This window comes from Aspergillus affinis, assembly GCF_023601865.1.
Source record: "Aspergillus affinis strain CMG 70 chromosome Unknown NODE_44_length_242547_cov_84_751050, whole genome shotgun sequence".
Lineage (NCBI taxonomy): Eukaryota > Fungi > Ascomycota > Eurotiomycetes > Eurotiales > Aspergillaceae > Aspergillus > Aspergillus affinis.
In genome coordinates this window covers 147,140-214,474 of record NW_026515825.1, presented here as the reverse complement: position 1 = coordinate 214,474, position 67,335 = coordinate 147,140, and the positions used below count along the sequence as shown (strand labels likewise).

At 52.0% G+C, this 67,335-nt stretch overlaps 19 protein-coding genes across 19 annotated transcripts in view; 10 read left to right on the top strand and 9 right to left on the bottom strand.

The window, feature by feature from the left end:
- Positions 1–2,029, top strand: part of KD926_007534 (uncharacterized protein) — a gene marked incomplete at both ends in the record, with an annotated part of 4,218 nt that extends 2,189 nt beyond the window's left edge. The window contains 2 exons of the mRNA XM_053100396.1: positions 55–735; positions 1,355–2,029. Coding sequence (XP_052955973.1) covers positions 55–735; positions 1,355–2,029 — 1,356 coding nt within the window. The remainder of the gene's footprint in view (positions 1–54; positions 736–1,354) is intronic.
- A 624-nt stretch (positions 2,030–2,653) lies between these two features.
- On the top strand, positions 2,654–6,932 carry KD926_007533 (NADH-ubiquinone oxidoreductase 51 kDa subunit; the record flags this gene model as incomplete). Its single annotated transcript, XM_053100395.1, has 7 exons — positions 2,654–2,682; positions 2,782–3,342; positions 3,414–3,673; positions 3,733–4,963; positions 5,112–5,505; positions 5,611–5,682; positions 5,772–6,932. 7 exons carry the CDS (start codon positions 2,654–2,656, stop codon positions 6,930–6,932), a joined length of 3,708 nt encoding a protein of 1,235 aa, XP_052955972.1.
- Positions 6,933–7,649: 717 nt separating this feature from the next.
- KD926_007532 (aminoglycoside phosphotransferase family protein) lies at positions 7,650–9,450 on the top strand (the record flags this gene model as incomplete). Its single annotated transcript, XM_053100394.1, has 3 exons — positions 7,650–7,759; positions 7,828–8,432; positions 8,492–9,450. 3 exons carry the CDS (start codon positions 7,650–7,652, stop codon positions 9,448–9,450), a joined length of 1,674 nt encoding a protein of 557 aa, XP_052955971.1.
- Positions 9,451–10,330: 880 nt separating this feature from the next.
- On the bottom strand, positions 10,331–17,240 carry KD926_007531 (nucleoporin family protein; the record flags this gene model as incomplete). The annotated part of the gene is made up of 5 exons (XM_053100393.1): positions 10,331–10,444; positions 10,502–12,397; positions 12,466–16,298; positions 16,765–16,866; positions 17,147–17,240. 5 exons carry the CDS (start codon positions 17,238–17,240, stop codon positions 10,331–10,333), a joined length of 6,039 nt encoding a protein of 2,012 aa, XP_052955970.1.
- Positions 17,241–18,399: 1,159 nt separating this feature from the next.
- Positions 18,400–20,727, bottom strand: KD926_007530 (acetate--CoA ligase; the record flags this gene model as incomplete). Its single annotated transcript, XM_053100391.1, has 6 exons — positions 18,400–18,462; positions 18,526–18,800; positions 18,858–18,987; positions 19,046–19,306; positions 19,382–20,626; positions 20,689–20,727. 6 exons carry the CDS (start codon positions 20,725–20,727, stop codon positions 18,400–18,402), a joined length of 2,013 nt encoding a protein of 670 aa, XP_052955969.1.
- A 3,939-nt stretch (positions 20,728–24,666) lies between these two features.
- KD926_007529 (uncharacterized protein) lies at positions 24,667–25,718 on the bottom strand (the record flags this gene model as incomplete). The annotated part of the gene is made up of 2 exons (XM_053100390.1): positions 24,667–25,502; positions 25,583–25,718. 2 exons carry the CDS (start codon positions 25,716–25,718, stop codon positions 24,667–24,669), a joined length of 972 nt encoding a protein of 323 aa, XP_052955968.1.
- Positions 25,719–26,666: 948 nt separating this feature from the next.
- On the top strand, positions 26,667–28,127 carry KD926_007528 (cytochrome and DOMON domain-containing protein; the record flags this gene model as incomplete). Its single annotated transcript, XM_053100389.1, has 1 exon — positions 26,667–28,127. The coding sequence occupies one exon, from the start codon at positions 26,667–26,669 to the stop codon at positions 28,125–28,127; it is 1,461 nt and encodes a 486-aa protein (XP_052955967.1).
- A 1,079-nt stretch (positions 28,128–29,206) lies between these two features.
- Positions 29,207–33,182, top strand: KD926_007527 (C2 domain protein; the record flags this gene model as incomplete). Its single annotated transcript, XM_053100388.1, has 5 exons — positions 29,207–29,560; positions 29,622–29,657; positions 29,719–30,093; positions 30,152–31,636; positions 31,695–33,182. The coding sequence occupies 5 exons, from the start codon at positions 29,207–29,209 to the stop codon at positions 33,180–33,182; spliced, it is 3,738 nt and encodes a 1,245-aa protein (XP_052955966.1).
- Positions 33,183–36,445: 3,263 nt separating this feature from the next.
- On the bottom strand, positions 36,446–37,633 carry KD926_007525 (uncharacterized protein; the record flags this gene model as incomplete). Its single annotated transcript, XM_053100387.1, has 1 exon — positions 36,446–37,633. One exon carries the CDS (start codon positions 37,631–37,633, stop codon positions 36,446–36,448), a length of 1,188 nt encoding a protein of 395 aa, XP_052955965.1.
- Positions 37,634–39,089: 1,456 nt separating this feature from the next.
- KD926_007524 (putative DNA polymerase iota) lies at positions 39,090–41,190 on the top strand (the record flags this gene model as incomplete). Its single annotated transcript, XM_053100386.1, has 3 exons — positions 39,090–39,137; positions 39,250–39,537; positions 39,724–41,190. 3 exons carry the CDS (start codon positions 39,090–39,092, stop codon positions 41,188–41,190), a joined length of 1,803 nt encoding a protein of 600 aa, XP_052955964.1.
- Positions 41,191–41,372: 182 nt separating this feature from the next.
- Positions 41,373–42,005, top strand: KD926_007523 (uncharacterized protein; the record flags this gene model as incomplete). The annotated part of the gene is made up of 1 exon (XM_053100385.1): positions 41,373–42,005. The coding sequence occupies one exon, from the start codon at positions 41,373–41,375 to the stop codon at positions 42,003–42,005; it is 633 nt and encodes a 210-aa protein (XP_052955963.1).
- Positions 42,006–43,530: 1,525 nt separating this feature from the next.
- Positions 43,531–46,001, top strand: admB (ADAM family of metalloprotease ADM-B; the record flags this gene model as incomplete). The annotated part of the gene is made up of 2 exons (XM_053100384.1): positions 43,531–43,600; positions 43,672–46,001. The coding sequence occupies 2 exons, from the start codon at positions 43,531–43,533 to the stop codon at positions 45,999–46,001; spliced, it is 2,400 nt and encodes a 799-aa protein (XP_052955962.1).
- A 1,117-nt stretch (positions 46,002–47,118) lies between these two features.
- On the bottom strand, positions 47,119–48,018 carry cdc31 (putative cell division control protein Cdc31; the record flags this gene model as incomplete). Its single annotated transcript, XM_053100383.1, has 2 exons — positions 47,119–47,610; positions 47,746–48,018. The coding sequence occupies 2 exons, from the start codon at positions 48,016–48,018 to the stop codon at positions 47,119–47,121; spliced, it is 765 nt and encodes a 254-aa protein (XP_052955961.1).
- A 753-nt stretch (positions 48,019–48,771) lies between these two features.
- KD926_007520 (ssDNA-dependent ATPase MGS1) lies at positions 48,772–50,397 on the bottom strand (the record flags this gene model as incomplete). Its single annotated transcript, XM_053100381.1, has 1 exon — positions 48,772–50,397. The coding sequence occupies one exon, from the start codon at positions 50,395–50,397 to the stop codon at positions 48,772–48,774; it is 1,626 nt and encodes a 541-aa protein (XP_052955960.1).
- A 429-nt stretch (positions 50,398–50,826) lies between these two features.
- On the top strand, positions 50,827–52,509 carry KD926_007519 (kynurenine--oxoglutarate transaminase; the record flags this gene model as incomplete). Its single annotated transcript, XM_053100380.1, has 8 exons — positions 50,827–50,900; positions 50,958–51,026; positions 51,089–51,173; positions 51,231–51,409; positions 51,462–51,615; positions 51,669–51,682; positions 51,734–52,157; positions 52,219–52,509. The coding sequence occupies 8 exons, from the start codon at positions 50,827–50,829 to the stop codon at positions 52,507–52,509; spliced, it is 1,290 nt and encodes a 429-aa protein (XP_052955959.1).
- A 412-nt stretch (positions 52,510–52,921) lies between these two features.
- Positions 52,922–55,568, bottom strand: KD926_007518 (uncharacterized protein; the record flags this gene model as incomplete). Its single annotated transcript, XM_053100379.1, has 3 exons — positions 52,922–53,394; positions 53,461–55,128; positions 55,211–55,568. The coding sequence occupies 3 exons, from the start codon at positions 55,566–55,568 to the stop codon at positions 52,922–52,924; spliced, it is 2,499 nt and encodes an 832-aa protein (XP_052955958.1).
- Positions 55,569–57,621: 2,053 nt separating this feature from the next.
- On the top strand, positions 57,622–59,853 carry prm1 (pheromone-regulated protein PRM1; the record flags this gene model as incomplete). Its single annotated transcript, XM_053100378.1, has 1 exon — positions 57,622–59,853. One exon carries the CDS (start codon positions 57,622–57,624, stop codon positions 59,851–59,853), a length of 2,232 nt encoding a protein of 743 aa, XP_052955957.1.
- Positions 59,854–60,376: 523 nt separating this feature from the next.
- KD926_007516 (putative xanthine dehydrogenase HxA) lies at positions 60,377–64,641 on the bottom strand (the record flags this gene model as incomplete). Its single annotated transcript, XM_053100377.1, has 4 exons — positions 60,377–62,060; positions 62,120–64,080; positions 64,144–64,347; positions 64,408–64,641. The coding sequence occupies 4 exons, from the start codon at positions 64,639–64,641 to the stop codon at positions 60,377–60,379; spliced, it is 4,083 nt and encodes a 1,360-aa protein (XP_052955956.1).
- A 584-nt stretch (positions 64,642–65,225) lies between these two features.
- KD926_007515 (uncharacterized protein) lies at positions 65,226–67,074 on the bottom strand (the record flags this gene model as incomplete). The annotated part of the gene is made up of 2 exons (XM_053100376.1): positions 65,226–65,301; positions 65,369–67,074. 2 exons carry the CDS (start codon positions 67,072–67,074, stop codon positions 65,226–65,228), a joined length of 1,782 nt encoding a protein of 593 aa, XP_052955955.1.
- Positions 67,075–67,335: the final 261 nt, after the last annotated feature.

Here is a 67,335-nt window from a genome sequence, read left to right as displayed (position 1 = left end):
ATTGAAGGTGCTTTAATGTCTAGGGTTTTAATATGCTGATTAAATGTGTTACAGGATTTCTTCTTCCGTTTCCCTTGGAACAACTTCCTTCACAATGTTGTGTATGATGTTATACAGCAAGTCTTCAATGGCCCCATGGAGCGCGGATACAACCGAGCGTTGGCTGTCAACGTGTTTGAAACCGGCCGGATAACCCAGGAAATAGTGGATGGCCAAAGGAGAAGCGATGCCGCCCAGCGTGCCAAGAAGATCCGACTTGGATACATGGGCCACTTGACGCTGATTGCTGAGGAAGTTGTCAAGTTCAGCGAGCGACACCCGCCGGAGCTGTTGTCTCCAACCGTGATGGAGCATGTATTGAATCCTGAGTGGATCGAATACGTCGAGCAAACCCTGTCCGAGACTCGTGAGCGTGACAACGCCATCCTTGGTGGAGTTCGCCCTGACATGTCGGTTGGTGGTCGCCAGGGCATGCTCAACTCTGGTCAGAGCATGAACGCCTCTTCCGCCCTTGCTGAGGCCGGCCTCAACGGGTCAGCTGGAAACTCCAACTTCCAGGGATTTGATATGAACCAGGGCAGTGTGTCCGGCGGAGCGTTCGGTCTCGGTGCCGGCGGCGGCAGTTCTCTTCTCAGCGGATTTGCTAGCTCCAGCGATGACGACGAGGACGAAGAGATGGAGGACCAAGAAGATAGGAACTCAGGCGAACAACCCGCCGAAGACAGTTCTGAAAATGTGGGTGATGATTTCTTTACTGATGTTGACATGCACGACCCATGATGATGATGTTGATGTTGATGACTTGCACTTTCTCTTTTCTTTTCCCTTTTTGGCTTCTGTTCCCATCCCCCCCAAAGAACACCCCTTTCTCCCGTCTCGCCGTCGTCTTAAGCTTCTTAACCAATCTCAGCATTCGTCGTTGTTATCCTCCGGTCCAACGGCTGAGGAAGGGATGGCACATGATCGATGACGGGGAGTGGTGGAGGTTCTCCAGGAATCACTTCATTGAGCGTTTGGCTTGCAGCGCCTTGCATTTACGTCTGGATTCATCCATTGAAACCCCAGCCCTCCCGGAAATCGTGTGGCATCCTTTCCTCTGGCATTGTTCTCCTTTTCTTTTCCTTTCTTTCTTCATAGTCATATAAGTAGTCCCTTGGCTTCCTCGCCATGGTGATGACATTGCATTTGTATACATGAAGCATTGCATTCCTCTTTTTCTATGTGGGGCTTTCCCTCTTTTCTTTTCTTTTCCTTTTGTTTCACGCTCTGTATAGTTATTGCTACACTTGCATCCCCAATATACCCAAACAATACATTTGTTGCAGGAGTAACTGACTGTGATAAACCCAAATAGGCCTCCAGCCAGCCTATCCCCATTCTTCCTCCGCCCCCGGCTCCTTTGAGTCTCGGTCCGTCTCGGGCGCGAAGGCAATTGGCAGCTCGACTTGCTCTCCAAAAGCAGCAGGTGACTGAGAACAGCGACAACAAGGACGAGGACAAGCAAGCTGGCGTCCATGAGAACACCGACTCCCAGTGGCCGTCGAATCCGTTTGTGATTGCCGGACTGGAGGACGATGGCGAGGGAGCAGACTCACCTGCCAGGTCCGCCTTCCCGTCGACCGATTTCGCCCCGACACACAAGGACGAAGCTTTCTCGTCGCCCACGTTCCCAGAGTCCGGATTCAGTCCACCCGACTCCTTGTCAACCAACTCGTCCGACGACGATGGCGAAGGGCAATCACAAGGAGGTCAACGTAAAGAGCGGGTTCCGCTGGAGGTTGATGACGATGATGACGACATGGGCGAGATGGTCGGCCCATCGCTTGGGTCCGACATGATGGACTCCGATGAAGAGGACGAGGCCATCATCAATGAATCACTAGGATACCCCAATCTAGGCCCTGGACGGTACAAGAACTTTCGGAGATCGCACTCCGGCGAATCTCCCTTTGGGGATGAACAAAATGATAGCAGCGACGGCGAAGACGACGGGCTCGTCGAGATTCTGGTCCCCGGGAGAAAGTCCTGAAATGCTTGATTCGCCCCATTTGACGCATTGGTTTTCCGTCCAGAGCGCCGACGTGCGGTGAGGCCGGGAGACAATTCTCATGGTCATGTACACTATTGACTGCATGGCATTTGTATGTTTCGTCTTCGGAATGCGTGAAGCCGAAGTCCCCTTGACCGGAGCTCAGAAGGCGGCGCCTCTTTACGCTGGATGAAGCATCCAAAAGAGTGGAGGGAGAAAGACGGGACACCACCACGTCCTCAAGGAGAGAAACAGAGAAATGGTTATGAATCTACAGGCGTTATTGATTTGTTGTTGGCACTTTGTTTTTTTGCCGGAGGGGCAAAGATGTCTTAGCTTCATGATGGGTTGGGCTCTTTCAGGCAGTTGTACGATAACCACGTTAGAAGAGTGAATGTTTTTCTTCGTTTAATCATCTATACCATCTGTAGCTTAGGACAGAGACCACGAAGGAAAATACGTGGACGCTGAATATCGAAGATCGAACGGGAGACGAACACCAGAAAAAAAGTGGGACATGACGATTTATTCATCTTCCATCCGCCCTTCCACCCCACCTCTTTTATCTTCTTTTCACGCCGTGAAAAAAAGACAGCGTCGTTGACATACGCACTCCTGTTCAACATGGCGAGCGATCTGACATCCTCTTCCCTGTAAGAATCAACATTTCTTTTCTTGCATCCCCCTTTCCGCCTCCCCACCTAGCCAATTAAACCCCAGACAAACAGACCATAGTAACTAACTGCATACAGCCCCAACACCACCCCCCCTAACAGTCTAGAGCCATACACCACGCTGCTGCAATGGATGACCCAAAACGGTGGCCGTCTGCATGAAAGCGTTCAAATAGCCAAGGACGAGCGTCGCGGCGTGCACCTCCAAGTACGAAAGGACTGGGCTGCCGGCGCCGTCCCCACCGGCACGCACATCATCCAGACGCCCCTGGCCTCGACCATGTCGTACTTCAACGCTATTGACTACGCCGGCGGGAGTGCTGTGTTCCCCGCGCACGGGGTGCATCTCCCGCGGGCGTTCATGGACGCCGTCGGCACCGACGAGACGTCGATTTTCTTTCTGATCGGGCAGTTTCTGCGCGGAGCGGACGGCTTCTGGGCCCCGTATTTGCGGACGTTGCCGCAGCCGGGAGAATTGACGACGCCGGTGTATTATGGCGAGGGGGATGTGGGGTGGTTGGCCGGGACGAGTCTGTTGGCGGCGAGGGAGCAGAAGACGAGCTTGTTGAGAGAGAAGTATGAGCGGGCGACGAAGGTGTTGGGGGAGTTGGGGTTTGAGGGGTGGGAGCTGTATACATGGTGAGTTTTGGTCTTTTCATGTTCTTTTAAGGAAGGGTAGGGCAGTTTGTTGATGGTGGTGATGGATCTAGGGATCTCTATATTTGGGCTTCGACGATTTTCGTCTCGCGCGCCTTCTCGGCCAAGGTACTCTCTGGAGTCATTCCGGACGAGGAGCTGCCGGAGGAAAACGTCTCGGTTCTTTTGCCGTTTATTGATGTCTTGAATCATCGTCCCTTGGCAAAGGTGGAGTGGCGGGCTGGGAAGGACGATGTTTCATTCGTGGTGTTGGAGGGCGTTTCTGCTGGCGAGGAGATTGCCAACAACTACGGGCCTCGGAATAATGAACAGTGTAAGTGACACATTCTCCGGGGCAATATGCTATGAGGGAAAAGACTGACAGATCAATAGTGATGATGAACTATGGATTCTGTCTTCCGGACAATCCGTGTGATTATCGGATCGTCAGTCTCCGCGCACCGCCGGGCAGTCCGCTTCAGGTCGCAAAAGCCCAACAGATCCAGATGTTCCCTGAGATGGCTAGTGTGCTGGCTGATGACCATTACTACGTGTTTAATGTCTTTTATCCCCTCCTTGCTCCCGATACCCCCATGGAGCATTCGATCTTCTCCCCGGCGCTGTTCAATGGCGTGTCCATCTTGGCAGCCAACAACCGGGAATTAGAGACTTTAGAGATCTCAGAGCAAGGGGTCCGGATTGCCGATGCCTATGGAAATTCGCGGACCATTCTTGCTGCTATCAGCCAGATCATCATCGAGCTGATCACTCACATCGTGAAATTGAGATCATCCGCGGAAGGGCTCGAGAGTCCCGCCAACCTCAAGCAGACTCATGCAAAGATATACCGGAACAGCCAGATCATGTTGTCCGAGACAGCACTGGTGATTGCGGCATGGACCCTCAATCGGTCGCGGCAGCATAGCTTCACCGGAAGCTGGGAGGAAACCAAGCGCCTCTTGAGCGCCCACATGGGCCGGATCCCGGCAGGCAAGTTTCCGGATACCCTCCAGTCCCGGACCCAGGTGCGGATTCTAGAGCGACAGTCCATCCTCGCCAACAACGGGGAACTCTTTGCACTGGAGGAACTGCTGAAACTCCTCCCGGCTGAGATGCAACCCGCCTGCAAAGCGTGCTTCCAAGAGGTTAATACGACCGTAGAGAAGGCCATTCCCATGCTGCGAGGAAGCGGCGAGAATCCCTTTGCCTTCCCTCTTTTCATTTGCGCAGTGGCAGCTACCTACATGACCACGAAGGATTCCCCCAACGGCTCGCCGTTGTCGCCTCGGCTACTCAAATGGGCCGGCTTCCTGCTCGAGAATTACCCGCCCCCTCCTGACGATGTGCTCTGGGCTGTGGAAGACGAGGACGATCAATATTTACTGACTATGTTTGACGACGCTCTAGAGGATATGAAAGGCCAGAACAATGGGGTCTTCTCTCATTTGGCCGCGTACACCGGGGCGTGGGAGGGCGACAACTGGTGGCTTTCCCCCAACTGGGTGCGATGGGCCTGGATGCTTGTCGAGCAAGAGAGCGTGTCGGTACCGGATGATCCGCTGGGACTGTTAGCTACGGGAGAAGCTGGACAAGGGTCGGTGATGCTGTCGACGGTGTCGTATCTGTATGTTCCGCAGGCGTAGGTAGACAGTCAGGAGTATATAGTGCAAACACATCAAATTACCGCATCGGGAAGGTCGAAACCTGAGTAATCTGAAATGACTCAGCAATATCACGTGATGCCACTATGGCCAATCAGGAGCGGGCCAAAGGCGGATTCTCAGCAAGCGCAGGAATTGCCGCGACTCAACTCCACGACAGCATCATATCTTGTTCCGTTCGCCTTCCCTGCTCCTCCTCCTCCCCCCTCATTCCCCCTCCCCCAATTGGGTCCCAGCTGTCACCATGATATCTCGAGCGGCGGCTCCCACGCCTTCCTCCCTCGCCAACCTTTCCTCCCGGTCTCTCCGAGTCCAGGGCCCGGCTGCCCGCTCCTTCGCGACCGTCCAGGACAACGCCCCCCCCGTTCGCGGCCATGGCGGTCTGCAAGATCAAGACCGCATTTTCACGAATCTTTACAGTCACCATGGTCCGGATCTGAAGTCGGCAATGAAGTACGGTGACTGGCACCGCACCAAGGACATCGTGTTGAAGGGTCATGACTGGGTATGCGTTTCCCTTCCGAATCAATTCGTGGAATTGTTTCGATGGCAATATGTGCAATTCAATGGACAATTGAAGCTAACGGGCTCTTCTTTTCATCTCAAATAGCTCATCTCCGAAATCAAGGCCTCTGGTCTTCGTGGTCGTGGTGGTGCCGGTTTCCCCTCGGGATTGAAATACGTGAGTTTGATTCTTCCGGACTCCCCGTGGGACGACAGGGATGGGAGGACCTGAACCATTTGACTAACCTTTCAATTCTCCCAATTCAGTCCTTCATGAACTTCAAAGATTGGGACAAGGACCCCCGCCCCCGATACCTGGTCGTCAACGCCGATGAGGGTGAGCCCGGAACCTGCAAGGACCGTGAGATTATGCGGAAAGACCCCCAGAAGCTCATCGAGGGCTGTCTCGTCGTGGGCCGTGCCATGAACGCCAACGCCGCCTACATTTACATCCGTGGTGAATTCTACCACGAAGCGACCATTCTCCAGCGGGCCATCAACGAGGCCTACGAGGCCGGCCTGATCGGCAAGAACGCCTGCGGCACCGGCTACGACTTCGACGTCTACATCCACCGTGGTATGGGTGCTTACATCTGCGGTGAGGAGACCTCGCTCATCGAATCCATCGAGGGCAAGGCCGGCAAGCCCCGTTTGAAGCCCCCCTTCCCCGCTGCCGTCGGTCTGTTCGGCTGCCCCAGTACCGTCACCAACGTCGAGACCGTCGCCGTGACCCCTACCATCATGCGTCGTGGCCCCAACTGGTTCTCCTCGTTCGGTCGTGAGCGTAACGTGGGTACCAAGCTCTTCTGTATCTCCGGCCACGTCAACAACCCCTGCACCGTCGAGGAGGAGATGTCCATCCCTCTGCGCGAGCTGATCGACCGCCACTGCGGTGGTGTCCGCGGCGGCTGGGACAACCTCCTGGCTGTCATCCCCGGTGGATCTTCGACCCCCGTCATCCCCAAGACCGTCTGCGACGAACAGCTCATGGACTTCGACGCCCTGAAGGACTCCCAGACCGGTCTGGGAACCGCCGCCGTTATCGTCATGGACAAGTCGACTGACATCGTGCGCGCCATCTCCCGTCTGTCCACCTTCTACAAGCACGAGAGTTGCGGTCAGTGCACTCCCTGCCGTGAGGGCAGCAAGTGGACCATGCAGATGATGCAACGTCTGGAGACCGGTCAGGCCCGCGAGCGTGAGATCGACATGCTCCAGGAGCTCACCAAGCAGGTCGAGGGTCACACCATTTGCGCTTTGGGTGAGGCCTTCGCCTGGCCCATCCAGGGTCTGATCCGTCACTTCCGTCCCGAACTCGAGACTCGCATCAAGGAATACCAACAGGAGCTGGGTGGCCAGTCTCCCTACGCCGGTGGCTGGCACCCTAACAGCAAGGCGGAGGGCAAACTGATCTCCCCTGGCATGTAAAAAAAGAAACCAAAAGAGAAAGAAAGAAAAAAACAAAACAAACCATGATCTTCTGTCTTATTCACATTCTACCATCTCCCTCCACCTGTTGATTGACATCAACAAGAAACGGGACGGGCTTTCAAACAACAGTAACAATGAGAAGAAGATTCACCTCAAAAAAACAAAGGAAATAATAACCTTTCTTACTATGTTTCTCTTAGATGAAGATGTGTGTTTGTGATATGGTTACAGCAGGAGTGTCTTGTCTTTTTTTTTTTGTTTCTTTTTCTCTTCTTTTTGTTTCTCCTCACTTTCCTTCCTTCCCCCTTTTCCTCCTTCTTTCTCAAAGCTCCTTTCGACCTCTTGTTCCCCTTTTTCTATAATGTTCTGTTTAGGTTCGATCTCATGTACAGTTCTCTGGTAGCAGCAATTTCATATTTCATTTTTCTTTTAATCATTTCATACATCTTTCTCGCCTTGGTATCTACCACTTACCGAGTAGACCTATGCTAATTCTCAAGAAGGGTTGAGGTAAAGAATATGCTCCAAGTTAATCTGAATATCATGTACTAGACTATACTAGATCTATGTCGGTCTTGCATGCATAGTCTAGCTCGTGTGATTGCTCCCTTGAACTTGCATTCCTTGCCTGTGCTGAGTCATATGCGTGTGCTCCTTGGTGCATATAAAAGGAGCATCTTGGGGTAGCTAACCTTGAAGCCGACAGACGTCAAAATGCGACCCTTTTCAAAACTTTTCAGTCGACCCGCAAAGCTGCTACCCAGGGCAATGTCCTCCCTGAGTACCAATCCCGATCTGTTCGAGTATACCTCGGGGCGCTTCTTGTGAGTTGGGACGGCGAGCTGCCGAACGCGCCATCTTACGATAGACTGACTTGCTTTCCTTAAACAAGATTTAATGAAAAGCTCCGTCTCGCTGAACGTCGCATCCAGTTCAACGTCGATGCTCTTGCCAGGGCCGCATGCGACTCCGTCGACCGTCACTTCAACAACGTGGCCTCGATCTCGAAACTCGCCGAGGGGGGCTTTAACCGCGTGTTGCAAATTACCTTTAATGATGGATATGCAATTCTTGCCAGGCTACCATATAAGACGACTGTCCCGAAATATTACGCCGTCGCCAGTGAAGCTGCTACGCTTGCGGTTCTGCGTGCTCACGGGATACCGGTCCCCAAAATCCTCGCATATTCTGCAGACCGGTCAAATGCTGTTGGAGCCGAATACATTGTACTTGAAAGACTGAGAGGGAAACCCTTGAGTAACCAGTGGTTCTCTATGGACACCAAAACTCGGGTTAAAATCATGCGGCAGATCGTTGATGTGGAGAGACGGTTTATGGGTATCCGTTTCCCAGCAAGCGGGAGCCTTTACCACCGCCGTGATCTTGAGACTTCACGACATGTTATCCCTGTCTCAGACGATATTGTCGTTGGCCCAACTGCCCAGCATGAATGGTGGTATCAAGAACGAACCTCTCTGGAGATTGATCGCGGCCCATGTAAGTCTCCATTCTGGAGTTACCTCTATCTTTCTTTGTAAATATTGACTTCCCGCCAGGGGATACCTTTGCTGCGTGCTTTGAAGCACCCGCTAAGCGTGAAATAGAATTCTGTCACCGGTTTGGTAAACCACGCCTCCATGTCGAACGATACCTACGGGAATTACACCAGTTCCAGAACCTCTCCCCTGTTCCAAACCAACACCTTCTACTCGATTATTTAAAACTAGCACCGTACCTTGACGTCCCATCTGACCACTGCATGTCTCGCCCGACACTTCGCCATCCGGACTTTTCGCCTAATAATATCCTGGTCAACACCTCCAACGATGTGGTCGGGATCCTTGACTGGCAACATGCGGCCATCCTACCTCTCTGCCTCTGCGCCGGCATCCCCGATCATTTTCAAAACTGGGGCGACCTAGTCTCCGAGACACTCTCCAAACCTGAGGTGAAATTGCCTGAAAACCTCGATCAACTCAGCCACGAAGAACGCGCAAGCGTTCAGGAGACGATGCGGAGGCGGATTGTCCACTTCTACTACGCCGCTCTAACGATGAAAGCCATGCCGGATCATTTCGACGCCATCCGAAGTGAGAGCTGCATGCTTCGGGCGAAGCTTTTCCAGCACGCGCAGGCTCCCTGGGAAGGAGACTCCATCTCGTTGAAATATGCCATGCTCCAGGCCCTCCAGAGGTGGCCGCTATCGCTGGACGAAGGAGCGGAGACAGTAGGGTCTAGTGCCGAGTGTCCGGTTCACTTTTCCGAGGCAGAGAAACAGAAATGTGTGGAAGGCTTTTGCCGAGAACAAGAGAAACTGAAGGAACTGGGCGAGATGAGAGACCTCGTCGGTACCGATGCTCTTGGCTGGGTGTCAGGTGAGGATGAGCTGGAACGGTGCCGGGCCGTCATCCAGAGCATCAAGGATGGTTTGATGGAGCATTCAAGCACCGAGATGGAGAGAACTGCAATCCTTTCCCATTTTCCTTTTGATGATCATGAAGAAGATGTGTGGTAACATTTTGACGTTCAAGACCCTTGTTTACATTGTAGCGCGCGCGACGAACAAATTCGACAGACTCTGTTCCGGCTGCTATAGAAATGTAGTGTTTAATATTCTATAAATAAGATATTATAGTTGATTCTAAAATATATTAAAACAGCTTTCTTATATCTACAACTTGGAACACTTGCAAGATGTAAGCTAGAGATTGTAGGTGGGTTAGGTAGAGTTATAATAACCCCGAAAACTACTGCGCAGAGCTGCATAGTAACATCAGACAGAGAAGCTCTTCTAGCATCGTCTCCACCATAGCGAACTACAACCAAAATACCAATTTACCCAGGTTCTTGTACCCAAGTGCACATATAGATGCTTTCAAAATACTCATTAAGATTCGGTAGCTCTTGACTCTTAATTCATTCAGTATTCATCAATACTACGCGGTATTCCAGAAGACGAAGATATCTAACTAACGGAGGGTATGCATTCCGGTATTCATGGGACTAAAAAGCCGAAGTAACACAAGATCTGGAATCATCATTTTTGCGCTTTACCATTTAAAATGATTAAAGAGAAAGAAAAAGAATTCCCCCTTTCACATGGTGACAGAACGGAAGGAATTCCAATGTAAAAAGAAAATAGAAAACAGGCGAAATAGAAGACTCATGATGTGAAATACACTAGGGATACACGGGGTAATGCTGATGGACCAACTGGCTGGATGAGAAAAACGCAATGTAATGTAGTAGGGGGTCAAAAAAAAAGGGTGTACAGAGTGATGGTAAACAAAAGGCCTGCAGGGAAATGGAACGAGGCAGATGACGACAACTCAAGATTTTAGTCGAAAAGAGAAAAAGAAAAGAAAAAGGGCATGCAAAATCATCATTGGAACCGCTTAATAGGCGCCCGCCATGATGACACTGTAGTAGCGCCGACTCGTCTCTGCCATTTGAACAAGACGCGCATCTCCCGTTAGAGGCAGGCCGAGGACGTTTGACATTTCCACCGTCTGAAGAAATAAAATGTTAGTCCATGTCCAGTATTCTGTATCATAAAAATTGCTCACCTTCGCATCTTCGTGAGCCGTCCAATTGGCAACAGCTCGGCTCATCTCCTTGAAAGCCACCCGTTCTTCCAGCCCTTCCACCCCAGATGCTTGACCGATCTTTTCTCCCATGGTGACCAACGCGTTGACGAGTCGGTTCAGTCGAGAGGCATCCCGCTTTCCATGCTTGGCTGTAGCAAGGTGGAGGAAGTCGTCGTAGATGCCGCCTCCGTTGGCCCATCCTCGCACCTTGCGCTCTGGAGCCTCGCCGAAGCCCAATACCAGAGTCTCGAGCGTCGCGTAGTCGCGCTCAATCACAGCGGTCGGACCAACAATGCGGCAGAAAGTAGCGTGAGCGTCGTTCCAGTTCTTGCCGCGCACAAGACAGTCAACTTCGCGGGCCGCATCGCCAATGTCACGCGCGTAGAGAGCCTTGGCTACCCAAATCCACCCCTCCGGAAGCTGCAGATCGTGGGTGAGGTATTGCCAAGTGGCGTCGGGCGATCCGTCTGGGGTGCTGGGTTCAGGCAACCGGGAGGCAAAGCGTGCCAGGGTTTCTTTCACGGCGCGCTCGCGATCTAACTGTCGAGAAAGGTGGAGCAGAACAAATAAAGCCCGTTCCAGTTCACCACTGCAGCTGAGTTCCCAGGCATAGTCCTGCACCAGCTTGTCTACCTGAGCAGCATTTGTCTTGAAGCTCTCATGGTGTCCAATGGTGGCAGCCAAGAGCTGGTGCAGCTGGAAGGACAGTCGACTCGAGAGTTTATCACCAGTCACCGACTCAGGAAGAAAGGCAGCAGGCAATTCCAGCGCAGGGAGACTCGAAGAGCCGATGGTAGTCGAGTAAAGCTTCAGCAAAGCCCACAGCGGGGATTCGCGGCCCGAGACATCGGTCGTGGTTTGGGGCACCTGAATGTTGTCCTGATGAGAAGGATAGGGAAAAGCGGACTCTTTTCCACTGCTGAGGTCATTGAAGAATTTGGAAACAGCATCTTCTAGCGGTTCATCATCAATGATGGCATACCACAGTCGGAGACCGAACGCTTGATACCAGTCCAACTCGAATCGCTCAGTGAAGGTAAAAAATGATGCACGGTCTTCAAGAGCCCCCCCGGATTTGCCCTTGCTGTGAAGCGCGTTTCCGGCCAGGAGTTCATACAAGGCTCGGATGGGCTCGCTCATCTCCGAGTAGACATTGTGTTGACGCCACATTTCAACTTGCTTCGCCATATCCGCGCGCGAAGTAGGGTCTCGACCAATCTGGGCGAGGAGTGTGGCAAGATGAAAGTTTTGGCTAGCTATCAACACATTACAAGCCTCCTCGACTCGGTGGGAGCAGAGCAGGTACACTGCACGTTCCTCGGCAGAGTTGGCCTTGCCCAGTGTGTGCGCATGTCTCTCGCGGATGATGCGTTCCCACAAACGACTCAGACGGTCCTTTTTGATGCGAGGCAGATATTTAGCCCGAAGTTGCGCCGGCACGCCGGCAGAGATGTCGTCTTCAATATCATTGTTGAACAGGATGTTGCTCAGTTGCCAGACAAGTCGTTCCTGGTCAGATGCTGTAGAACTCGATGACACCGAAGCAAACTGTCGGAAATCGGCATTTGCTAGGCGCGCAAATGGAACACCGTCGACGCGGTTGATGGCAGATTGTTTGCTCTGAACATCCAGCATCTCGTTGGATTCGGTAGTGTTTTTGAATGCGAGCAAAGCAATATCTCTCTCTTCGCTGGTGACAGTAAGTTCTGGCTGCCATCGACCGTCAGAACCTGCATCTCTTAACCCATTTTGAACGCAAATAATAGAGTTCACGGGACCCCAACGAGGTTTGAAGGAGTGATGGAAAGCAAGGTCGTCTTCGGTCAATTCGTTCGATTCGCCAGCGAAGGTCTTCGGGGTTTTGCTGTAAGGCCACTTTGGGAGAGAGAACAAGTCAGTTTTGTGCACCAGAATACCCTGGAAACAACAAGTCAAAAACCTACCTCAAAGCCTTTAGCCTTCGCATTCTGTTCCTTGGGAGGACTCGGTGCTTGTTGCTTTCGTGGCTGTTGAAACAGCGAATTCATCAGGTCAATGCTCGTTGAGAACCCTTTCTGCCCAGATTCCGTGCCTTTTTCCTTCGGAGAGCTCGCGTAGGGCGACTTTCCGGCAAAGGCATTGCGTTGGATTTCGCGGAGTGCGTCTCGGTCCTGCTTCCGGGGGCTGATTGTTCGCTGCAGCTGCTCGGCCCAGTCGTCACTAAGATCGAGACGAGCCTTCGGAGGCGTACCCCAGGGTTTCAAAGAAGGGATGGTGTCCTCGGTAAAGTGGTCGGTGCTTTTGGTGTTGTCCTGCTCCACGGTATGATGAAGGTTGGGGAAAGTACCCGCCATGTCCATTTCCTCACCTTCATACGATTCTACTTCTGACTCGCCAGAGTGCTGGCTCTCGGTGATATCATCACCTTCTTGCTCAGTAGTTGAACCCGTGGAGCCTTCCCCTAAAAAAGACTCCTCATCTCCAGAAGCAGACTGCTCGTCCATCTCCATGGCCTGGTTGCCAAAAGAGCCCGGGACCATTTTGCGCTTTTTAAAATCGAAAGTGTCGTCATCTACCCCTCCCACGTCGTTGAAGAAAGATTCTTCGCTAGAAAAGGCGGACATTTGCTCCGAGCCCACGGTGCTGTCGAAATTCGCGGGGGACTGAGCCTTCGGAGTCGGAGTGTCAGGAGCAGCACTCAAAGTGCTTTGGTTATAGCTCTCACCTTCATCTTCATCGTCATAATCAAGGCCATACGTGGTAAAGTGAGGCACTCTGAAAATCCATGTGCCAGTACCTTTGTCGTAATTGACAAACTCGGTGTTGACGACCTTCCTCAAGCGGTCGATATGCTTTTCGAAAAGAGGGCCACTCGTGAGCGGGTTGGGGGAGTTCTTATCTCTGCCTCGAGGCCAGGAGTTCTCGATGCAAAGGGTCGATGGGACGTTCAAGCCCTTGCCCATCGGGGGCTTAATGGCTTCATCTGGGTACACAGTGATCTTGCGCAGACCGATGTCGACCAATCCTCCAAGGATGTTATCCAAGTCGACGGTCGTCAGATCAACAGGCTCATCGAAAGTCACTTGACCGCATCGTTCGCGACCGACAATCAAACCGACCACATTCTTCTGCGCCTCGCGGCTCATCTTACTAATCTCGGCGCGCGAAGGCTTCATCCAGTACTCACCAGGCCTAGGATCAGATCCTGGAGAGAAGGAAATCCGAGAAGCGCTGTCGTCGCTTACTGCGGTTTGCACACCGTTCTCGGGGACAACGGCGAGGTCTGTGGCGGGAGTCGTCTTAATACTGCCAATGGTCCCGTTGGTTGTACTACTCTTGCGAATCGAGCGCAGGAATCCCAGCTCTTCCGAAGTGGGCTCCGCACTTTCAGTCTCGATCGGGACAACAGCTGCGGGAGACATTCCGTCAGAAGAAGAATCAAAGCTAACCCTCTTTTTGGTCTTATCGGTCGACGGGCTCTGTTCAGCTGGCGCAGGAAGGGGAGCAGTAGGCGAGCTGGTGGAACGCGAGAAAAGATCATTCTTGACGCTCACGCTGCGGTCAATGGTCAGGCGCTTCAGGCTGCTGCCCGACGCGCGAAGTGGCCCCGAGGAGACCGACGAGAGAGCACCAGGGGCCAGAACGCTATGGGAGTCCGGGTCAAAGCTGTTCCGGAGATTGCTGGTAGAGAAGCTCTTGCTGAAGCCGTTGCTACGTCCAAGGCTGCCACCGACAGTGGCGCGTCCGCTAAGAAGACTGTTGCCAAGTCCATTAGGGGTGCTACCGGCGCTGGAGGGAGATCCGTAGGTCGAGTAGGAGAACCCATATCCTTGACGCTTTGGCGGCGTGATGAGACGGTTGGCGGCACTGGGAGCAATCTTGTAGACGGGCAACGGGGTACGCTGCTTTTGCTTGATAGAAGAAGAGAGCGGCGTCGCCAATGGGCCGGGACTGGGAGCACTCGGAGCGGGCAAGCCTGAGAAGATCGACTGGTTGCCATAAGGATTTCCATCGAGTAAAGATGCCTGCAAGCTCCCGGGTGCCGGCTGTTGGGGTTGCTGAGGTTGCTGAGGCTGGGTCTGCTGCGCGCCCCCGCCAAAGAGAGAGCCACCCAAACCAAGACCGCCACCCTGCTGTTGTTGGGGCTGGCTGTTGCCAAAGAGCGAACTTCCAGTATTTTGAGCACCAGTATTCTGGCCACCGAACAAGGAGCTCCCCGTGCCACCGGCCCCGCCGAATAGGCTGGGCTTTTGTTGTTGCTGGTTTTGAGCACCGCCGAACAAGCTACTGGTGCCGGGTTGCTGGTTCTGGGTGCCTCCTAAGCTACCACCAAATGGGCTGGCGCCGGTGCCGGTGCCGCCGGTGGTATTGCCGAATAGGCTCTTCTGGCCTTGCTGTTGATTCGCGCCACCGAAAAGAGAGCTAGTTCCGGTTTGCTGGTTGTTAGCGCCTCCGCCGAACAAAGAATTGCCAGCCGGTTGCTGCTGGTTTTGCTGCTGGTTCTGTCCGAACAGAGACGACCCCCCAGTATTTCCTCCCGCGGCGTTGCCGAAAAGGCCGGTGCCACCAGACTGCTGCTGGTTGTTCTGTCCAAACCCGCCAAAGAGTCCCTTGTTCTGGGTCTGGGTCTGGTTCTGGGCCTGGTTTTGCTGACCAAAGCCACCGAATGCTCCCGTGCCACTTTGCTGTTGCTGCTGACCAGCACCACCGAAGAGCGAAGAGGTGCCACCAGTATTGGCGCCGCCACCGAACGGGGAAGCCGTGTTGTTGGTTTGCTGCTGCTGACCGAATCCGCCGAAGCCTCCAGTTCCAGTAGACGTTCCGCTGGCTCCAAACAAAGGCTTGTTCTGCTGCTGCTGCTGCTGCTGCTGCTGGTTGTTGTTGTTGTTACCGAACAACGAACTACCCCCAGTTCCACCAAAAGCGCCAGTGCCTCCTGATGTGCCCGCTCCAAAGCCACCCGCCGTTCCGGTCGTGCCACCGAAAGGACTGGCCTGAGAGGTACCGGCAGATGCCCCTCCAAACAAAGAATTCGCGGGCTTAGCAGCTCCGAACAAGGGGTTGGCGGAGGTAGAAGAACCAAAGCCGCCGGTTGTCTGAGTCTGACCGAAGGCAGAAGGGGCACTTGTCCCGCCGCCCCCGAAGGGAGAGGCGGTATTGCCTGCTCCAAATCCGGTGCCGGTGCCGGTGCTGGTGCCTTGTTGTTGAGCACCAAAGCCCGAGCCTCCAAAGGCTGAACTACCGAAAGCGCCAGCTTGTCCGCTGCCATTGCCGAACCTGCGTCCTTGGTTGTAATCGCCCAGTCGAAGCTCCTCAAAGCAGTATTTGCTGTATGGCTGCATAAAGGAAATGCTCTGATATTGGTTGGTCACGTTGCTAGTGCCTTCCTTCTCGGTATATGGACTGAATGGGGTGTTCCCGGTACCATCAGACGGGGGGACACTCTGGAACGCAGAGCCTGCTCCACTACCGAAGCCAGTATTAGAAGGGGCATTATTGCTTCCGAAGCCGCCTGCCGAGCCAAATGCGCCACCAGTACCCGCCGAGCTGCCAAAGCCTGTTCCACCAGACTTGTTTCCAAAAATGCTACCGCCCCCGCCAGCGGCAGCGCCAGGGCTACCAAAGCCTCCGGTGTTCGCAGAGGCTCCGAAGCCGGTGCTTCCAAAGCCACTGCCACTTGTCGTAGCGGTGCCACCTCCAAACATGCCGCCGCCTGTTGATGTACCGGTCCCGAACCCAGATCCGCCGGGTTTCGGGAACAGCGAGTTCGATGTATTTTGTGTGTTCGCTCCGAATCCTACATGAGGTTGACGTTGGTGGTTAGCCTTCTTCTGATGAGAATGATTGGAATTTTGCTTTTGCTGGGGCTTTTGCTGGGGTTTTTGCTGGCTAGAAGGGGGGTGTTTAGGATTGTGCTTGAAGCGGGTACGAGGAAGTGTGGGATGTCGTTGACGAGTCATAACAAAAATCAATCGACAAAGAAATAAGCACTAAAATTTTGGGGGTCACTCCTCGGAGGGGAAGTTCCTGACGGGCGGCTGCGGCTTTATACATGGACATTTTCCCTCTCGCCTTTGTTTTCGGGCCGGTACAATGGCGGCTTTGAAACCAGAATGGATCAAGGTAGATAAAGCGATTCTAAAACGCCAGTTGAGGTATTCGTCCGTTGTTGGCGAGTCCAGGTCCGTAGAATTCGCCCATCCAGAGTTGAAGCAAGAGAAAGGACCGCAAAGCTCATGGAGATATAGTCATTAAGCACCTACCTCCACCGGAACCAAAGCTGCTGGAATTATTTCCGAACAGGCCACTACCTGAGCTTGTACCTCCACCACCTCCACCGAAAGGTGACGAAGTAGATCCAAAGCCTAGATGACGGGTCAAGACGCTGTCAGAGACTGTAATGAAGCTGCGATCCTTTCTCTCATATCGCTGCTGTTACTCATCGTCGAGGACATCCGCGGGAGATTATCGATTGGAAGAAGTTTTGATGAAGCCATCGCGGGTCGACGTCAGGAGCACCGATCGCAACCGATAAGGAGGCCCAATAAGAGTCGCAACCAGGTTTGGAAGGAAACCAAAGTGATCAAGGCCAGAGATACGGAGGTAAACAAGAAGGGATAAAGAAAAGAAAAAAAAGCGACCTACCTCCGCCAGTACCTGTGCCTCCAAAGCTAGAGCCGGTACCGAAGCCGGAGCTCTGCTGGTTGTTTTGTCCAAACCCTCCGAATCCGAAAGACATAACGCTGTTCGGTGAATGCTGGGATCTATGGGTTCATCCGTTCAAAGCTGGTCCGTGACCAAGAAAGAAAAGAGAAGTCGAGAGAAAAAGATCGCCACGATGCGAAAAGTCGAGGGTTCGATCTAACGGGGGTGGGCGAAACTCTCAGAGGGAAGCTCGAAGAGTTCAGTCGTCGTCTGTCGGAAAGAATCCTCGACGCGCCCACGAACGGAAGTGAAAATGTTGTTCAGAGGGAGCTTTTTTTGCTGTCAACCAACGAGGAAGAGGGGTCCACACTAGCTACGGACGGACAGTCACCGCCAGAGCCAGAATGCACACAAATTTCCGGGATGAACGCAAGTCTGCAGCGCGCAGGAAGGGGAAGAGGGCGAAGGGGGCAGAGGGAGGAACAGAACAGAACGCGCGACGGTGAAGGGAAAAGATGGCTGCTGTCGGAAGGAATTGAGGTTGGCTGAGTCAGCGGGGGGACCTTCCTCTTCGCTTAGTTACCAGAGGGTGACAGAACCGGGCAGCAATGGATGCGGGCGTCGCCGCCCGAGGCTGGTAACTTTCCGTAATCCACCGGTTATTTACCCGGCCGTCGATCCACGTGATGCCAGATGCCTGAAATATCGGACAGGACTGCTCCAGGCTGCCTAATCCGGAGTCACTTCTCTCTCGACGATGATAATTACTACAACCAGGACAGCCACTCAAGTGAGTGAGCTGGCGGTGAGTCATTGTGGTCATACGCAAGTCCCTATCTATGTGAGTCAAAAAGACCTACGGAGCACACTCTTCCTACGATTCTAGACAGGCCTTGGTAGGCAAAACCGCGGGTCACGCGATCAAACCAACAGACACGAGAGCCAATTGAACGATCATTGGGAATAAATTGTATGGTATGATTTACACAGAAACATCAACAGGAATCGGATCGCTTGTCAACACGACGGAAGGCGGGAATCACATAAAATAACCAAGGGGAAGGATGCGCGTCAATAATCACTCGCCATCCGGCATATTATCAGCCCAGTCCGAGTGAATCAATTCATGAGATAGACTCAAGAGAGCATTGCTCTCTGCGGTGGGGGCTCAAGTTTTTTGGGGCTTTTCTCATTTTTTTACTGGATTTATTTAGTACTTTCATTAGTCATTTACTTCGTCGTTGACGGCTCTCTTATTTGCCTCGAGCGGCATGCACCGTAGAGATGATCGTATCCACAACGGAGGGGTCCGACAGCTGCAACCCAAAGTTAGTTTCTTGAATATCCCGAACCGCTGAGAAGGGAGAGATAAAGCTTACCGTGGAAGTATCACCCAAGCTGTCCTCCTCACCACTCAAGATCTTGCGCAAGATACGGCGCATAATCTTGCCACTTCGAGTCTTGGGGAGATCATCGATGACAAAGACCGCCTTAGGGGCAGCGAAGGGTCCAATCGACTTGCGGACCTGCATCACGAGGTCCTTGCGGACTTGGTCGCTCGTTTCGTTGCCCTCTTTCAGGGCCACAAAGGCATTGACGGCCTGGCCGGTAAGTTCATCGGCAATACCGACCACGGCGGCCTCAGCAACCATATCTGCCATAGAACGTTAGACGAAAATACTTATAATCAAGTTTTAACAGCGAGACTTACTGTGCTCAAGCAGGGCTGCCTCAATTTCAGCGGTCGAGAGACGGTGGCCAGAGACGTTGACAACGTCGTCCACACGGCCACGGATCCAGTAGTATCCGTCGTGGTCACGGCCAGCACCGTCACCGGTGAACTGTTGGGGTCATATGTCAGCCAAGAGATATCCGGCGGGCATGGTAGGAGTCTCTTACGTAGTAACCCTTGTAGACGTTCAGGTAAGTGTCCATGTAACGCTTATGGGCACCCCACACGGTGCGCGCCATGCTAGGCCAAGGCTGCTTGAAGGCCAAGACACCCTCCACATCGTTGCCCGAGATCTCTTCTCCGGAAACCGGGTCAATGATGGCGGGCTCGACTCCAAAGAAGGGCAGCGAAGCGCTTCCCGGCTTAGTCGGCGTAATGCCACCCAAGGGAGTAATAACGTGCGAACCAGTTTCGGTTTGCCAGTAGGTCTACAGGGAAAAAAAAAACCCCCCCATTAGTTTTATCAACACAGGACGATAGCAACAGTATAAGGGTAAACTCACGTCGCAAATGTGCGCCTCTTCCTTTCCAACCTTTTCGAAGTACCACTTCCAGACCTCAGCCGCGATGGGTTCACCGACAGAGCCCAAAATTCGCAGGTGGGCCATCTGGTGCTGAATGTGCTCATCACCAGCTCGCTTGAGCAGTCGCAGCGCAGTGGGGGCCACGTAGAATTGAGTCACTTTGTGCTTCTCGATCACGTCCCAGTAACGCGAGAAGTTAGGGTAGGCGGGGGTACTCTCGAAGACCACGGTGGCGCATCCCAGCAACAAAGGTGCATACACCACGTAGGTGTGGCCGGTAATCCAGCCAACGTCACCACCACAGAAGAAGCGGTCATCGTCATGGATGTCAAAGACATATTTACCGGTCATCGCAGCGCCGAGCAAGTATCCGGCGGTGCTGTGCATGACACCCTTGGGCTTACCGGTGGAACCGGAGGTGTAGAGCAAGAACAGAGGGTCCTCGGAAGCCATCGGCTCGGGTGCGATATAGTTGGGGTACTTCTCGACTTCTTCGTGCCACCAGATGTCACGGCCCTTGGTCCAGGGGACCTCGGCCCCGGTGCGCTTGTAGACGAGAACGCTGGAGACGTCGGGGCACTGCTTGAGGGCTTCGTCAACGATGCGCTTGGTACCGATCACCTTTCCGCCACGCTTGCCCTCGTCCGTCGTAATCACCACCTTGGAGCCGGCGTCCAAGACACGGTCACGAAGAGAATCAGAGGAGAAACCGGCGAAAACGACGGAGTGGATGGCACCGATACGAGAGCAGGCCAAAAAGGCGACGAGAGCCTCGGGAATCATGGGAAGGTAGAGGGCCACGGTATCGCCCTTCTTGACGCCGTGTTGCTTCAACACCCAAGCGACACGGGACACTTCGCGCAGCAATTCGCTGTAGGTAATCGTGCGACTCTCATTGGGCTCGTCGGCTTCGTAGATGATTGCGACCTTGTTAGGGTCTTTGATGGCATGACGGTCAACACAGTTGAAAGAGGCGTTCAGACGACCCTCGGGGAACCAGGCGCTATCTCCGTTCTCTAGGGAGCCGATGTGAGTCGTTTGGAAGTCTCGCTCAAAGGTGAGGAGCTCGCGGGCCATGCGAGCCCAGAAGACGTCTGGTTTGCGGATCGACTCTTCATACAGCTGCTTGTACTCGTCCAGGTCTTTCAAATGAGTGCCCGTGGGGTGTTTGTCGTAGAATGCCTTGGGAACATGGAAGGTGTCGACTTCGTGGGCTTCCAGCACCTAATGCCAGGCAATTAGTCATTGTTCTGTCGCTCTCATCTACTCACGGACCAACTACTTACCACAGACGGCTTGGAGGGTAGAACGGAGCCGTCAGACATGATTGCGATAGCAAGGATAGAGAATGCTAAGTCGTGCAAAGATGGGAGAGAAGAAGTGGCGGAGAGGGAAAAAGGTATGACTTGGGGAAGAGAATTAGCTAAGAACGAGCTTTCCCCACGGAAAGTGGCGAGGATTAAACTCACGTTAAATGCAATTGTAACCCAACGGGAAAGTAAAATTATCGTCGCCGCCGAAGTGGGGTGGAGTTAATTATATAAGGGAAAAAAGAGGGGGGGTTCGTCGGTCGATCAGGAAGCCGCTCCGCAAAGAAGGCTGCCGGTCCAAGAAGTATACGGATTAAGTAGATTCAGGTAGTATTTGTCCAGGAGGAAAGAGGGAGGAAAGATGAAAACAGAAAGAGATGGGGATTGGGGGAGGGGGACGAAGGGCCGTTATTTAAAAAAACACGAACAGTCTAAAGACAATCGTTGAGGTCCCGCTCCCCGGGTGTCCGGTGGAGGCAGCCAATTTGCAACGGAGACGCTCTGGATGGAGTCGCGCCGGCCGCACTAAACCCATTCTTCCGGGCGACCGTATGCCATTTCATTGGAACGTGGAGGCTTGGGTGTTCATCTACTCAGCACAAGGATGGGAGAGCACTGCGTTTTTGACCTGCATTAGACCGGGGTTCTAAGGATTATTGGATTAATTCGGAGGGGTATGATTTTCTTTATTTTCTTTATTTTCTTTTATGTTATTTTATTGTATTGTATTTTATTTGTTCTATCTTGTTCATCTATTCTACTAGGTATGGAGGACCAATCTACCAAGATACTCGGAGTGTATAATGGTAGGTATACTAGGTATACCCGGTGCACTCACTCTCAGGCTGCTTACTTCCATCCTCTGACTGGCTCTGCCCCGAATGCGTCCAAAAAGGTTGGGCTCGGCCATGCGGGGCTTGACAGCCTCCCTTTCCGTTCCTCCGGGGAAGAGAATCGACGATCCGCCACGGTTCACCTTCATCTGTCGCATCAACATCCCGGTCGATCTGATGCCCGATTCCTCTCATCCCTCACCCTTTCTCCTGACCGGGTTCCCCAGTGGCATCCCAGGGTGATACAAACACCCCTTGTTCCAGCGACTTAGGAAAGACTAAATCGGGATTTTTCAGCTCCCCGTCGCCGCGGTTGGGGGTGCAGGACTAAGCGAGTTAGATTAATATCACCAGAACCCCGGTCATTAACGACGAGATCCTTGTCTCCGGGCCCTAGCAGACCGGGGGATGGCCAGTCCCGCATCACAAGAGCATCGGCCAAGCCGTGGGCGTGGAGGGGTCGCTGAACGGTCTCGTCAAGTCGTCATGCTCTCTCCGTGCGGGGAAGCAAGCTAGACAGAGTCTGTATCGATGAAGGTCAAGAATCACCAGAAACTTTCCGTGGCACCTTTGCCATCCCATATTCCTGGGTGGATGGCTGCAAGACCAGCTTTCCCCGGTGAGTCGCCCAATGGTTGGTTCCGCCGAGTTATCGCCGGTTGCGGAAGACCCTCCAGAGTCCAAGTCCGCACCATGGATCCGCCTAAAATCGTCGCTAGATTGGGTATAATACTCTATTGGGTGGAGGTTTCAACCCGGTGTAGCTTGCTGGTCGTCCCTGCACATCCGCCGAAGTATGTCGAGATCTCTCCCGGATGAATTACGGTAGAAAGTACATATGCTCTTATGACTTATCCAGGAGGAAAGTGGGAGGGCCGCTAATTGCTCGGCGGGTCGGTGATCGTCCCTGTACCTTGTAAAGACTAAGAAGGACCATCCATCGTGATAGGGCCTGACAGCGGACTCGTCCCTCTTTCCCACCTTTCCCACCTTCCGGGATTGTCGGTGACAGCGCCTTTTTGCCCACAATTGGCAGGGAGTCGTGAGTCCGCGGGGACATTGCTAGTTAATTTGCTTGTCTTCTGTTTAACTGAACCGGGCAACTACTACAGTACACCGTTATGCTTCCTTCCCGGGTGCCTATCCAGGACAAATTCGAATAGGGCAGGTTCTACCGAATTTTGGTCAAACCACCCTTCAGCCTCATTGTGACTGTGATATCGTATACGTATGCTTCGGGATTCAAGATGCGACCGGTCAAAGCCAAGTAACGAAGCCGCCAAGGACATCCCCACCCCATGAGGGACTGTGAGGGACTGGGCTGTGGAGAGCCTTATTGTGGGTGGTGATTTTTTTCCCTTCTTTCTGTTGGTGCGGTATATGGTGATTCAGATTGTTCCAATTTCCCAACGTCCCGAAGAAGAGGGAGTCAAGAGATCCTGATCGACATTCGGCTTCCCTCGCCGTCGGCCTCGTTTTGCAGGCACCCACGACGGTCGCACGGAGCTTCGGTCGTGCACGCCCCGAGGTTACGGTTCTTGGGGTCCTTCGCTTGTTTTAAGGTTATCTTCCCTTCATCCTATCTTCCTCGTGCTATCCGTAGCCTCTCGTCCTTGGTTATCGGGAATGAAACAAAACAGACTTACCCGAGGAGTTTACAGTCCATAACCATGTCGCCTGACTTTAATGGGGTCTGCATGTCGGAAGGCACGACAAACTCTTCCTCCATGCTACTTGGCCTAGGCTGGGCATTAGCTTCTACGGAGGATCCTTGATTGACGGTAGACTCGGTAGTCGCTTTAGCCCGTCGACTTTACGCCATCTTAGTGAGCCTTCGGGGCATGTCGAGCCCACCGCGATGTTAATCCTTATCACGGATCAGTTCTCCCGCCTATTTGTACTCCGTACGCTTACAGTCGTGCAGATGCTATGACGCCGGACTGCGACGTTACTAGTTGCTGCTACTGTACTGCTGCACCCCTAGCACCCCGACGTGGTAGCTAATCCATCCTCCCATGCCGATCCGTTCTACGGTGTACTCTGTCCAATCTGATTTTTGGACTTAACAGCGCACGGCAAATGTCGGATTCACTCGGAGAATTCGTCGCACAATCTTCTCTCTTCTTTTTTCTTGTCTTTTTTTCACCTGGTCCCTGCCCTGTTTCACTCAATGTTCGCTGCCGTCCCGAGCACCTCATCCACCACTAACTTTTAGTGCATGAACCGGTGTGGAATTGCATTGCAGGTGGGTAGAAAACTTCTACTCTAAGCCTTTCTGCCAGTGAAACAAGCGGGAAGAGCGACTCGTTCGTTGCTACTACGGAGTACTATCAGACACCAGTTTAGCCCCAGCGACGGGCCGACCGCACAGTAACTAGTTTTATCTATCGTCCACCTCTAATTTCCTTATTCTTTTCTTGACGCCTGACAGGAATTTTAACTTTGAACTACGGAGTAGTTACCTACTGCATAATGCTACTAAAATCATATGTTGCTGTCAATCACAATCCCTTCTTGAGAGAACTCGGTGCATGATTTGAAATACCGTCGGGGATGAGATGCCCTCACCCGGAAAGATAGAGTTCTACTCCATACAAACGGAGTAGATCCATACGGAGTAGAAAAGTGTCTGAGAAAGAAGAAGAGACAAGCCCTAAGTAGACAAGGCTCGTCCCATACATTCACGATTCATGGTTATCATGCGAGACCAGCACGGCCCAGAATAAAATTCAACATGACCCTTTAATTTGGAATCAGAGTGAGGCAGGGCGATGAGCGAGTTTCCATCTCGTAATTAGGCGGCCATGTACGGTCCAAGAGATTTTCGCAGTGGTTCCGGAGTACATGACTCGAAGTTTATACCAGACTACCAGTATAGTCAATAATAAACAAACCCTAGGTTCCATTGCAGGCTGTTTCTCATGCATGATACGCTTAGAAGAATGTGAAAGTAATAACTATATCAAATAGAGCATCATAGAATCATATCCTCAAATAAGATATTAAAGAAAAAAGAATCACCATTTCTCGCTCATCCACCTATTCCTCTAGGTAGATAGATTCCCTAGAGCTTTTAACAGAAACAAAACATCCTCAGAGATAAACATCTAGAGAATACTAATCAAGCCGTCCACTCCCCATTCCACCAAGCGCCCATCCCCAGCAAAAACACCACCAAACTGCCATCCCTTATCACATCGCGAAACAAGTGGAAATACATCCCCAGCCCTGCCTGCCCGCTCCCGCGTCTCATCAACACCCTCGCCCCTGTCATGACCATCTCGCCCGTCGTAAAAAACAAAAAGGGACTGCGTGCCGTCGCCGGCGGCGGCGGCGCCTCGCCGTACAACGAGACCGACGAACCCAGCAACACGAGGAAGTAGACACCCACGGCGATGGCGAACACCACGTGCAGGATCTTCCACGTCCAGATGGCCTTCTTCTCGGATTCGGTCTGCGGCGTGGATCCACCGGGGAGCATGCTCGCAACGAACGGCGGGAGTCCCAACGCGGTCGCGAGATCGGCTTGCGAGATGGCGGGCCCGTTGTTGTTGCCGTTGCCGTTGCCAGCGCCAGCGCCAGCGCTAGGTCCTCCTTCCCCTGCGGCCATGCCGCCCATGAGAGAGTTGAGGAGCTTGACGGTCGGGTCTTCTTCGTCTAGGCCGAGGCTGTTGGTGAGGTCGCCCATGCCGCCGGCGCCGCCTTGGTTGCCGCTACCTGGGGGCGGGCCGCTCTGGCGTAGCAGCGCGCGGAAGGCTTCTTGTTGGGCTTGTAGCGATTCGGGTGATTGGGTCTGGGTGTCTGGGAAGGGGTGGGTGGGTGCGATGGGGGGTTCGGGTTGATTATTCGCGGCGGCGGCTGAGGATGGCGATGCTGGTGATTGCGTGTCGACTCCTGAGGAGATGGATGCCGGGGGTTGGGGAGATGGAGACGGGGAGGCATCTTGGTCTTGTCGTTCTGTAGGGAGTAAGTAAATGAGGATTAGGTCATATGGGTGGACTCGAGGGAGAGGGAAGAGTCGTTCAATCCGCACGTACCAGCGGCAGGGGTGCGTCCACTCAAGCTGGTGATTTTGTCCAGACGAGCGGCACCTCCTTCTTTAATCTTGGCTTCGCGACGCTCACGACGCTGGCGAGCTGCTCTCTGAGCGGGGGATTCTTCAACTGTGGACATGGTTCCGAGCGGGTGGTTGTGGGTGTCGAATGTTGATGTCAGTGTTGATGTCAATGTCGAGGATGTATAGATGGATGGAGAATTTAATCGATTGTGTGGAGGAACACTTCTTGACTCTCTCCGGTGGAAGGGTATGAAGTCAGTGCGATGTACAATTGCCCAGCTTATCCAGGGAAATCCCGATCGTCGACGGTGAAAAGTGGCGGTGTTGTCGGGTGGCCTGTGCACTCTAGCCACCGGTGGCGGGTCTCTTTACCAGTGTCTACGGAATAGAGTACAGAGTAGTATAAAGTGTAGATTCGGATATTTCTGACACATGGACTGTGTTGTCACTGTTTAGAAAAATGTAATTGTGTTGTATAATCGCGAAAGAGCATATAGTTGAGCCAACATTCACCTGTCTCTGCCACATCGGCAAGCTATATATAGTTCTGCGGACAGACTTGAAGCTCCTCTCCACCCTACCTGACAGTAGAAGACTAGAAATTGGAAATCGAGAGAAACAGAAGAAGTGTTATGTCGAAGAGAGCTAAAGCAACAAAAGAAATCAAATACACACCATCAAAGTATCTGAAAAAAGCAAAAGCCCCTCAAAAACCGCCCCATGTCGAGCTCAACTCCAACGAGCGTTGCTTGATAACCCTTGCGTCTGATTTGTCCAGATGCGCGACAGAAACAATAGCGCCGTCTAAGTATAGGAAGGACAGCAACGGTGCATTGCCAATGCAGTGGCATCGCCCTGCTTTAGCGCTCACTGGACTAGCCCGTATTCTGGGCGAACCAAGGGACTTGCTCGATGTAACTTCTGCCTTCCTACCCCGCAAGCGACCGTGGTCATTATCTGGCATTCCTGATCTCCTGGAATTCGCGGCATTATGCCATCCATTTTAATCTGAGCGCGTCTAACACTCCCACTTTCTTGGTTATCTGCTTAATGTCGACTTCATCATGGCCAGAAGTCCAGCTCGTCGACTACTGTTAATCTTCCTCGCCATCATCTATCACATCTCCACCATTCTCGCAAAGCCCGTCCAATACTGCAAATTCGGATACGACAAAAACCCCAGAGATGCCGAAGTCGACTTTTGCATGGGTGTCGCCATGCACCAGAATCGGTCTTCCGATGCCTACGACATGTACCTCAGCATGACCGTCACGCGAGATTCAGATCTCGGTTGGACCGCAATCGGCACGGGTCCCGTCATGGCAGGCTCGCTGATGGTGATTGTCTATGGGGATCCCAATTCGAAGGAGCCTCCGACTGTCAGCGTGAGGACGGTGGAGGGGCATCGTCAGCCCAAACTGCTAACCAACGAGACCGCTGGTGGTACAGACATTCGTATCCTCGACGCAAGTTGGCAGCCCGTTTCTCACGACGACTCTCCGTCCTCTTCACCGACCTTTCTGGCCAAGGTTGCCCTCGTCTGCTATTCCTGTACGTCCTGGCCGGGAATTGGAGATCATCCCATCTCGGCAACGGCGACCTCGCTCCCATGGCTCTGGGCATGGAACGATAACCAGCAGCTCGCGAACTTCTCGAGCGACCTGCACCTCAAAATGCACAAGCACCACTCCCGAGACGGCGGATGGGGAAATTTCTATGTCGACATGTCGCGATCCGTCGATACCGCCGAGAAGCCGCCCTCCCCTCCATCTATTCAACCTGGCGTTCGGACGATAGGTACGACCGATAAATCATCGACTGCTTTCAAATGGCCTCGTCTCGGGCCTGTCGCTCAGGCGCATGGCTGGTTAATGGGGCTCGCATTCCTGTTATTCTTCCCCGGCGGCGTAATCGCCATGCGGTCCCATTCCAGCCGAGCGTTCCAATACCACTGGATGATCCAACTCGTCGCCTCCCTCTGCGTCGCCGTCGGCGCCATCCTTGGTATCGTCATGAGCCGTACCTTCAGATCCCCTCACCAGATCGCTGGACTGGTGGTGTCACTCACCCTCGGCATCCAAGGCGTTCTCGGCTGGCGACACCATATGGCCTTTCTACGCATCAAGCACCGGACCTGGATCTCACATACCCACATCTGGGCCGGACGGCTGATTCTGATCGTTGGATGGGTGAACGTCATCAGCGGCATGCTCTTGGCCAGGTTCGGCTGGTTCTGGATTCTTCTGATGTCCGTTGTCCTGGTGGGCGTGGTAGTCGGCCTGGTCTTCTGGGTTCGGGCTTCCACGAAACGGAAACAGCATAAGGGCCGCGAAGGGTATGATGAATCGGAAGACGCCCTCATGCCCTGGAAAGCAGACCAGGAAGGCGAGTATTTTGTTCTCGGCGACGAGGAAGAGGAATTCATGCCCGATGATGTGGAGCTGAGCGACATGGGTGATCCGGGTCATGCGAGAAATAGGAGTGGTCCGTATGATCCTATCCTGCGCAAGGGGGAGGAGAGTTAAGTGGGGAAGTGATAGCTGCTATGTGATATAGTCAGTGTGTCTGAAAGATTATCTCTATAGCACAAAGAATCTTAATAGCTTCTCAAGCCTCGCATGAGGTAGAGAAGAACAGATGTCTCCCGTGATACCTTGTAGCTGGTAGATGGAATACCCATTGGATTCAGTCAGCATGTCTCGGAAGGCACGATATAGTGTCTTATCGGACTTGTGTTGGCTAGAATCGAGTAGTTTAGTTTAGAAAGTGAAAGAAAAATTATATTGAATTATTAGCAACAAGATGAGTATAGTTGTTGGTTTATTTAGTTCCGAGGACCTATAGTCAGTTTGGGAAAATCACAGGGGAGAGATAATGTATCAAAAGTAGTATGACAATTGTACCGAACCGTCGGATAGCTAAATTAAGCTGACCATCCTAATATGACATGTTATTCATCCTCCGTAAATTAATTAACACATTAAATTAATGGCCAGGCCTGCCTAGAATGAAGTCACGTTGAGCGGGAAAACATGAGACGATCGATGACGCACCATCAACAAAGAAAGGCCCAGCAACTGCCCGGCTTCCGTCGTTTCATCGTCCCATTGACCGATCTACGGACTGACATGCTCCTTCTGGGGTGACGAGTGGATGAACCTTACTTGAGTTACTTGCCAGGACTTTCCAGTTGGTCTTCCCCCGGGATGGCCGTGGACGCGTCCGCTGTGGATTGGGTGGCCAGCCTGGGTCCCTCCACTTATGACGTAGGGCAGATTGCAGCATTACTTCACCAGTGCCTTTCCCCTACGTTTCTTTCCATTCAGTCCTTTCATTTGATTTCAATTGACCCTTTTTTATCTTTTTTTTTATTTTTATTTTTATCTTTTTATTAGTATTATCTATTCATTCAATTCAACCCGAGTTCTTGGGTGCTTCCGACCGTCCGTCGAGTACTTCATCCCCGTCGCTTTGTGAAGCTCCCAGACGATGGGAGCGTCGTTGACACTATAACGTCATCATCTCATCTTCTCCTCCGACCATTAATACCGCCATTCTGATCACCTCACATCGGTAATTTCATTTCACACAGTCCCCGAATACCATGCCCCCTCATCCCAATGGGACCGAGTCCCCCCGACAACACCGCATCGGCGAACACTGGAGCGGACATAACCCCGTGCCGACCATTCATAAATTCCTAGAGCATCTCGAGAAAGACAAACAAGATCGGAGAATCCACGAGGAGGCGTTAATAGCCAAGGAGAAGAAGGACCAAGAAGCGAAAGAGGCGAGAAAGAAAGAAGGGAAGGACGAAGACCGGGGAGATGTCGCGCCTCATCGACCGCGGAAAGTGCCCAAGGGCAAGACTAGGATGGTGACGGATCCGACCACGGGACGGGAGATTGAGGTCGAGGACCAGGATGAAGATTCTATGGACACCGTGAAGAATCCGATGGTATTGAGTCCCCTGCCTGATTCCCTTCGATGGCATGGTTGCTAAGTGTTCTTTTTTCTAGTTGGTGGTTCCCAATGCCAATCTGGGGAGGCCAACGGTAAGTTGTTCTGGATCAGTCTTGAGTTTGACACGATCATTCGTTAATGTGTTGGTAACAGGAGGTCAAAACCGATACCAGCCAGAGCTTGGCCGACTATAAGGAGAACCAGGACATCACCGCACCCCCAGACCCCATCGCAGAGGGTACCACCTCGGACGTCCCCATTCATGGCGAAAAAACAAATGTTCTCTTCCATCCTACGCCCACAGTATCCTACAAACCGATGTACGACCACTTACATAAACGGGGGGCCACTTTGTGTATCGGAATCGTGGTGGGTATTGTTTTCGTAGGCCGTATATTCGGTACCTCGCTATGGGGTCTGCTTCCGCTGGCCGCCATTATCGCCAGCGGTGTGTGGTTGTGGGTGGAAGAAGTCGTCAGGAGTGGCCGTGAAATGGAATGGAGCAGCGAGCAGATTCGAGGCCAAATGGTAAGTCATGGACAAAATAGGGCTTACGAAGCTCCCATTACTAACGATCTACCGCAAGGCGACGGCGAACCTTCTGCCAGAGTCGGTCGAATGGATGAACAGCTTCCTTGGTATCGTCTGGGGTCTAGTCAACCCGGAAATGCTGTCCCCCGTTGCCGACACCATTGAAGACATCATGCAAGCATCTGCACCAGGTGTAGTCGAGAATGTTCGCATTGCCGAGATCGATCAGGGGAATAACCCCGTACGGATTCTGAGTCTACGAGCACTCCCGGACGAGCATGTGCAAAACCTCAAGGAAAACATCCACGAGGAGAATGTCAAGAACAAAGACCCCCAAGAAGCGGCCGCAATCGAGGAGGGCGGCAGTCACTACAATATCGAAGTCTCGTTCGCCTACCACGCCAAGCCAAGTGGTCAAACTGCGTCATCTAAAGCACGCAACATGCATATGCAGCTGGTCTTCTATTTGGGAATGAAAGGCCTTTTCGGCATTCCATTTCCCGTTTTCGTCGAGCTCATTGAGATGGTGGGCACCGTGCGCGTGCGACTCCAGATGATGCCCGAGGCACCCTTCATGAAGGACATGACATTCAGTCTGGTGGGAATTCCTCACATTAAGGCTGGCTGTATGCCCATGGTCAAAGGAGGTGTCAACATTCTGAACCTGCCCCTAATCTCCAACTTCGTTAACTACGCCATCGGAACGGCATGCAGTCTGTTTGCGGCCCCCAAATCGATGACCATGGATCTCAGCATGATGCTGAGGGGTGATGACATTCTCAAGGAAACACAGGCCCTGGGTATCATGTGGGTTCGGATTCATCGTGCGAGTGGATTGAGCAAGCAGGACCGACGCGGCAGCTATGGTGGCGGCAGTGACCCTTACATCAACCTTTCCTTCTCAAAGTACGGCAAACCTATGTATTGCACACGGGTGATAACGGATGACTTGAACCCCGTCTGGGAAGAGACGGCTGCGTTGCTGGTCACCCCTGAGCTGATCAAGGCCGACGAAAGCCTCAGCGTTGAGCTCTGGGACTCTGATCGCAACACCGCCGATGATATCGTTGGGAAGGTCGAGCTGCCGATTCGAGAAATGATCCAGCACCCAGGCCGAATGTACCCTCAGGTGTCGAAGTTGCAAGGCCTGAGCGAGGGCAGTGAGATGCCGGGTGAACTGCACTGGGAGGTTGGATTCTTCGGGAAACCGAGGCTGCGACCGGAACTGAGGACAGACGGCAAGAAGAAGGATCTCCCCGATAACTTCAAGGATATTCCTGAGTTCCAAGACGAAAAGGGCGTCATTACTAACGAGGAGGAAGACGCCGTTGTGCACACGCCTCCCGATCCTCTTTGGCCCAGTGGCATCTTGAGCGTCGTGGTCCATCAGATTGTCAATCTCCAGCTCGCCAATATCAAAGGAAGTCATTTTCGAAGTGGAAAAGAGTACGAACCAGCCAAGCCGTATGGAGAGAATACCGAAGAGCAGGGCAAGGAGCTGCCTACCAGCTACTGCAAGATCGTTCTGAACGACCAATTGGTAACAACGACCCGTCTTTTGATTTAAACTAGACCTTGTGAGGCTAACCCTATCCCAGATTTACCGCACTCGAGCCAAGGCTGTCAGCTCCAAGCCCATCTTCAACGCCGGAACCGAAAGGTTTGTGCGCGATTGGCGATCAGCTATCATCACTGTCACCGTTCGAGACCAAAGATACCGAGAACACGACCCAATCCTAGGAGTAGTCCCGCTGAAGCTCTCGGACCTCTTTCAGACGAGCTCGCAAGTCACCCGCTGGTATCCTCTGGATGGCGGCATTGGGTTTGGGCGCATCCGAATCTCTCTCCTCTTCCGGCACGTCGAGACCAAGCTCCCCCCTAACATGCTGGGATGGGACGTCGGCACGTTCGAGTTTGCCTCCGAGAAGGTTATCGCTCGCGGAGTCCATCAGCGTTTCAAGATTAAGCTACGCACCGGCGGCAGTAGCGGCAAGATCACCAGGCACGTGTGCTCGATCGATGGGTCGGATACTGTCTGGGATCTGAGCTCCCTTCGCAACAACGTCCTTCTTCCCGTGAAACACCGGTACCGCTCGCCGGTAGTCTTTGAATTCCACGCGCAAGGCAAGCACCACGCCACCGGATATGCGGTCCTGTGGCTCCAGCACCTGATAGACAACGAGGACATGCCCATTGACATCCCGATCTGGGCCACGAAGAACGGCAAGCGCCTGACCCAGAACTACATCACCGAGGACAACTGGGAGACCAAGCGCGAGCCGGGACTCGAAGACATGCACGAGATCGGCCGACTCCAGCTCACCGGCCGCTTCAAGCCGGGCATCGACGAATCGCACGAGCAATTCGTCGTGGACAACCATTCCCGCGAGACCTTCGAGACATGGGAGGCTTGCATCGCCGAGGGCGTGCGAACCCGCGGCGTCGCTGTCGAAGTGCCCGAGGAGGTCGAGCGCCTGCACGAACAATCCCTGGTCAACGGCCGCGACGTCCTGAAGCACGCCGACTCTCGAGAGCGCCGCCAATGGCTCGACAAGCAGGGCCAGGACTGGAGCGGTGCCTTTGGCCACGACCCGCGCGCCTACCTCAGTGACGACGGCAAGATCGCCGAGCCGGGCCGCGACGAGCCACCGCTCCATCCGACCAACCCTCCGCCCGCCGACATCGAACACACCCGGGTCGGAAGCGATAGCACCCCCGGCGAGTTCGAGGACGCCGCGCATCGCCCCTCGCACGAGCAGCAGCAAGCCCCGAAATCCTCCACCGACAGCCGCAGCCGTCCATCGACCGGCCAATCGGCCAACACATACCCCTCGTCTACCGAACCGAGCAGCTCCAGCAAGCCGTCCACCGAGGACAGCGAAGCCGGGCCCAGCGAAGGACAAAGCGAGAAGGCGAATAAACGAAGCGAGCAGCGCCAGCAGCGAGGCATGATGCAATGGAAGCCCGCGCGGAATGTGGTGTTTGCAAAAGACGAAGCCAAGTTCGCGATGCGCAAGGTGCGCAAGCGTTTCACGGGAGACCTGACGGGACGGGAGCCTGATATCGAGACGGAGACGGGGACTTGATGATTTTTATTATCTTCTGTTCTTTGTATTTTTTTATTCTCTACAGCTGGGAGTTCCTGGTGTTCCAATTGTCACTGCTGATCAGTCTATGTATGTACAGTATACTAGATTTGGAAGTAATAATCTATGAGATAAGGATATTCTAGTACTGGTTTATCAGAGTTAATCTTCTAGCCATGATACCCCCCGATCACTGTAAGAAACAGCAACAGCAATGAATGGATAGATAACCTTGGACAAGTCTAGTTAGCTGGTGCCTGACAACAGACCCGTGACTAGGATCTGCCCAGTCCATATGACACAATCAAGATCAAAGAGGCATTGGGATTCCAACAAGGCTGAGCAGCATGATCCACCCAGCCCCCACAGGCAACACTAACGATTTACATGTTGGCGTTGCATGATCGCAAATGCTCCCACACCGCTTAGGAGGCTATGTTTCTGTGCTGGAGGTATGCGGATATGGACTTTTTTTTTGGTCTTGTCTGCTCCACGGTCTATGTACATACCTAAACGATATGATGGGGCTATGTCACTTGCCAATTACCATGAACTCCATGCTACTAAGATATACGGTTATTGATTACAAGGAATCCTCTATGGATATGAATCCTTTGACAGAGCCTCATCCTGGGTTGATACTAATGGCGTGTCTAGTTACTTCACTCCATAAGTAACTGGGCGGAGTGGCTCTGCTCATGTCCTCCACACGCTACACTTGATCCTTCACACGACACTCGCAGTCTCACAGTAAACTCCAGCCTCGGAACATTGAGGATGTTCTAATTGAAATCCGGACAGGAGGCTGGAGGGTGAATAGTGGATACTCTAAACTATTAAGTGTACTACTAACAGCTAACAGTCTCACTAACCAGTTTACTACGTCAAGTACGGTGGGGGCCTGGGGCAGTTACAATTATTGAGCCACCGGCCTTACACCGTTGACCGAGGGGTTTTCTTGTCTCTCTCTCTCTCTCTCTCTCTCTCTCTCTCTCTTCTTATTCTTCTTCTTCGTTTTGTCTTTGACTTGGCAGCGCGGATCCAGATGAAAGTATTACCGCACAAACTTTATACTTAAGTACCTAGTTACAAAAAAGGCAGAATTCCAGAGTATAAAGTAAGTATCAAGGATAAACACAGCCAAAAATACTTGGAAATCCTTCCATTCGCACTCGCATTCGTTCTCGCTACATCCAAATCCATGTCCATCCTTTTCATTAACCTGCAACTGCAAGGCTGTATGTACAGTGTACGGCGTAACTCCATAGCGAAGAACCAACGTAGAGCCCTGGAATTAAAGCGTGACGATCAGGGGCCAAAACCGCCCTGAGGCTCTGCGTGCCTCTTATCCTTAAGCATTCGCTGTTCGTGTTACTGTAGGTAGTTAACAGTATAACTACCGATTAGTTAAGTGTTGGTCCGCATCTTCTGCATGCCCCTTATCATTGCCTTGGGGTTGGTGGGTTGGTCTTCAGAGTAGTGAAGGTACTAGGGTACGGGGTATAGCTATAAGCAAAAGATGATTCAGGAGCCATTAACGTCCTGGATGCCTTAACATCTGATCTCACCTTTTCGTCACCCAAAGATCAGAGACAAAAGAAAAGAACAGAAAAAAATGAATATCAAAAACCCCTCCTCTCCGCCACCATTGCAGCCTCCGTCGGCGCCAAAGCACTCCCCAAACGAGACGACATCACTCAAGCCATCTTCCTGATGAAAAATGACAGCGGGGATTGCTACATCGGCTTGAAGAATATCCAAGGATGCACGGGGACATCATCCATCGTGGGAACATACGACGAGGGAAGCCAGAAGTGTATCAAGAAAGAGGGTGAGTATACCTACCTACCTACCTAGATATAACATATATACCTTTCATACCTTTTCAACACCATCTAACAATCTAATCAATCTATCTATCAGGAACACCCCGCGAAGGCAGCAACCAAGGCCAAGGCGACATCTGCGACGGCGCCACCATAATGCTCTACTACCAGGATCAGTCGACTCTATGGTCTGCCGGCGACGCGCACTTCGACGATAATACTGGGAACGGCGATGATGATAATGGCAACACGCAGGATTTCCAGGGCTTGGGTTTCGATACGGGTTGCGGGTTGTTTGAGGAGGGTGGGGAGTGGACGAGGGTTTGTGGTTTGCAGTAAACTTTGGGATTTTATGGCTTTGGCTGTGCTCTGTAAGGCATTCGTGGAGTATGTGAATATTTATGGGAGGTATTTGGGAGGTATTTGGGAGGGTTAGGGTTCTGGGGTAGATATGTGGACTGGAGGTTCGGGTCTGGTGAGGAAAGTTAGACGGTTACTATTGAGATGTGAGGGAAAGAGGAATGGGAAACTGATCGTCCATCAAAAATTCTTTCCCGGGGTTCTACCGAGCCAATATTTGGTAATTAGGTGGCAAGTCTCTGGCGATGAATGATCTGAATTCGGGACGTTTAACACGTTATACCCACTGTCCAATTTATATGGCAGCTGGATCGACAGATGAATCAGCGAGGGAGCAAAAGTTAGAACCATGGAACAGCTGCACGAGAGTAGACACGTAAGTAGTTCCATATCGAGATCGACTGGATCCCTTCATTTAAGATCTATTTTTGGGCAGCAGCAGGCAGCAGTGAACCTCAACCACGTCGCTGCGCAGGACCATCATGAATAATGTTGAGAAGTTTTCCTCCCGATCCGGAGCAGATACCCGAGCCAAATGAACAAATAATATGATTACGATGTGCGAAGAACAATGGATGCAGGTGATCGTCAGAATACGGGGGAAGTGGATTCATGGATCCACCTCGTTTCTATATTAATCACCTGCAGTCGTATTTCTTGCTAAGAAGGATGGATGTGGTAAAATTGTGACTGTCTATTAGACAAAAGTGAGAAAGTATGTATATGAAATGAAAAGAGGGCGTCCTCTGTATATGCAATGTCATAGTCGTCGCCGGCCTTGCTTGTTTCAATCAACCATAGCGCCGGTGAATGCAAAATAAAAACCCAGCAGACAATTAATAAGAACCCAGCCCTCCGAAGAAAATAATAAACAAAATAAATAGACCCATATGTGACGGTGAGCAGTGCTCGGAATGATTCATCTCCCATGCTTTCTATATGCATAAATCGTGATGGGGGGTTGGTGGTTAAAATGAATAGTGAGATATAAATAAAGAGTTGCAAGCGAGTTGCAAAGTAAAAATAGAACTGTAGGTCGTCTCCCCATGCAAGGGTGAGTTGTGACTTCATCAAAGGTTATTCCGGGGGATCGGCATGTGCACGTTCAGGTTCGTGACTCGTGGTCTTCCAGTATTCGTCGTTCTTGTCCGCCACTTCCGAGGCGACCGAGGAACTCGGACTGGAGTATGGCAGCGAGGCGGCGCTCGAGGCCGAGAGAAGGTCCGAGGCCGACGCAGGGCTCTCGACGTCTTTGCTCACCCATTTCGGAACGGGGTTCGACAGTAGGGGAACCGTCGTCGTTGTCGTCGTTGTCGCCAGATCCGACGGCGTCTCGTTCTGACCCGACGGAGGCTTCGCGCCTTCATTCTGGGTTTTCAGGGTTTCCAGGGGTCCCAGCGTCCACCGCCATTCGCACCGGCGTTTGACTCGTTTCTGGCGAGGCGTCTGAGGAGTCGTCGAGCCGTAGTTTTCTTCCAGTCCGTCCATCAGCGCGACCGCGCGAACCTGTTTTTCTGCGCTCAGGTGTTTTCGTTTCTTCCGTTCCAACGTGGATAACGGGGAGCGGCGCGTGCCGGCTGAGGAATCATCCTCGTCGGAGGTGCTGGCATCCGACGGAGCCAGGCTGGAGTCTGAATCTTGATCGGAGCTTGTCTGAGGGGGTTTTTGTTCGATCTCTGGCTCCCCGGAGAGATCGGAGTGTCGGGCGGTATAGTGTACAGTTTGGATTTCTTCTTCGAGTGGTTGTCGATAGTTGACTTGCTTCTTTGCCGGAAAAAAAACCCGGCGCGAGCCCGTGCCTCCGGTGGCACTCGTGGCGACCGATGCAGACCGCAGCCGACATGTCGGCTCCAGCGGGGAGTTCCGCAGGATGCTCTTCACTCCCAGAGGGAGCTGGTAAGGATTATTATTGCTGTTGCTATTGTTCTGGGCGTACGAAGGATAGGGAGATGAGGGCTTGCTGAATCGACTGGCGGAAGGTTTGGAGGGAGAGGCGGTTGCGGAGGGGATGGCCGCATCGTAGGCATTCTTGAAGGTATTGCGAACGGTGGGAGAGGCCGTTGCACCGCCCGCTAGCGAGAGCGAGAGTCCGGTCGAGGAGGTCCCAAAGGTTCTCGGTAACGAGGTGGTTTGGAGAGTGAGTTTCGGGCGGGATGCCACGGTCGGCCGGTGTTCGGCCGTCGTATTCGAGGAGAAACTGCAGGTCATATTGGGATGCGAGACAGTCGACTGCGACTGCGACGGCTGGGGGACGATGGAGGTCATCGTAGAGAATCGATCGGCATGGGAAGGGTGAGACAGGAGGATAAAGGTCGAGAGGTCGATAGAGGGGCAGACCGAGCAGGGGTCAGGGAAAAGGAAGAAAAAAGAAGACGAAGAAGTAACGACCAGGACTGGGAGTCAAAGAGAAACCCAACCCCCGCACGAAAGCGCCGTGATATCACCGAGAAGAGGGAATCGCTTCGAGGGCGATAAGAAAGACTAAGACGACTAACGCGCACTTAAGCGTGTCGATGATCCAGGGTGTTTGGCGCAGGAAATGAGGAGAACGTTGGGCGCTTGTCCAATCCTTTTTTTTTTTTTTTTTTTTTTTTTTTTGCGTTCAGATCTTTTATTTTTTTGCTGATTGTTCCTAATTTAGGATTGCCACTGACGGGTGGACGATCATTATTGACGAGCCATGATGACTTGGATGGTGGGAATCGGGCACGACGGTCAGATGGAGAGGAGGAGAGGGAGGATTATGTAGTACAATTAAAAGATGAGAACAAAGAAGATGGGAAGGAAAGTATGGGAAAAGAGAGGGGAAAAAAATCTATCTTTTCGGGAAGAACAGGAAAAAAAAAAGAAATAATAAGAGCGAGAACTATAAACGGTTGATGCCGCAATTCTGAAGGTTGAAGAAAACCAGCGAATGGAAGGAATGGAAGGCAAACCCAAAGCCGAAGCGTATGGACGGCGTTAATTAAACCCTCATGAATTAAATTAAAAGCGGTCATAGTCATGCGATAGCCTCGAGATAGTCGCGCCCACTAATGCGGTGGTCCTACACCACGCTGCGACTCTGCTAATAATAAAGCGAGACTATCGAGTGGCATCGACGCCGCATCAGCTCTCTATTCTTGTCTGGACCCGGTCGAATTTCTCCGCTGAGGATCCCTGACTGGTCTGGCTCTGGCTCACGACACGCGGCCGATCCATCCTAGCGATCGACCGTCCTCCACTTTGACATCATCCCATGTCGGGAACAAATCCCTCTGATACTGATCTGAGACTGAGGAGTAGCATTCTTGCGTCTGGGGGGAGTATGAAAAAAGAGACATCTCTGAATAGTGAACACTGAATCCATCGGAGGACAGAGACCGTTCTAGTCTGATTAGTTATTAATAGCCGCCGGTCTCGTCACGCTGCAGCTCCAGGATGCAGGGATGCTATAAAAAGATCCCTGTCGGTGGACCTGCCAAGACCGCGCTAGTCCAGTTCGACCGAGGTGGCGTCCAGGCGCTAACCCGATGAATCCGCTTAGTCAGTTCCCCCGCCACACCCCAGCCGCCAGACTGCCCGACTGCGTGTGATTCGGCCTGGATATACCGCCGGGAGTGACGGGTGCTGCATGCTTTAGACTCTTCCTCCGTACATCTCTCCGAAGGGTTACTCGTTCTTCTTGTCCCCATATTATCTACTCCGTATTGTAGGGGGAAAACTCTTCATCGGAATTTACATGGCGGCCGTCCCTGCCAGAGACGACCGTCGAATCATTCTTCACTTTGTCAGTGCCGCCCAACGGAGAAATTTAGAGGGGTGACAAGAAATAAAAAATTTAAAAAAGTCCGTGACTCAAACTAAGGTAAACTAACCCGTCGGCTTTTGGGTCCCCACAGGATTATGATTGCTTCTACGCCTCCGTCTTCGAAGTCGAACAGCCCGTCTTGAAATCGTTGCCTTTGGCCGTTCAGCAGAAGCAAATCGTCGTGACTTGCAACTATGAAGCCCGACGCCGGGGTCTACGCAAACTCCAACTCATTCGGGAAGCCAAGCAGATCTGTCCCGACGTGGTGATCGTGCTGGGTGAGGATCTCTCTAGATTTCGGGATGTCTCCAAGGATCTCTACCTCTTCCTGCGCGATTTTGTTTGGGGAGGTCGTGTGGAAAAATTGGGCTTCGACGAGGTAGGTCTTACTTCGACTCTTGGTCTTTCTTTTGTTTTCGCCTCTCGCCTTCTTGTTTTGTTCTGTGTCTCATTCGACTACATGCATTACTTGGTCCTGTCGTCTTTTGTTTCCAATTTTGCTTGCCGTCCCCACAGACGGTGGATCCTGGTGCCTGAATAGTGATTTCTGATAACGGGAACGCAGTTGTTTTTGGATGTCACAGACATGATCACGTACAACGTGGATCTGCTGAACCGACACGATCTAGAACACTCATTCTTTCATCTCGACCGCCAGGAGCCCACCGTGGGCTTCCCCTACAATGCCTCCAATCCGCTTGGTCCCACCTATCCGCCGGACTCGGCCTGGTCATCGCCCGCTGCCCTGCCGGATTCGTCCTCGCTGGACACCAAGCTTCTGGTTGCCTCCCATCTAGCAGGTTACCTGCGGGGTCAGCTCGAGGAACAGAAGGGCTACACTGCCACGGTGGGCGTGTCGACGTCGAAACTTCTTGCCAAATTGGTGGGAAGCACTCATAAGCCCAACACTCAAACAACCCTCCTCCCGCCATACGTTGCGGCGCAGCCTGGCGCACATTCCACCGTCCTCGATTTCCTCGACGCCCACGAGATCCGAAAAATCCCCGGCATCGGCTCGAAAATCGCCCAACGGATCACTTCCCATCTCGTCAAAACAGGCGTTCGATCGGAAACCATCCAACATGAAACAGCCCCTGTCGGAGATACCCCCGTCACGGTTCGAGACGTGCGTCGGTGTCCCGGCATGAGCCCCTTACTTCTAGATAAGATCCTCGGCGGCCCCGGATCCCCCAAGGATATTGGAATTAAATTCTGGAGACTGATCCATGGCGTAGACCATTCGGAGGTCCGGGAGGCTCGGGACTTACCCACTCAGATCAGTATCGAAGACACTTACGGGCGCATGGATACTCTCGATGCGGTCAGACGGGAGCTGGTCTCTTTGACGGTCAGTCTTCTCCGGCGCATGCGAACTGATCTGACGGAGAGACTGGACGAGAGCGAGGCAGCGACCGGGCGAGTCCCTGGCTCGCGCCAACCTTTAGAAGAAACGGTTCGCATGCGATGGCTGGCTCGCCCTAAAACTCTACGTCTCTCTACGCGACCTCGGCCGCCTCCTACGCCGGATGGTGGACAGATTCGCAGCTTCAACCGCATCTCACGCTCTGCACCTCTCCCCCAGTATGCGTGCAACTTGGACGAGAATGTTGATGCGCTGGCGGAGCGACTCGTGCAAGATCTGGTCATGTCCATGTTCCGGAAACTTCATCCCGAGAAGTCTGGATGGAACCTGCATCTGTTAAACGTCGCTGTGACGAACATGATCGAGACAGCCGGGGAGCGGAAGCAGAGTAGCGGTCGGGACATAGGGAAGATGTTCCAAAACCAAGATAAAGCAGATCAAGTGCCCTTCCGTCAAATGGAACAAGGCTTGTTACCGATCACGCAGTCATCCATACCGAACGTCTCCAGTGAATCTGACCTTCGACCCGGTCCGGGGGTTGATGCGTGGGAGGAGAGCGATGAGGAGGAGGAGGACATGGCCTGCGTAGCCTGTACCATCTGCGGAGCATTGATCCCACATTTTGCGCTTGTAGCCCATGAGATCTATCACTCCGCACCGGGGGGATGATGGAGACATGATACTAAGGTTAACTCTGCGTACCGAATCGAAGGTATGTTCCGGGTTCGCATTCCAAACCAATGATGTTCTATTGACTCTATCAGAACATCACGACTTATTCGCTTGGGACGATCTAAGTAAATGCGATATAAATCGCTTCTTCTTCTTCTTCTTCTCTTCCATCCTCAATCATGTCCTCGATCTACGTCTTACCCTCAGAGCTCCTCGACCTCATCATCAGCCACCTTCCCTATGCAGATTTCAAATCTCATCGCCTAACATGCCACGCCCTAAGCGAAAGTGCCGCACGCTGGCTGTTTTGCAGGGTCGTGATTACCTATCACCAGCATGACGACAGCTTCGACAGAGTCCAAGGGTTCTTCGAGGAATACGCCCCCTTAATCCGCCGGCTGTCACTTTTCTACTATGAAGATTGTCGCCCCGAGCGAATATTTGAATCCCTCTCATTTTTCAAGCGCATGCCGTCTTTAGAACAGCTTTGGCTGTACACGCTGCAGGCCTTGTTCACTGATGATTCTGTTACCGGCCAATTCGAGAGCCTTATGTTTCAAGCCAGCCCACTCACCCCGCCGACGGAGAGAATCCTGCCGCAGCTGCGGTGGTTGAGGATAGATAACAATGGATGGTACCGTAAAAAATATTGGTACCTCGACAATCTGGCGGTTCTATTCATCATCCCCACACTGGAACACCTGGAACTGGAATACCTGGTTCTGCGCGATCAAGATCCCAAATTTCCCGGGAGTTTTGATCTCAACCAACGACAAACAAATCTCAAGTCCCTGATTATTGAGAACATATAGTTCGACATCACGGCGTTGGAGAAGATATTGTCGATACCCCGGTCTTTGACACGTCTCTCGGTCTACCATAGCGCTTCAGGTAGCTATGAATTCCCTGGGGGCTGGTCCCAAGAATCTTTCCTCAATGAGCGTTTGTATCGAGCTATATTGCAATGGCATCTCTGGAGGAGTTGATTCTGTGTTTGTTTGTTGGCGCTCTGCCAAACTACGCGCTTGATTTGTCGCGTGAACGGTTTCCGAGGCTGCACCTTTATATTGGTCAATTTAAGGATTCGTCGAATAGATTTAAACCGTCTTGGTGACATAGATAGTCTTCAGTCCCTGGCATTCTGTAAATAGTAGTACGCGGTCGGCACCTGGACATAGCTTTGGCGCTATTGGGCCATACCCACTGGATAAGTCCGGGGCAGGGATCTGAGCATCGATCTATACCAATCTCTAGAAACGTTCTCAATACTACCTTATCTACTACGGTGTATACACTATTTACGAAAGCCTTGCAAGTAGGGCTGGCATGCCGGGAGTCACGGGGCTGGCGCCAAGACCCGGACCCTTTTTTCCTTTTCGTTTTCAGTCGTGGAATCTCGTCTTCATTTCCCTCCATCCACTCGCTTTTGTCGACCAACCCCCTCCAATATTTCGTCGTGAGTCTTTCCCTTCTTTTCTGCGCCCGTCATCGCGGTCATGGTGCAGGAGACAACATCCTGCCCAGCACCCACGCGCCGTGGTCGACGATCGCCGTCCGACTCCGTTACATTGTTGTCGCGGACAACCGATTGAAATCGCAGGCTCGCCGACGCTATTGGTCACTAACGCCTTATTAACTCCAGGGTCCATAGCGTTATTCACTGATTCTCGACTCCGGACCCCGAACTCCCCTTCCATGCAATCGGCGTGAGACATTAGTCGCTCGACCTTTCATCTGTTTTCTTGTCCTTCTCCACCCTTTTCATCCGCTCTGATCCGCTTCTCCTTTCTCATTTTCTCCTTGAGTCTTACTCTCAATCCCTCCCATCCATCAATTCGCTGTCTGGCGGGGTTGCAATCCACTCTCTGAAGCCCATCTTTTACGTTCGTTCGCCTTCAGTCGATTTCGCCTCCAACTCCCTCCGGCTTCCCGCCAAGCCTGCTGCGCCTCGCGGCCAAGCTTATTTCCGTCGCTTTCGGCTTCACTTGACCGACTTCTTTCATATTCCAGGAAGGGCCGATCAAAAGAAACTTATTGACATTCTATTGCATCGATTGCTTGCATAGTGCATGTCAATCCACGCGTTCGGGAGCCACGGAGGTATGACCGGTCTCTAATGACCATAACTAAAGCGCCGAACGGAGATCTCGATTTGTTCGTCGGCACAGGGAGGACCGCTGTTCTTTTGGCTGTTGCCTGATGCTACTCGTCGGCCGTCTGGTTCTCCAAACTTAACTTGATTCTTCATATTTTATCTTTTACCCACACCTTCTGTTTCGTTTTCGATCGAACAATCTCCGTTCGTCTTCCTGGCCGTTGGTCTAGTTCCTCGCGGCCATGAGGCTTTTCAAACATTCGTTGCGCCTTGTGGCAACGGCGCTTGCACTCCTCACGGTGGGCACTGATGGTGAGTATCCTTATTTTTCTTACTTCTTTTTACTTTTTTTTGAAGCCATTTCCTGATCCGAAATCATCAAGCCCGGTCGCAAGAGCCCAATGCTATCCAACGTGTTTCGACCCTCGATCATACAACGATAAACACGCCCTCCCATCAAATAGACCACCTTTCTCATTTCGATATAACGTTCAATCTTCGCGACAAGAATCAGAGAATTAAACTAGAACTAGAACCGAACCACGACATTCTCGCCGAAGACGCTTATGTACAATACCTAGACGCCGAAGGTAAAGTTCGGCGGGAGGAGGCTATCCCACGACATGAACACAAGGTCTTCAAAGGAAGATCCCTGAAGGGGCGAGGGAAGGGCCAGTGGGACCCGGTAGGCTCGGCCAGAATCTACATCAAGAATGACGGACCCCAGCCACTGTTCGAAGGTGTATTCAGTATCCACGGCGACAATCATCACGTGGAATTAAAATCGACCTACATGGAAAAGAAGCGCTCCCAGGACGTCGACATTCCCGACCGAAAAGGCGATTACATGGTCTTTTACCGTGATTCCGATATGATCCGACAGATCCATACCGACCTCAAGCGTTCACTGCCCATTGATTCATCGTGCTCAGCAGACAAGTTGGGCTTCAATGCCGACCCCAACCACCCAGTTCTTCAACCTTTAGAGCAGGAGAGCATGGGTAGCTGGGGAGCGATGTCCCTGAATTCCTTATTTGGGCTGAGCAAGCGGCAGTCTGATATTGGCGGCTCTTCGGGAAATGCTGGCGGAGTGAATTTGAAGTCCACCATTGGTAGCACCTCAGGCTGTCCCAATACCAAGCAGGTTGCGCTCATCGGAATCGCCACCGACTGCGAATTTACCGGTTCGTTCAAAGACGAGGAAGCGGCCAAACAGTGGGTAATCAATACGGTCAACAGTGCATCCAATGTCTATGAGAAATCGTTCAACATCTCCATCGGTCTGCGAAACCTGACTGTAACAGACAAAGAATGTCCTCAAAACCCGCCATCCTCAACCGAGTGGAACATGCCCTGTTCCAAGGGAAATATTACGTCACGTCTGGACCTATTCTCCAAGTGGCGTGGACAGCAAAAAGATGATAACGCCTACTGGACTTTAATGAGTGACTGTCCTACGGGCCCCGAAGTCGGATTGGCATGGCTGGGGCAGCTGTGCAATAACGAAGTCTCTAGCGATGGCTCCAACGCTGTCAGCGGCACCAATGTCGTCGTTCGCTCTTCCGGGGGTGGATGGCAAATCTTTGCCCACGAGTCGGGCCATACTTTTGGGGCGGTTCACGATTGTGATTCCCAGACTTGTTCCCAGAACCTTGCGGCGTCTTCCCAATGCTGCCCGCATACTACAGATGAGTGTGATGCTAAGTCACAATACATCATGAACCCCAGCACGGGCCAGGATATCACCAAGTTCTCGCCGTGTACAATTGGCAACATCTGCTCCGCCCTCGGTCGCAACAGCGTCAAGTCTACCTGTCTTTCCGATAACCGCGGCGTGACTACTTACACGGGTGGCCAATGCGGCAATGGCATCGTGGAGTCTGGTGAAGACTGCGATTGTGGCGGGGAGGAGTCTTGCGGCGACAACAAATGCTGTGATGCTAAAACTTGCAAGTTCAAGGATAATGCGCAGTGTGACGATGCCAACGACAGTTGCTGTTCGGGCTGTAAATATGCCAAGGCCGACACTGTCTGTCGAGCTAGCCGCGGTGAATGTGATGTGGAGGAGAAGTGTACTGGAAACTCGAGTACCTGTCCCTCTGATCATTTCAAGGATGATGGTTCGAAGTGCGGTAACTCGTCGGCTGGCTTGACCTGCGCCAGCGGCCAGTGTACCAGTCGGGATTACCAATGCCGAAGCGTTATGGGTAGTCTTCTGCACAGCAATGACACCAACGCATGTAGCCAATTCAACGACAAGTGCGAGATCATCTGCTCTTCCCCCGGCTTTGGCCAATGCGCCAGTGTCAACCAGAACTTCTTGGACGGGACTCCTTGCGGCAGTGGCGGTCACTGCGACAATGGAAGCTGCAAGGGTTCTAGCGTCAAGAACTGGATCGATGACCACAAAAATGTTGTAATTGGCATTGCCTGCGGTGTGGGAGGGTTCATTGTTCTTGCTATCCTGTTCTGCCTCATCAACCGGTGTCGCCGGTCTCGACCTACCGCAAAGCCGGTGCCACCGCGGCCTCCCTACGGCTGGACAGCCCCGATGCCACCTCCACCACGGCCTCCTATGGGCCAGTGGCCCAACGTACCGACGCGAGGATACCAGGGACTAGCCACAGAACCTCCCCCACCTCCCTATCCCGGTCCTTCGTACAACAATCCCGGGGGCGCAGGGTACATGCCTACTCCGGCGCGATACGCATGAGCGTGCCGCACTCGAAATTTTTTCCGTTCTATCATCTCGCGTTTTGATTTAAGATGCATATATCTATGCGATGAGTGTCTGTTTGCATGATGAATCTGCAAACACCTGTTGCATTTTGACGATCCTTATAATTGGCACCGGCGCAGACATAGATCTTTTATTCTTGTTATTTTTTGCTTATATTGGAAGATATCTTGTTTCTTTTTGATCTGGTTAATACTACTATCTATCTTCTCTTACATTTATCTGTTCTTCCCGTGTCCTGTGTACTGCTTGCTTTTGGATTGCTCTTTTGCATGTATTCGAACTGGATATATCGTGTCAACCATATGTACAATCATGCTTATCTATGGATGATGTTCCTTCTGCATCCAGGATCGCATAAATAGTCAATTTTTGAATGCATGAAGTGATGGTCATCATTTGGGTTTATCTTTCGTGGTCTTGGTCACCATGTAGCGAATAGTGCCTTTATATAAACTCAACCACTAGATACATATGGTATTACAAGACCGGAGATGCCATTCATGATTCTCTGCAGCATGAGCATCTAGTACATAGACATACATACTCAGTAGATAGATGGAACCATGACATCCAATTGGTAAAGTAGGGAATAAAAACAAAGTCCACAGAGAAACAAGAAAAACTGCTCGGCGCCCACCCAATGCCCAAACAAAAGCAGCCAGCAAGAAACTAAACATTTCACCTAGAATGGCGATGCAAAAACCAAATATCGGAAAACCAAAAAAAAAAAAAAAAAAAAAAAAAAAAAAAAAAAACAAAAAAAAAAAAAACCAAAAAAAAAAAAAAAAAAAAAAAAAAAAAAAAAAAAAAAAAAAAAAAAAAACCAAAACGAAGAAACAAGTGAGATCACTCCGGAGTCCAATGCACCAGTCAGTCATGCCTGGGACATTCCGTCCTCCGTCCTGCTCTGTTCTCTCCCCCTTGACCGACTCACTGGACCAACCAATCCACTATTTTAGATAGAGTATGTATGTGCATGTCCGGACCTTTGACCGTTCACGGATTAAAAAAAAAAAAAAAAAGTAAAGAAAAAGTAAAGCCAAAACACCCTAACGTCAAAACATACAAAAAAAAGAAAACTGTACAAGTATCACTGCCAGCAGATACTCACAAACGCCTCCCTCGTAACACCGCCCACGCCCTCCAGATCGAACTCCTCGATCATCGCGCGCAGCTCCTCCTCCTCGAGGCCCGTCTCGCCCAACTCGCGCGCCACGCGCCGCAGATCCTCCAGATCGATGTATCCCTTTCCGCCCTCGTCGAAGAGCTCGAAGGCCCGCAGGATCTCGTCGCGCGGATCTCGCTCGAGGATCTTCAGCGCCGTGACAGCCTGGAAGGCAGAGAGTGGCATGAGCAGGTTGGACGGGTGCTGGGGGTTCGTGGCCGGCGCGGCGCGCGACTGCTGCTGGTGCTGCGATTGTTGGGCCGCGGCGGCTTGTTGGACTTGTGGGCGGGGCACGCCGTAGGTCGTTAGGAGGGAGATCAGTTCTTGTTTGGGAAGGGTGAAGCCGAGGGCTCGGAAGGCGACTCGGAGTTCGTGGTAGTCGAGGTGTTGGTCGCGGTCGAGGTCGAAGAGCGTGAACTGTATCTTTGGTTAGTTATGTTTGTTTTGAAGTTTCCTTGGGGGTTTTTCAGAGGATTGATTGAGGGATTGGTGTGGTTGTTGCATCTCTTGTAAGGACGGAGTACGGATGGGAAAGAGTCAGGGATTTCTTACAGCTTCATTGATCTCTTCGCGCTGCTCCTCCGTTAACCGACTCAGCGGATTCGAGTCCTGCGAGGGACCGTGAGTTTGCGAATGCACCGGAGGGGCCGGGGCCTGCTGCGAGGCTTTGCCCGCCTCGGGCCCAAAGTCGCTAGGTCCGGGGCCGCCTAGTCGCCGCGTGAACGAAGAAGCACTGAGAGGCATCGCATTGGCATTGACGGATCGATCGGGCAATCTGCCTGCGTTGTAGGAGCGCGTCCCGAACGGTGGCTGAGCGGACGCCATGGTGGTGGGAATGAATCCCCGGGTGGGAGGGGAGGAAGAGAGCCGGTATTTGCACCGGGAGGCACGGACGAGAAAAAGCAATGAGCGCAAGGGAGATGAACCGAGTCTTTCAGCGGAGAGTGTCGAGGACGGACGGCGTGGAAGGTGGATAGATTGTCTGCGGCGGTTGCGACGACGCGAATTCGGAGGACGCGAGGCGGTAAGCAGAGCCCGCGTTGCTTGGCGGGCGGTGGTTACAGGTATACTATGAACAGCAACGGGAAAATTCCAGACAGCAAAGATCTACTATATACGGAGTATACCGATGTTGGTTTATATCGATTGGTTTGTATGTCAGTATGTCAGTATGCTAGTATGTTGTTTGGCCCATTTAATTACAAAGCTGCCTAGGTTGCGTCCATCTTGTCCCTTGCGACAGACCGGTCTCCGCCGCTCCTAAGGTAAGTAAGTTGGATTCAGACCAGCGGAATAGGCGATTGTTCATGAGGACTTCCTTGGGCCCGTTATTATGTGTTGCAGCCTTTTCGGAGGTGGCCGCTAATGACTAGCTGAGTCGTCCGATGAGGGATTGATGGAGTTGATCCGCTGGGTCCTCGACCTCTAAGGCGGTTGTCGGACGAATAGCAAAGGGACATACATTGCAGAGCCTCGGCGAGAAGACTGACAAAATGTCTCTCGCATATTCATTCAGCGAATCCGTAGCTCGTGGGTTGTGGGTGTATCCTGGGTTCATGGGGTCGGTCGAATGATACATCAAAACGGACCATCCGAGAAATCCATGTCTTGAGTCTGGAGATCTTGGTCGACTTGGTAACCCAGATCCAGGTCTTCCAGGAATTTCCGATCCTTTAGTTTCTCGGGAAGGTATTCCTGTGCCACCTCACCATTTCTATAGTTCGGGTTGTACTTGTACTCCTTGCCATATCCAAGTTCCTTCATCAACCTGGTCGGCGCGTTTCGGAGATGGATTGGAATAGGCAGTCCGGCGACGCCCGGTTCTGCAAGCGCAGCGTTGGCATTGTTCAGGCCTCTGTATGACCGCGTGCTCTTTTTGGACAGCGCCATAGCTACCGTGGCGTGGGCCAGGTTGATGCGTGCCTCCGGAAGCCCAATCTTCTCGACGGCCGAGTGAGTCGAGATGGCAAGCGTGAGCATACTGTTATCTGCTAGACCGATATCCTCCGAGGCCACCACGATCAACCGCCGAGCGATGTATAACGGGTCTTCCCCGGACTGTATCATACGTGCTAAATAGTATAGGGCCGCGTCCGCGTCGCAACCCCGGATTGACTTGTGAAAGGCCGAGATCGTATCATAATGCTGGTCTCCCGCACGATCATACACCAAAGTCTTGGTCAAGGATCGCTTCAGCTCTTCGCTGGAGACTCCAGGTCGTTTCGATAGGTCCATTGCTAGTTCGAGGAGGTTGAGAGAGGTCCGAGCATCGCCGTCGGAGAACTTGGCTAGATACTTAATAAGGTCATCGTCAACCAAGTTAGACGGCGCGTAGTTCGGACCCTCAACCTCCAGAGCACGATAAAGGATCTGCGTGACGTCTTCATCGGTGAGCTTGGACAGCGTAAAGGTTCTGCACCGGGACAGCAGGGCACTCTGAACCTTGAAGGAGGGGTTCTCCGTGGTGGCACCGATCAGAGTGACCTGTCCGCTTTCTACGGGTCCCAAGAAGACATCCTGTTGCGATTTGGAAAAGCGGTGGATTTCGTCGCAGAAAATTATGGTCTTCCTTCCGGTAAGACCTAATTCGCTTTTCGCTTCGGAGAAGATCTTCTTGCACTCCGCGACTCCCGTACTAGTGCTGTTTATTTCTACAAACCGACTGCCCACCATCGATGCGATGACTCTGGCAATGGTTGTTTTACCGGTTCCCGGGCCTCCCCATAGGATCATGCTAGGAACCCGGTCTTGTTCAATCAGTCCGCGAAGCACGCCGTGTTGGCCGACCAAGTCCTGACCGCAGACCTCATCGAGGGCGCGAGGACGCATCCGTTCCGCCAAGGGGGCCGCTTTCTTGAATGCATTCATATTTGGTTTCTTTGGCTGTGGCTCCGATTGAGAGGGATCCGAGCTCGGTTCGGGGTTCGTCTCCGCCCGGCGATCCGAGGGAGGCGGCATCGTTCGCTTGCGGGTGACATTTTGTAGAGGCGAGGAGTCGGAGCGTAAAAACTTCTGCGCGTTTGGTTGCGAGGGGGTTTTACGCGCCGAGGCTGGCTGGAAAATGCTTGGAACTTGAGCCTTCTGCGAGGACGAATCCCCCGCACTGGAGGCCGGTTCCTCGATAAAGCTTTGACAATTGGAATCAATGTGATCGTTGATCTTCACGGAGGGGACAGAGTTGCTGCAAATGGGACACGAGACCATCGTGAGCAGCCGGCGGGATGGGAATTGACGGACGACAGCTCCGGAGGTAGCGTCTCGGTGGTCGAGATGGACATATCAACTGAACGCGTGCGGAGAACAGCTGAGTCAGCCGTCATCTTCCCCTTTCAGGCGATCAGGCACGGAGTCCGCATTGGGACAGAGCACGCCATTTGCGGGCATGACTTACATAAGCCCCGTCGTCATTCCCCGATTCTTGGACTCATCGCGCTCTCTTCTTCTTACTTTCTCTCTCCGATTTCCGGCCCAATTCCCCTCCATCTCCCCTCCGTCCGTTCCTTACTTATGTTCTCGGGATATCGTGCGTCAGTCTCATTTGCAGCTGCTGCCAAAATCAAATATCCATCCAGTCCTCTTGTCGCCTCCACGTTTAGATCCCAACCCCACCTTATATTTCCCCGCGCTAGAGAAATGTCCGCAACAGCGGCTCGGCCTGATCCTTTTCGACCGGCGAGGAGGGTCGCTGGCCAAAGACAAGATGTCTGGTACGACATGTCTTCTAGCAAAGGACGCTGTAGAAGGAATTCCTAACTAGTCCGTAGGTCAATTGTGAACGAAGCTGCCGCCGCTTCTCCGGTCCAGCCCATTGTGAACATGGGCCAAGGGTTCTTGTGAGTGAGGATTAATTCCCCGTAGGGCTGTCACATGCTGACCAGGGTCACTATGTGCTCAGTGGATATAACCCTCCTAAATTCGCCATCGATGCCGCGAAGGATGCCCTCGACCGAGTGGAATGCAATCAATACTCCCCGACAAAGGTACCGGCATAACTGAGCGTCATGTCGCAATTGAGCTTCTGCTCACGGTAATCATAGGGTCGCCCTCGCCTGAAGAAGGCTCTCGCGGATGCGTATTCGCCATTCTTCGGCCGAACTCTGAACCCAGACACGGAAGTTTCGATCACAACGGGAGCAAATGAAGGAATGCTGAGTGCTTTCATGGGATTCATTGAACCTGGTGATGAGGTTATTATCTTCGAGCCTTTCTTCGACCAGTAAGTCAGCACAACGCAACTAAGAAATCCATGGCCCTGACAATTGGGAAAGATATATTAGCAACATCGAAATGCCCGGTGGCACTATTCGATATGTGCCCCTTCATCCGCCCAAGGATGGAGCCACCAGAACATCCCCTGCTTCTGAATGGACCATCGACTTCGAGGAGCTGGAGAACACCATTAATTCCAAGACCAAAATGATTGTAAGGCTTCTAATTGAACTTACTATCGTGTCAGCTCTGACTCTTCTGTCTAGGTCTTGAACTCACCGTGAGCGATATCCAAGCTTTCCCTCTTTCGATTTACTGACAAAATACACAGCCATAACCCTGTTGGAAAGGTCTTTTCCCGTGCCGAACTCGAGCGGATCGGAGATCTCTGCATTAAGCATAACCTCATCATCCTCTCCGACGAGGTTTATGACCGTCTTTTCTATGTTCCCTTCACCAGAATCGGTACCTTGTCTCCTGAACTCTACGAGCGCACCCTCACCGTCGGCTCGGCTGGAAAGGCCTTCTATGCAACGGGCTGGCGTGTTGGGTACCTGATTGGGCCTGAGCACCTGATCAAGTATGTTGCTGGCGCGCACACTCGAATTTGCTACAGCAGCGTCTCCCCGCTTCAAGAAGCTGCCGCTGTCGCCTTTGAGCAGGCCGACAAGGTAGGCTTTTGGGACGAGAGCCGAACTGATATGAAGGGCAAGGTGGAGCGTTTCTGTCAGGTGTTTGACGAACTGAAGATCCCTGTAAGTATTTTGCCTCTGCTTCGATTCTTAAGTTTGGGCTCCCGCTGACGACTTACTATAGTACTCGGATCCTGAGGGTGGCTACTTTGTTCTCGCCAACATGTCGTCGGTCAAGCTTCCCGAGGACTACCCTTTCCCTCCCCACGTTGCCAATCGCCCTCGCGATTTCAAACTCTGCTGGTTTCTAATCCACGAAGTCGGCGTGGCAGCAATTCCTCCGACTGAATTTTATACCGATGCGAACGCCCATATCGCCGAAGATTACCTTCGCTTTGCCGTCTGTAAGAACGATGACGTGTTGGAAACCGCGAAGGAGAGGCTACGGGGCTTGAAGAAGTACATTGTGCAGTAAAGTCAACGAAAATCGAACAGTTTTTGGGGGGTGATACAGTCATTGAAAGATAGGGGCGGGTCAGTCGCGCTCCAGAGAAGATATATAGAATCTGTTAAATCATTTATCAATAGGATGGCAAAGGCTGCAAAGTAGAAAGTTTAAATTGGTATTTTCGTCAACTACTTGTAAGTCCCATTGCCATTCTCTGCGAGCCCCTCCTAGACCGTCTGGTTTGCCCTCTTTCCTTCCGCCCTCATTCTCAGTCGCAGACCATAAACTAGCGACACAGAGATCTACCAGAGTTCTTCAACGAAGGTGAGAGCTGCCTGATGAATATGTGAGAAGTTCGCATAAGAACCGAAGACATGGTGGAAACAAGAAAAAAGGCTTGGAAAACGCCGAGAATTATGATAGTGCCGAAAGGAAGAGCTTAGGCATTGATGCCCTCGATCTCCCTTTCGCCACTACCGGCACCATCCCATTCATCTCCACGACGGAAGTCTCGCTGGTCCTCATCGGCCACTTGGTCGAACCCCTCCCCGCGCATGCGCGCAGCGATGTTGGTAACGCTAGGGTGGGTCGTCCTCGCGGTTCGTAGGATCCAGTACGTCCCCTCGAGATGGTCGACCATCTGACCGAGACCTCTACCGGGGGGAGTCCCCAGCAGACGACGGAATTCAGACCGACATCCCGCGTCGGGACAATTGCGACGGTTCTTTCCATTCCAGTCCGTATCGCAGGCGTGTCTGGTCCCAGTGATTGTCTCTTGTATGGTCACGTTGAATTCAGTCTGGAATTGATATTTGAGCGAAACCTCCAACTCTTGGTCCCTGCCATCTGCGCGCAGTTTATCTCGGATCAGTCGGAAGAGAAAATCCACCAGTTCGTGGACGTCGAGCGTCACTGCAGAAGAGCACGAGGTTAGCAAATGGCCATGAAATCAAAACAGAGATGAATATGGCAACCAACTGAAGAGGCAGATGGCGAGAACCCGACGGAAGCGATCCTTCTCCACAGGGTCGTCAAATTTGATCGCGTACAGCACCCTATGAGGGCAGCGTACATCCAAGGTGTTCTCGGGGAACCCAGCTTCAACGTAATCCACCCAATCTGAGAATATGAAGTAATCTCCTGCGCGGGTGTCGGCGCTGAAACGTACCGCCTGACGATGACGTTCGGGTGCGTCGTAGGGATGGATACATGGTATCATAATGGGACCTTCTCTCACCTGACGAGGAATTGACGATTCCCGGCAGGGGTGCACGAAGGTCATCTGTCCGCAGTACATCCAATGATATTTGACATCTTCGAACATGTGCTCTTTGCAACAGTAGTGAACCTCGGAGTAGGGGCCGCAGCCAGGACAAATCACGGTTGCTCCATCCCACAAGTTGCAGCGTTTATCGCATCCATGCTTTGCACAAGGGAAACCATGACTATCTAGCTGCCAGAAGAAACCCTCGGGCTTCTGTGTCGAGACACTTCCTTGAGAGCTTGCTGCTGCCAGAGTGGATTGCTCGCCTCCAGCCGGCGACCCAGGGTGAGTGTGCCTAGGAGATTTGACAGAGACTTCCTGGCGTCTGTTTCCAGTCTCAGTGGATTCAGCGGTAGATCCTTCGCTTTGAGATGTGGCCTGTGGTCCGAAACTGCTCCAGGCAGTGGTGGACGATTTGGGCGTACTTGTCAGAAGGCTGCGTGCTTCTGAAGTAAGGTTCTTGGTGTCGGCATCAATGTCTCCTGCTGCTTCCTGGATAGGGGACAGCTTCTCTCTGTGAATACTGCTGGTCCTGCGCGAGGACTGGCCTGGGCGAGAAGGCGGAGTTGAGATTGCTGATGAGGTTGCCGAGGACTCATTAGTGCTGGAATCTAGAGTGATGCCCTTCATTCCCTCTTCAATGTCAGCAATGGGTGTGTTGCTCGCTGGGAAAGAAGAGCTCCCTTGGGCATCTTCTGGGATCTCGTCTCCGGTGACCGGATCGACCCTGGCAACGCGCCGTTTTCCTTTCTTGTCCGACTTTGAAGATTTAGACCGTCTAGCTGGCACCTCGTGGGCTTCTTTGTCTTCGTTTGCATTCACTGCCTCTTTAGCCTGGGCACTCTTGGTCTGAGGGTTCTTTTCGGCCTGCGCGGCGTGTTTGTCGTGATAATTAGTCTCCTTGACGGCCGCAGAATAGTCAACAGTCTTGGTTTCTCTTGCGCTTGGAGGTATGTCAACTCTCTGAGGGGTCTCTTTCAGCACTGAGGATGAAGCAGTATCGCAGATATCACCTCCCTTCTTTGGGGGCTGAGATTCTGGAATTTCTGCGCTTGGCTGACTACTGGGCGTGCGGGATGATCTTCTATGGGCAGCATCGGGCGCGATCGACGCAAGATCGACCTTTTTGTATTTCTTACTCTTCTTCTTCTTTCCTTTCTTTGAAGAGGTAGCAGGTTCTGAGGCAGTCACCTGAGTCTGAGGTGCAGTGGCCGATTGGAGATCATCGCCTGCAGAACCCTGTGCCTTCGACTGAAGCGATGAGTCCGCCAGGGCAGACGCCTCGCTTGAAGAGGAACGAGAGACTGTCCGAGAACGCAGTAGAGTGACAGCATCGGAGCGAGACTTTGGCTCCTCGACTGCTGAGACTCCCTGCTGCTTGTCTGTTTACCGGTAAACAAGTTAGCACTCGCACTTTCAATCACTAGGCTACTGAAAGACCGAGATGGAGCGATGCAAACTCACCGGTGAAATTGTCTTTGTCACTCATTGAACCAGACTCAAAGTCGCTGCTTGTGATCTGATCTGAATCTGTGGCGGTGGAGGAGAGGGAGGGAGAAGAGGAAGATTGCTGAAGCAGTAGGCATTTGTTGCTGGACAACTTCTCTTGCTGAAGGTCAAGTTCACTCAGGCACTTTGCAAAGCCAATCACCGCCTCGCTCGCCTGCGAAGGGTGCACCTGTTCAGGCAAAGATGAAAGCTCTTGGAAAGTTCCCTTTTCCTCTGCTATCTTCTTCTGAGACGCTTTCTTTCCGGATCCCTTCTTTCCTTTTCCCTTCCCTCCCGAAGGAGCACGGTTCCGATTTTTGTGCCTGACTGGCATGTTGACAGATGAGAGAGCCTTGGTGTGAATCGGATGATTGCGGTAAGTCTTGTCCTGGAAATGAGAGTTATTACCGGAAAAGTTCTTTTATTAACAGAAGGATAGAAACATACCGTGTACTTTGAAGATATTCGCCTGTTGACCAAGGAATATCCCAACGCTTGTCGTTCACGTTTTCTCTGCGCAGTTCACAAGAGACATCAGAAGGAGGAGGAAGAGGAAGAAGAAGAAGAGGGAAGAAGACGTCTAGGCTACGAGAATAACAATTGCTGTGGTGAAGCTCCACGTACGGGGCCATACGGGGCCAGCATACGGGGCCACTACGCGGGTCCTGCGATGATTCTTTGTGACTAACAAACGGAAGCTGCTCAAGTTCACAAATTGAACTTGTTCAAACAAGAAGACTTTCATACATACTCTGGGATCAACATCTTTGACAAGATGATAGTGTATATGCGGCTAACAAGGTCTTTCAAAGGGCACCTGCATATTAGAGTCTTGTCTAAGATGCTGCTGCTGTGCACTGGGAAATATTTGGCCGGATCCTATAACTTCACGATTGGAACCATGAACCAAAAATACACTTTCCCTTTGTGTCCATCTACCTCTATTTCATTCTGCTGCCCTTTTTGGCACCAGTCGATCTACAAGATAGATCAAAATCAGGATATCTTGATTGCGAAGGCTGTTATTCGCTTCTAATTGACCATATGAGCTAGGCTCCTAGTTCTCTTGCAATACTGCTCTATGACAAGAAAGGGTCTTGATATCATTCTGCAGCCGGTCTATATCTTCCCAGATATTTCATAGTTCAGCTGCAGTTGATCCTTTCTGTAGGTGCTGCCTCCCGTATGGACAAAGTTGCTCCTACTTGGACATTGCTTGATGGAGACCAGACATGGCTTCCAGACTACATATCATATAATTATTTAGATCAACGAATTCTCTCGTGGTTTGAATAGTATCCTAGGCGCCCTGGATCTGTTATGGTAGACGGCAGTCACGTGTTGCGGCGTGCCCTTGTGAACCCAAATGGGAAAGGGTAAGACAGTCACGTTCCCCTCCTTTCTTCTTCTTTCTATTCACCTCCTTCTCTGCATCCTCCATCATCGATCGCTACCTCCCAAAGACAGATAATACTCCCAAGCTAATCACTAACACAAATAGTACCGATCGTTCTTATCCAATCAAGCCCCAGGCCACTATTCAATCTCTAGCGTCCCGGCGCCAAATGGAACAACAAACGCTGCAGGAGTGCTCAACAAAGAACCATTCACCGACATGCTTCCCCATCTCCCTCGCACGAGACCGTGGGGCCCATTGCCTTTATTTAGAATAATGGCATAATGCCCGAAACAGGTGCACAGACAATGGAGTCTGGGAACAGCGAAGCTATGGAACAACCACCACGGCAGCATGCTAAGCGCCGATCTTGAGAGGCTATATTTGGCCCTGCTAGGCGCCCTGAAGACAACCACTGCGAGGATTAAGCCGGTAAATGGATCGCGCTAGATGAAACGGAGCCATAATTGCGGATGGTTCAGTCAGTGTTTATTTTAGGCATTGATATTTAAGTGGATCAATACTCAATTCCCTCAATGGTTGCTTTTGTTGCTGTCTGCCGGGATTTAGCTGCATTCACTTTGTGGGCCTAACGCTTGTCTGTTTGAAAGCCCATTGTTTTTTAGTCATAAAGGTAGCTTTTTACCTTTATTTCAGATTCTGTCTTATTGAGATTCTGTTCCTACACTCTTTCTAGAGGGTACACCTACACGTTCATTTGATTTCTTTTTCTCCCTTTCCAGTGGATCACCTTTCTCTATACTATCGCATACATTTGAACATGGCCTACACTCTTCCTACAATCATTGGATTTTACTGATAACACTTGCTGCCGGTCAGCCCTTTGTTAAAGCCGTCGTCTTTCATTCCTTTCCCACAAAAGTTATTTTCGTTCTCTGATTGAATCATCTTGGAAGTTGCCCAATAGGCGCTCTTCTTTTCTCTCTTCTGTTCAAATTCCATCTCACATATCCTAATCTTCCCTTCCAACATGCTCTTCTCAAGGCCAGGTCGCTCGATCTTCCCCTTGCTTCCGCCATATGGAGCCCATGACCCCAACCGTGACCCCGGGCGTGTAATACTACACCCAGATGGGATGACACCCTACCTCGGCCTGAGGGCTCGTTTGTCCCAGGTTTGGATGAATCGATGGACAATCCTGTTGTTGTTAGTGCTTGCACGAGTCCTAATAGCCGTTGCGGGCATGCGGTCAGACATGGATGGTGCCAAACGCGAAGCCCTATCGGCTTGTACCTCTGTTGAGTCGATGGGTAGCTCGATGGCTTCTATGCCCCATTACCTTTCGCGGGGAGTCAATGAGATGACGGCGTCTTCGGTCGAGGCAGCCGTTAGCGGGCTCAAGTCGATGCTCATGCTCACCATCACGGGAGTAGAGGAACTCATCATCTTCTGGATCAAGGTCATGTATCAAACCTATCTTTGCCTGTTTACGATGGTCGTCCGTGGCAGCGCCCACGTCGCCCTCAGCTTGGTACAGGATGTTACCGATTTCTTGAACTCTACCCTCACATCAATTGGAGACGACATCGAGAAGGCAGGCGACAAGTTCCAGAGCGCTGTCGATAAATTCTCAGATGGTGTAAACACCGTCACGAGTGCATTGGGTGGAGGAAATGCCATCCCAAAAATCGATTTTAGCGACGATATCGACAAGCTCTCCAATCTTAAGCTCCCCGGCTCCATCAATTCCACCATCGACAAAATCAATGGCTCGATCCCCACCTTTGACGAAGTCAGCAAGTTCGTCGAGGATGTCATACGTTTACCCTTCGAGGAAGTTAAGCATCTCATCAATGGGTCCCTGAGCAACTACACTTTCGACCGCTCCGCCCTCCCCGTGCCCGCGAAGGAAAAGATGACATTCTGCAACGACAACAACGGGATCAACTCGTTCTTTGACGGTATCTCCGATCTTGTCGACACAGCCCGCAAAATCTTCATTGCAGTCCTTGTACTCGCCGCTACGTTGGTCTGTCTCCCAATGGCCTGGTACGAGATCCGCCGCTGGCGATCCATGAAAGAACGCTCTGAGCTTGTGCGCAAAGAAGCCCACGACCCGATGGACGTCGTGTACATCGTTTCTAGCCCGTACACCGCTGCCACAGGAATCAAAGCTGCCAGTCGATTTAGTAACAGCCGGCGACAAACCCTCGTGCGTTGGGTCGTGGCTTACGCTACTTCCACACCCGCCCTCTTCGTTCTCTGCCTCGCTATCGCCGGTCTCTTCTCCTGTCTCTGTCAATTCATCCTACTGCGCGCCGTTCAGAAGACCGTACCAGAGCTTACCACCGAAGTTGGCCAATTTGCTGAAAAGATCGTCACCAAGCTTGAAAACACCTCGGCTACCTGGGCCAAAGACGCTAACGGTGTCATTGGCGACATGAACCACGACCTCAACACAAACATTTTTGGCTGGGTAAATACCAGCACTACCGCCGTCAACGATACTCTGGACGCCTTTGTTGAAAAGACTACGGGCGTACTGAACGACACTTTCGGCGACACCATCCTCATCGGGCCCCTGCAGGACGTCTTCCACTGCTTAATCGGCTTGAAAGTCGAATCCGTGCAAAAGGGACTCACCTGGGTCCACAACCATGCACACCTCGACTTCCCTCTTCTTCCCGCAGACATCTTCTCGCGCGGTGCCGAGGATAGTATCTCTGACGGCAGCGATGGCGATGCCAGCTTCCTCGCCGACGCAGGAGACTCGACCTCGAACAAGATCACCGAGGTGATCATCCGCGTTATCAAGAAGATCGAGGACGGCATCCGCACCGAAGCCATCATAGCCTCGTGTATTCTACTCGTCTGGTTCCTCAATGTTCTCTTCGGCCTCATCCGCGCCTTGACCTTGTTCTGGAAACGAGAGCGCAGCCGCGGCGATGGCGGTGGCGCGCCGGCGTCCCAATCTTCACCTGATCAGAACGGATTCATCAATGTGCCGCTGACGGCGATGCCGAATGTTCAAGCCCACAACATCGACCCCTACGCTGCGTCGAGGGCCCAACCGGCGCCAAAATATGAGCCTTCTGCCTCCGTCAGTGCGAGCGGAAGTAGCAACGAAGTGAGTCAGTACGATGACGAGAAATTGGGATTTGCGGGCCAGAGGAATTACGGATCTGCCCTGAAGGTGGACGAAAGAGTCGAGCTGCGAGGAAGTAGTTATGTTGAATATGGCTTGGAGAAGCGGGCTGTTTGATTTGGTTTGATTAGTCCTTTCTCTTTCCTTTCTTTCCTCAATTTGTTGTTTGTTTTTTCTAGCCTGGTGTTTTGATAATTTATTCTTCATGTCTATACCTGGCGTCGCAATTTACATATTCTGTTAATTAAGCATTTACGATTTTACATTTGCTACTACCGTCTTTATGCTCCTGTCTTTTCTAGATGAATGGACAAATTAATTTATAGATACAAATTCGTTTATATATCGTCATTACCAATGCGATGAAGTAGTCCAAGTAACTAGTGATATGCGGAGGATTCCGATAGCGAAAAAAAGTCCCGAAAATACAGCCAAGAAAGATAATGCAAGAAAAAAAAAAAAAAAAAAAAAAAAAAAGTAATACAAGCAGTCTCAGTCGTAGATAATCGCCGGGGCTACGATCTATGCAGCATACTGGTTCGTAATTCATAAGTGACGGCGGTGAACGTATACCTACCTGCACACACTTGCAATAAAAACGATGATTAAAGGGCGAATGAGTTATGCAAAGTCATGGAATTTAGATCTCCACGAAGAAGCTCTTCTCTCCTTTCTGGGGCTTCACCCGTGCCCTTTCGATGATGGGATCCGCGCAGTTGACACGGATCCGCTCGGGCGTTGCCGGGCTCTGGAGACTGAGAACGTCGTGAACGTTCCACTGTTTCCGAGCGGCTTTGAGGGCGTCGCGGATGGCGAAGAAGGCGGCACTGCCCATGAACAAGGGAGGCTCGCCAACGCCCCGAGAGCGCTGGATCGTCCGCAGATTCTCCCACTCTACGTCTTTCAGGAGACTGACGTTGAAGATCTGAGGGATGTCGCGGAAGCCGGGGATCTTGTAGTTGCCAGGGCCCTTGGTGAATATCTGGCCCGATGCACGGTGCCAGAGACTTTCTTCGGTGGTGAAGAGTCCTTGGCCTTGGACGTAAGCTCCCTCGATCTGTCCATAGTCTATTGAGGGGTTGATGGTGCGTCCAACGTCCATCTTGATATCGGCTCTCAGAGGGGTCCAGTCGCCGGTTAGGGTGTCGATTTCAACTTCAGCGGCCGTCACTCCCTGAGTGAAGTAGAAGAACATCTGGCCTTTGTTCTCGCCCCAGACATAGCCGATATCAGGGGTGCGGTAGTATCCCTGTGCCGAAAGATTCACACGGTCGAAGTAGGCCGCATGGGCTAGGTCCTTCAAAGAAGCACCGGGCATCTTCTCTCGATACGGCTTGAGACGTTCATTGATTTGCTCGCACGCGTTAAAAATAGCATAGCCGTTGAGGTCAGAGCTGGCAGAGGCGGCGGTGGCAGATGTGTTGGCAACGGTATTGGTAGCAGTCTCAGAAATGAACACGTCGGATTGAGGGACACCCAAAGCTTCGGCCGCAATCATCGTCATCTTGGTGTGCAATCCTTGACCCATTTCGACACCGCCATGGGCAACCAGAACACTTCCATCGTGATAAATGTGGACCAGAGCTCCAGCTTGGTTTAGGAACAAGGCCGTGAATGAAATTCCAAATTTTGTAGGAACAATCGCCATTCCACGTTTGGACCATTTGTGCTTCTTGTTGTACTCCTCTACGGCCTTGCGCCGTTCCGCATACGAGCTCTCTTCCAGAACTTGTTTATACATCAGCGGAACGTGCCAATCCTTCAATTCCTGGTGAAAGTGGGTTTTGTCGCCAGGTTGATACATGTTGTCCATGCGAACCTTCTCAACCGGGATATTGAGGTGATCCGCGATTTCGGTAACATAGCACTCAGCGAAGAACAGCCCTTGGGGACCGCCGAATCCGCGGAAGGCGGTATTGGAGACCGTATTTGTTTTGCAGATGCGGCCGCGAACATGAACATTGGGGATGTTATACACTCCATCAATGTGTGACAAGCTCCGCTCCACGACTGCACCCGAGAGGTCCTGCGTGTGACCGCCATTGGCGTACACATCCGCATCTAGGGCTAGAATCTTGCCCGCCTTGGTCACTCCAACTTTCCAGTGACAAAGGAACGGATGACGTTGTCCCGAGGTGGCAATGTCTTCATCGCGATTGAGCATACATCGGACGGGAAATCGCGTTTTCGCTGCTGCAGTCGCGCAGATGCCCGCCAATTGAACGGATCGTGACTCTTTGCCACCGAACCCTCCACCAAGACGCTTTACGCGCGACACTATCTTATTCTGTGCCACGCCGGTCACTTGCGCCACATATGTCTGGCTGTAGCGGAAATCAGCAATGAACGTCGAACGCAATGATTCAAAAAGGAAGGTACCTACGTCTCAGTGGGATTCTGTGTCCCACTCCAGATCTCCATTTCTCCGTCCTCGGGCTTTGGAATGGCAACGCAGGCCTGGGTTTCCAGGTAGAAGTGTTCCTGGCCACCTATACGGGATACACCGGTGAAAATGTGGTCGGCCTTCTTAAAACCGTCTTCCAGGTCACCTCTCTTGATGAAGCGAAAGTGTTCAAAGAATGACTGGGCCTCGATGGCCTCTTCCATGGTGAGTATCGCTGGCAACTCTTCGTATTCGACCTTGACAGCCCTCGACCCTTCTTCAGCTGTTTTCGCCGATTTTGCAAGGATCATGCCGATAGGTTGGCCTGCTGTTGTAACCTTATCGACCGCGAAGAACTGTTCATCAGCCTTTGGAGCACCCCACCAATTGGCCTGCGGATTTGGAAGATCTGTGTGATCAACATAATCATAGACACCGGGTATCTCGAGGGCCGCCGAGGGGTCAACACTAAGTATTTTGGCGTGTGCCTTGGTTGAAAGAACCATACAGCCAAACCTCTCGTTCTGTTGCACGGGAATATCATCCGTATACTGAGCTTCTCCGGTAGTCTGCTTCAGTGCCGAGACATGAGGACCAGCCGTGCCCAAAATTCGTTGTTGGTATGCTGCTGACGCTTCGTTGTCTTTTTCTCCCGAAGAAATAGCTCTTTCAATTTCAGCAATAACGTCATGGTCAACGTCCGTATCCTTGACCTCCATACTGGCCAAAACATCGTGGTAGAATCGGTAAAAGAACCCAAGAGCAAGGGATTTACGGTACGTCGCCATGCCTCCGGGGACGCCGAATTTAAGATCGAAATCTTTTTCTAACGCTGCCATTGTGCCTTCAAGCGTTGCAGGATTTGTAAATTTTTTGCCAACTAGGAAAGCTTCTGCATTTTGCGCGGACACCGTCATCGGAGCAAGACCGCCGAAAACGAGATTCACACTCTTCACATTGTTGGTTGAGGAAAGCGACACACGTAAGGCTGCGTTGACTATGGCGATATCATCATCCTTCCGCTTTGACTGTTTGTAAGCCCGCATGTATTCACCACTCTCGGTAGCTGTCGGGATGCGCAAGCTTGCAATAATGGCGTTGGGGGGAAGCGCAGTAATTCTATACCCTTTGAAAAACTGGCTCATGGGAATTTCGATCTCGTCGCCGAGTGTCTTAGCAACCAAAACGGTGTTCGTCGCCACGAAAACCGGATTCAGATCAGAAATAGGAGAGGCAGTAGCCAGGTTTCCGGCTGGTGATGCTACATTTCTGATCTGTCTCCCTGCGAAGTAACGAAGCTGCTTCTTGATCGCCGTAAAATTCTGGCCTCGCACGGCTCCAAACCGCTCCAGGGCTTCATCACAAATCGACTCCAAGTCGGTGAGAGAGACATTAGCACCAATTTCCAAGTGGTCGTCGTGCAGCGAGTACTGGCGCAACTCTTGGATATCACCGACGTAGACAGATGCGCGGTATTGCATTGCTTTGAATTTGATCTCGATTTGCGTCTCGGTGCTACCGCCAATGATCTTTGCGTCTGGGTGAACATGTTTGATCTCCAAGAGCTGCTGCAGAGTGACTGGTCGATACCATCTCTTTCTCTTGTTACCAAACGCCAGCGGCCGGAATTCATGCTTTCGAAGGGTAGGTGGGAAGATCAATTCAGTTTCAGGATTATATTTGATGAATTCGGGGGGCGTGAATTTGGGAGCATTTGGATCAATCGCCGCGTTGTTCGACGAACCCTTGCAGCATCCCCCCGCGCCATTCTGTTTTTCCATACAACAGCCATCTCCTCCATTAGCAGTTGATTTTCCACATCCATTATACTTGGCTTTAAAACTCTGAGCAGCATCCAAAATCGGTCTGTACCCCGTACAACGACACAGGTTTCCATCAAAAGCTTCTTCGACTGCGTGTTCCGAGGGCTCGGGGGTATTCCGGAGTAGAGCGTAAAGACTCTATCAAGCGAGTTAGATTCTATGCGGCAGATCTTGTAGCATTTGTCACCGAGAGGAGCACACCATTGCAATTCCTGGGGTGCAAAACCCACACTGACTTCCGTTGCCCACCGCTAACCGTTGCTGAATCGCATGAGGGTTTTTCACGTTACCGATTCCTTCGATTGTGACGACGTGTTTGCCATCTATACTGATCAGTGGGGCAATGCAGGCGTTGACGGATGCATGATAGAGCTTCTTGGTTGTCGGGTTCGTGTGGGATACCACCTATCAAAGTCCATCAGTTAGTTACCAAGCAATACCATGGAAATAAGAGCTTGGACGTACCACCGTGCAAGCACCACAGCCTCCCTCTGCGCATCCTAGCTTGGTCCCTGTCAAGCCTATACCCCTCAAATATTCCAACAGCGTAACCTCTGGGTTGACGGAATCAAGGGTGACTTTGGTGCCGTTGAGATAGAACCGTATAGTATCATCCCAGTCCTCGGTTAGCTGAGCCAGCGAGCCAACCTTCTCGGGAACTATTGCCACAACTGGGGATTCCGAGATGCCCGGGGCCATCTTGTGTACACTTCAACTTGAGGGTTGAAAGTTTCACGGCCCCTGCCAAGGAAGGAGGGTGGCGAGCAAGATGATGTAAATAGTAGGAGCCAATACTGGGAGCGGAGGATATATAAGATGAGGAATTCCTAAAGAGGGCAGATATCATGAGACAGGATGGTCTCCACAGATTATAGAGTGACAAGTCATATATAAACAAGAGGTAGGGCATCCATGCAGGAGGAGACGGAGGAAGGCTTTAAAGCTCCCTGATGACCCACTTATCGTTATCGCCATGTGCGGGGATCGCCACCAGCCGACGGAGGCGGAAACCCACGGCACTAACTCAACGTCAATCCCCCGCTGCTGATAGGCCGCCAGTCGGGTATTAGGTAACGTGCAGTGAGAGGTGGGGAATTGGCACGTGCTCCGTGAGATAGGTAGGAGGATGCCAAATGTCAAACGCCGGTCCAGATGCTCCCAATGTGATGATGGTGAAGATGATAATACAGCTCAGCCTTTACATTCAGCGAAGAACATAAAAAAGGAAAATCGGCAGGAAAATAAAATTAGAAAAAGAAAAAAGATCAAAACCTCCCAATGCTTCATGGTTTGGCCCGAGCCCCGACGAAATCCTTCTCATCTTCCTCCCACTTCTTCCGTTCGACAACGCTGCGTGCCCTAAAGAAATATCAGTTAGCTCCCTTCTCGGGGAAAGACAAAGGGGAAAGATGCAGGGATGACAAACCGGTACGCCCTCACAAACCGCCATACTTCGGTATCCGCCAGGTTCCAAGCCTCCGCCACGTCTTTGATGTTGATTCGGTTGGTTTCCTTGCTTTTGATGACCTCCCGAGCCACTCGAAGAAGATCATACTCCTTTTCGACACCCTCTAGGCTAGGGTTGGAGTGTTGGATAGACTCCTTGGTATCGCCCTCGTGCTTCGCATCCATTTTCCCCGTCCGCGGGATTCGAAATCCAAATTGCCATTCTAGCTCGTCCAGCAATGCGGTCGGAAGAGCCTGACCAGCCTCTGGGTGAATCGACTCAACCGTCATCCACAACGATGTTCCGATAACGCCGTCATCGGCGACAGCCTTCTTGAAAACGACGGCTCGCGAGGATCCACCTAGCTCAGGTCCTAGCTGCTCCTGGGTAACCGCCTTCAACCAATTATCGCGCTCCGTCTCGCGGCGAACGTGTCGGGTGGTAACCTCCGCCGAATTCTGTTCCAAGCTAATAAGTGTATAAGGATGTGGGAGAGTTCCAATAGTGAAAACGCGGGTCGTGTTCCGATAGGTCGCCGGTTGGCTAACTTGCAAGGGCTTTGCGGACTCGCAGGGGTGGCACGTCTCTAGGTTGGGAGGGCACGAAGAGGGCATGGGAGATTTCGAACATTGAGCCAGGGCTTTAGCAAGCCGTAGCGAGGGTTCGACGAGCGCGGTGGTGTGTTCCGGGAAGGGCTTTAGGACAGCGATACCGGCGGGGAAAGATTTTTGAAAGGTGCTATGCAGATGGGAATTGATCAACTCAACAAGGGCGAGTCGTCCAGCGGTAGCGGATTTAACGCTCTGCTCGGCTAGCGCGGGGAAATTGGTCGTGACGGTCGTAGAGTCGTAGAAGGCCAACGAGCCTGCCTGTTCGCTCCTGAAGAACTCGGGGGGCACCAACTCCAACATGGATTTGGAGTTCTCATCAATCTTCTTGACAGCTTCCTTGATAGCGTCGTTGATTCTTGATTTCTCGCCGGCGAAAAGTGCACTGTTGATGCGGTCGAATCTAGTGATGAACGCCGGATCGGTACCCAGACGCAAAGACGAGAGCAACGGGTCGTCGTATCTCGCCATGGGGAAACAGCGCCAATCGGCTAGCAAACCATCGCCCATGTGACCCCAAGCGAGCCATCGGAGTAATTCCACTTCCAAATCGTGATGGAGCTTCAACGGTTGCACAAGCTCGTACAGTTGGTTGTGCATCGCCTCCCCGGGTCCCAGAATGATGGGACGGAACCCCTGAGCAAACCAGGCTCGGCGCCAGGCAAGAAGCAGCTGAGCATCCGCATTCTCCTCATTTTTATCATTCCCCTTGTTTGGTTCGTAGTATGTGTAAATAAACGGCCGGTGCCGTAGCGGAGGGAGCACGGATCGGTTCTCGTCCAGTGTAATGGCGGAGGAAAAGGGATTGAGCCACGCCCAGTTGGTAAACCATTTCGACTCGCCACTGGTGCTGTTCGGCTGCAACTCCGGCGGCGTATGCACAGTAGGATGAAACGAAGGCAGATGGAAGTCGTTTAGAGATGGAAGATTTGGGCGAGGGACATATTTGGCTGCATTAGCGATCTTTTCTTCGACTAATGCAGAGTTCACTGAGCTCGGAGATGTCGAAAAGATCACTAAGAGGAGTGCGACAAAGACGACGATCGTAACAAGGGCCGTGCTGCGGTGAGGAATCATGATTTATGTATAAATTTCCCCAACGCGAAGAATGTCGGGGACGAAAAAAAAAAAGAAAGAAAGTGATGATGCAGGGGATGCAGCAGTAAATGATAAAAGGGGGTCGTTAGAAATCCTTCACCATAGGCTTCCGAGGATCAATTATTATGATTCAAAAAAAAAAAAGAGCGTAGGTTTCGACAAGATGAGATTCAAAGTACGGATGAAGGTCGCATTCATAAACATCCGCATGGATGGAAAGAACTCAATCCATCACACTGG